The following is a 72,089-nucleotide window of genomic DNA, read 5'->3' on the forward strand; positions in this document are numbered from 1 at the left end:
TTTTCCCATCTTTGTGGTTTTATCTGTCTTTGGTCTTTGATGATGGTGACATACTGTTGAGGTTTTGGTGTGGGTGTCCTTTCTGTTTGTTAGTTTTCCTTCTAACAGTTAGGACCCTCAGCTGCAGGTCTGTTGGAGTTTGCTTGAGGTCTACTCCAGACCCTGTTTGCCTGGGTATCAGCAGCGGAGACTGCAGAAGATAGAATATTGCTGAACAGTGAGTGTTGCTGTCTGATTCTTGCTCTGGAAGCTTCATCTCAGAAGTGTACCCAGCCATGTGAGGTGTGTGGTGTTGGTCTTCACCTAGTGGGAGATGTCTCCCAGTTAGTCTACTCAGGGGTCAGCGACCCACTTGAGCAGGCAGTCTGTCCATTCTCAGATCTCAAGCTCCATGCTGGGAGAACCACTGCTCTGTTCAATGCTGTCAGACAGTGACATTTACATCTGCAGAGATTTCTGCAGCTTTTTGTTTAGCTATGTCCTGTCCCCAGAGGTGGAGTCTACAGAGGCAGGCAAGCCTCCTTGAGCTGTGGTGGGCTCCACCCAATTCGAGCTTCCCATCAGCTTTGTTTTCCTACTTAAGCCTCAGTAATGCAGGCACCCCTCCCTCAGCCTCACTGCCACCTTGCAGTTAGATCTCAGACTGCTCTTCTAGTAATGAGGGAGGCTCTGTGGGCATGGGACTCTCTGGAACAGGTGTGGGATATAATCTGGTATGCCGTTTGCTAAGACCCTTGTAAATCACAGTATTAGGGTGGGAGTTACCTGATTTTCCAGATGTTGTGTGTCTCAGTTTCCCTTGGCTAAGAAAAGGAATTCCCTTCCCCCTTGCACTTCCCAGGGGAGCCGATGCCTCGCCCTGCTTCAGCTCTTGCTGGTTGGGTTGCACCCACTGACCAGCACCAGCTGTCTGACATGTCCCAGTGAGACGAACCTGGTACCTCAGTTGAAAATGCAGAAATCACCCGTCTTCTGTGTCATTTAGGCTGGGAGCTCGAGGCAGGAGCTGTTCCTATTCAGCCATCTTGGGTGCCGCCCCCCACTTTTTTTTCTTAACTACTTGTATATCTCTCTTTCTTTCTCTCTTTGACTTTGTCTCTCTCTCTTTGACTTTCCTCTTGCCTCTGTCTCTTCCTCTCTCTCTCTGCCTCTCTCTTTCTTTCTTTCTCTCTCTCTCCTTGGCTCCCTCTTTATCTCTCTTCCTCTCTGTCTCTTCCTCTCTCTCTTTGCCTCTTTTCCTCTCTGCCTCTTTCCTTTCTCTCTCTCTGCTGGTCTTTCCTTGCTTCTGCCAGCCACTTATGCTGCTGTTCTTTCAACCACTGTGCATTGGGGGAAGTAAAACCAGCTGTAACCAAGTTTCTATGTACGGGAACTGGTCTGGGTTCCCTGGCTTACATGTTACCTTGTGCCATACCTTTGAAACAAGGGACCTGTCCAGACCTCCTTCTAATGGCCAACCTACCTCTAATGCTGGCCAGTCTATCTTACACAATTTTTTTAAAAAAATATACTTTATGTTCTAGGGTACATGTACACAACGTGCAGATTTGTTACATATGTTTACATGTACCATGTTGGTGTGCTGCACCCATTAACTCATCATTTACATTAGGTATATCTCCTAATGCTACCCCTCCCCCCACCCCACAACAGGCCCTGCTGTGTGATGTTCCCTTTCTTGTGTCCAAGTGTTCTCATAGTTCATTGTTCAATTCCCACTTACACAAAGTTTTAAGTTTTTCTGGTGTCATAGTACTCCATAGTCTCCCTTAAATTCTTTTTTGACATTTTTCAACATAGTTCCTAGTAGGGTGGGCTTATTTGTGCCTGATCTATGCTTCTTTGAGACAAAACACCACGCTCACACCACATGCACCCTAGAAAACAAAGAACAGTAAAAAGGGCACACACACACTTTTGCAGTTTGTACCAAACCAAAATCAAAACCAAAATCAGAGTTTCCAGAAATCCAAGCCAGATCAAAACCAAAAACAAAGTATCAAGCAATCCAAGTCAAGTCAAAAACAAAAACCAAAGTGCCGGTACAGGAACACTGTGGATGACCAGGTCACGCTTCCACTCAAATGGAGTAGAGTAGGCAAGTTCTCAAGACCAATCCTGTCGAGCAATTCAAGCCAAGTCAAAACCAAAACCAAAGTGCCAATAAAGACATGCTGTGGGTGATCAGGCCATACTTCCACTCAAATGGAGCGGGCAAGTTCCTAAGACTGGTCCTGTCAAGCAGTTCAAACTAAGTCAAAACCAAAACCAAAACCAAAGTGCTGATAAAGGCATGCCATGTGTGATCAGGCCACACTTCCACTCAAATGGAGTAGGCAAATTTCAAAGACTAGTCTTACCAAGTTTTAGATGTCCAGACTCCAAGTGCCTGTTCCTTCCTGGTGTTCAGCAACTGCGTTGATACTCACAGGGTCCTGTCACACACTGCTCTGGTGAGGTGTCCCACCGGGGCAAATGCCTACCCGGGAGCACTCTCAGGATCTGCGTCACTCTGGTTCATTGGAGTCCCCCACAGGGATGTTCCACAGGGCAGGCTTAAGCTCCCTAAGGAGCTGCCTCAACCATTGGCCAATCACCTTGCTTCCCTGTCAGGGAACCAAGAAATGTAGCAGGATGAGCCACAGACAAAACTCTTCAGACACTGAGTTGAAGAAGGAAGGGGTTTATTTGGCTAGGGGCATTGGCAAGACTTCTGTCTCAAGAGCCGAGTTCCCTGAGTGAGCAATCCCTGTCCCTTTAAAGGGCTCACAACTCTGTGGGGGTGCATATGAGAGGATCATGATTGAGCAAGCAGGGAGTATATGACTGGGGGCTGCATGAACCGGTAATTAGATCTGAACAAAACAGGATAGGGATTTTCACAGTGCTTTTCTATACAATGTCCGTAATCTATAGATAACATAACCAATTAGGTAAGGGGTCGATCTTTAACTACCAGGCCCAGGGTATGGCGCCGGGCTGTCTGCTTGTGGATTTCATTTCTACCTTTTAGTTTTTTCCTTTTCTTTCTTTGGAGGCAGAAATTGGGCATAAGACAATATGAGGGGTGGTCTCCTGCCTTAGGCCAAGTATAAGCATGCCAAGGCAAATATTTAGGCTAAATTGCAGAGCTAACATAAAGTACATTGATTTCTTTATTATGGCTACAGATATTTAAGAATGTTAGTATAGGTGTTTGAATAAATTTTGCTTTTAAGGGAAGTTACTATTTATTCCTAATTAGATAAAAAGGCAAGTCTTTGAAGAGGAAACTTAACTTTACTTTTTACAGTACTAAAGAGTGGCAATGTAGCTTCTAGGTACAAGTGCCAGTTACCATGATAAAATGACATTCAATTTAACCACCATAAAAGCATTGACAGTGGATGAATTAGGATTATAGAATATTGGATTTGATAGACTTTAGTCATTATCTGCCCTCTATTATATGCTGAAATCAGAAAACTAAGTCCCAGAGAGGTAAGGCAACTTTTATAGAGACTGCAAAGGTAACCTAAGAGTAGAAGGCAAGAGGGTAAACATTATTGCAGAATTAAAACAAAATGGTTTGTTAATACAGAAGCAGAGGAGACTATTTTTGGCTGGAGGGACTCAGGAAAGCTTCAGGGAGAACAGCATTTGACCTAGGCATTGTAGGAAGGATGGAATTTTAACTATTAGAGGCTGGGGAGGCAATAGTGGAGTAGCATTGAGACAGCCAGGTGGGAGGAGATCCCCAGAAAAACTCCAACCAGCATGCACACAGGGGTGGAGCCTCAAAAATTTGTACCATTTGCAGTGGGGAGGAGCCTGGCCCCTCCTCTTCCTGTGTGAAATTTGAATGGCCAGGTGGGAAGCACTCTAGCAGGGGACTCTGGCCTTGTGGAGAGTCACTGTTTCCTTTTTTTCTTCCTTTTCACCCAATAAAACCCTGTCTTACTCACCATTCAAATTGTCTGAAAGCCTGAACTTTTGTGACTATGGGACAAATAACCCTATTTTTAGCTGAACTAAGGAAAAACCCTATAACATTTTTGGCACCCAACATGGGGCTTGAGAAGTGGCAAGTGAAATGGAGACTCAAAACCTCTCACCATTGGTTTTAAGCCTTTTCATCCTCAGACTTCTGAGGGTAGGGGGAACCATTCCCCAATCCCCTGTTGTTCCCAGGCCTTTTCCTTCCTTTTTTGAGACTGACCAGCAAAGAGCAATTCCCCACTGCTCTCCCCTCCCTTCTGGGGCTGGAATGCATGGCCCAAGGGTCATGTACAGCCAACTGGCTGGTGTTTCTACCATGCACCACCAAAGTCTTCACCTCCCCCTGCTAAGGCGTTTTACTTCATTGAACAGTAATTAAACTTTTCTCCTGGTGCAGGAACCAGTTGTATAAGAATAAAAGGGTCTTTCCCAGACATTTTGAAGCTTTTTTCTTTTCTCTTCCTCACCCCATCAGCAGTTAACGTTTAATTTGTTTTTTCTTTTAGAAGACTTTTTTTACCAGGCCAGGCCCCACACCTGTCACCGTTCATATTTTCTGCAAAGATTTTGTTGTGAAATCAAGCCTCCATTTTGTTTTACATCCTGAGGGCGTGGCTGGTAACCACTTGGCAAGGTTTCACTTAGCAATCTTGCCTTAGGGGATGAGCCCTCTCTGATTTGATATCTGCATGTTTTCCTAGTCATGTCTCTTAAAAGTCCCCACCCAGTGACTGGGTTTTCTTCTGCTTGTCTGCGTGTGTACTTGTGTAATGTCTGTAAAAAGGACTCTAATTAATCTGGCCCAAAGAAGGACAAACACTTGAATCTAAGATTTTTTAAAGGAAAGATAAAATCTCTGATGCCTTTCAGTTCACTTGACCTTAATCTTTAATAAATAAAAACGGCCCTTAAGACTATTGGTAAAATGCAGGTCAGATGCAAGGTTTGCTAAATTTTTTGAGGTTACAAACTGCTTTTTGGGTTTTGAGACCTGTCTGTCTTGCCTGCTTCACAACTGGTAGTGCCTGGGGATATATCAAACTAAACATGCCCTAGATTAAGAAGGCAAACCTTGGCAGCACTTACCACACAATTAAAGCAATTTAGCAGGTTTTACATTAAAGTTAAAAATTGCCAGGAGTTACCATTATATCATGTAATATAAAAATAGATTTACATGTAAAATGCATAAGAACAGTAAAATGTGTTTTTTAGTAAAAGGTTATAAGAAGACATGGAAATGTAAACTTCTGCCTTGGGTTAAATGATTATTTTGAGTTAGATAGGAAAAGCTGAACATTCAAACAAGTGGTAGAAGCATTGTGGAAGTTAATCTTGCTGAAGACGTTCTCTATGTGAACATACTGACTAAATTCAAAGGGTTATAAAAGGTTTTACTTCTTTAAAATTTATCAGTCATCATTTTGGCAAAATAAATAATTTATGGTAACCTGGAATTCTAGTTCATAATATCAAGTGCTTTAAACAAATTTAATAGTCTTCCCAAAATCAAACTTCAGTTTCCAAATGGTCTTTCCTGACACTTAACTCTTTGGATAGTCTAGAGGGTCCCTAGAATGTCCAGAAAAGAGAGGTAAACAGGATTATTTGACATGTTTGGGTACATGGTATTGCCAAAATGATGTTCAATCTTCTTTAGGTTAAATCTTGGTAAATAATGCTAATATATGTTCCAATATTGTATGGGATTTCTAAAATTCTAATGTCTAAGTGTATGCTATCAATCGTATTAAGATTGTGATGTTATTGTAAACCATGGAGATAACCAAACTTCTTTGTCAATTTTGTTTGTAACTGTAACTACCCTGGACATTTTATTATTCACAGACAATTGTTGTCTTGATTTAATCCTTTTCAAAAGATTCTTTATAATAAGTTACAGAACTTTAACAGGTGTTCTCAAAAACAGATTTCTGATAACTTTAGAGATTGTAACATTGGAATAAAAGAAAATGTACAGGACTCATAAAAAGCTGAAATGTTCACAAATATCAAGCAAAACAAGAGTTAACTAAATGGACTGAACTGAGAAAGCTGAAGCAAACTTTTTGACTTCTGTTTGTAATATTGCTGATCCTTGTTTTGTTTTTCAGTCAAGGAAACTTATTTTGAGCTATTTGTGGTCTTTAATAATTAAGCAATGTGTACTCCTATTATCAAAAATTGGAGCATGTTTGTTTCTCTCTGCCCCGTTCCTTCAGAATTTAGAACCTATCTGTGAGTATTCTTAACTTATGGCAATATAGTTGTTTGCATCCATGTAATAAGAATCCAGTTTTCTTTTGCAACAGGACACAATTGGAGAAAGCGGTTATTGTACCAAGGCTTTGACTGGAAGGGTATGCTTCCTTTTAAGGAGTTAATCTCAACTTAGAGTCAATGAAAGCCCAGTGGGGAAACTGGTCTCATACCCTTGTCTACAAAGTCCCTGTACAGGGTTCCTGACCTGTGGTCAGTAAAGAATGTCACTTTCTAACAGGTCTAGGAGCTCCAAGTTTATCTTGGGACCTTAAGAGGAGAGGATCACCCAAATCACAGGTGTTTAAGGACACAAACCCATGGATGGGCTCAGCTTTAAAAGGTCTTATCTGAGACTCCTCATTGAACAGAATTCCATCAAAGCCAGTCTAAAAGACCCATGTAAAAAGAATTATTCTTGCTGCACTTTATGCAAATAATCAGGCCAAATATAAGACTAAAGTCTATTTAAACAACTAATTCCTATGATTTCTTAACAAAAATGAGGACTGGAGAGATAGAAATTATGTTCTAAAACTTATCATACATTTGTCACTAAATTCTAAACTCATTAGTTGTTTTTGAGTTTTTGCCTATGTTTTAGACTAACCCTGCTTGCTCCTGTGAACCAACCAGCAATCCCTGGCTGCAGCTCAGAAAGAACAAAAGGGATGGGTGACATAGAAATCTGGATCAATAGTTTAGTTCTGAGCAATTGTCCTGCAGATCCTGCCAGGTGATGAGAATAAATAGCATGCCCCAGACTTGAAGGTTTTCTTTTTGGGAAAGTAAGACCAAGGGAGCTAACCAAAGCAGAGCGCCATGAACTCAAATCTCAGCAAGCATAACTACAGCTACCAGTTTCTGGATGTGTCACAAGACATCCTTTCCTCTTCCTTGTTCGAGGAGGACTTAATTCCGCAGCCTCACTTTAGCATTGCTTATGATAAGGAGTCCATGCAACCCCCAAGATACATTCTTGTCCCAGACTCAGTTCCAAGTGTTGGATCAAAGCCCTAGGAAGAAAACTGGATCTGGGGAATCCAGGGGCAGAGAGCAACAGATGTTAAAAGGCACAGAGCACAGGTGAGTGTGGCTCATTTCTGCTGATTAAGCCAAGCCCAAGCTTCCTGTTTCATGGATAAAAGCTATATTAATATCCATAGCATAAATGCGATCTAGGGAACTCCAAGGCTACTGACAGCAGGGGAAACAGGGCATACATGGGTAAGAGTGGATGACTCCCCTGCCGAGCCCCCCTGCTTCACGATTGCAAGCCACTTTAAAACCCATGCAGCACCTGCCAAGGTCACTGGAACTTGGGGATGCAAGGATGGAAGATGAAAAGAGGACATTCTTCCCTCTCTCCCTCCTGTATCCCATGTATCTGCTAGGGAAAGAAGGGAACCAGGGATGTCTGCTCTTCTGTTTCTAGATGGGTAGTGATTCATCTTCAGTGTACCCTTTCGAATGCATCCTGAACCCCTGGGACGCCTTTAAAAATTGCCTTAAGTTTTCCTTTTTCCTCCTCAGTTTTCTCTTCACAAATAGGTAATTGCATCTACATACTGTGAGACACTCACATCAGATGCATCCTCCAAACTGGAAAGAGTTAATTTCCCAAACCTTAAACTTGTTGGCTTAGGATTGGACTCAGGGGAAGGAAACCCAGAAGCCCAACATTCCACCAAAAAGGTGGAGTTTTTTACTTTTCTCCTTTTTTTTTTTTTAAAAGCAGTCAGGCTTTTGGCCTCCCTCTCCCTGTGCAAACTGGTAAAAGGCCTTGGAATTTTTGAGCTGTCTTTACCTCTCCCTTTTTTTGCTTAGATATATGTTTTCTAATAACCTGGTTTGTCTGTCCTTGCCTTCAGGTCATCAAACTCCAAATGGTCATGCACCCAGAGCATCTGACAATGGCCCCTTTTGCCAGGAACCCTTAAATAGGCCTCTGAGGAAGCTCTGTCTGCCGTTTTCCCAAAACAGCACCTCCTGTCAGCAGGAAGCAGTTAAGATTGGTCTTTGTCCTTACTCTTATTCTAACCGCAGTTAGATGTACTTCTTTATAGGGGGAATGAGACAGCCAAGTGTGAGAAGGTCCCTGAAAAAACTCCAACCAGACGGTGCACTGGGGTGGAGCCTCAAAAATTTGCACCATTTGTAGCGGGGAGGAGCCTGGCCCCTCCTCTTCCTGTGTGGAACCTAGAGTTTGAACTCCAGGGCAGGAAGCACCCTAGCAAGGGACTCTGGCCTTGCGGAGAGTCCCTGTTTCCTTTTAATTCTTCCTTTTTACTCAATAAAGCCCTGTCTTACTCACCATTCAAATTGTCTGTGAGCCTGAACTTTCATGGCTGGGGGACAAAGAAGCCCATCTTTAGTTGAACTAAGGAAAAGTCCTGCAACATCACAAAGCAAGACCAAGTGTAGCCATCTCTGTAGAATAGTGAGTCATGTGGTTTGGCCGGAAAGCAAGTATGGTTGGCATAGCAGTGGGAGGTAAGGCTGGGAAGATAGGTTACGATCAATTAGAGAGTTTTGATTGACAAAGGAGGCGATAAACCTGTGGCAGTCATGAGAATGTGCCTCACGGATCTCTAATATAGTTAGTATAGGCAGTATAATTGACCAAGCTCTTTAACTACTGTACTTGAGATACACTTCTGTGCTTGTGCTAAGTCTTGCTTTCCTATGAGCTGTTTTCAGCCAGTGGCTAAGTATGTTAGAGAGACTTGGGACACCTTTGGTGGCTTGAAGACTTCTCAGTGGTGAATCTTCCTGTTGAATCTTCCTTAGCCTGCACAGCAATCTAAGATATTTCTACCCAACATTTCTTCCCTCTCTTTTTCACTCAGTATCAGACTTGTATTGCAGTCTGATGACTCTTCCAGCTTTTCACTCCTTTATTTTAGTCTTCTTTCAGTTACTATAGCAGAATATATAAAGCAAAAGAAATTTATTTCTTTTACAAAGAAAATAAATTTATTTCTTATAGTTCTGAAGGCTGGGAAGTTTAAGATTGAGGAGCTGTCATTTAGTTGGCCTCTGGTGAATGCCTTGATCTGCAGTATAACATGGCAGATAAGTGAAAGTGGAAGTGGACATGTGGAAAAGGAAAGATGTGGCTGCATGAATTCCTTCGTGATGCTGGAACCTCCCTGACCCAAACACCTCTCACTAGGCTCTACCTCCCAACACAGCTGCATTGAGGAATTAAGGTTCCAACTCATGGACTTTTGGGGGACACACTTAAATCTTGGCATACTCTCTTATTTTCCTTCATACGGGTATTTTGCTTAATAAAATCCTTGCATATTTAGTCTTATTTTGATATCTGACCTGGATTAAGTAGAATCTAGTCTTAGAAGCCTTTTACTTAGCTTCATTAATCCATTTAGTCACCGGGCATAATGGACAAGAAAGTGAATCCTGTTCAGTGTTAACACATTCTGCCCCCTTGGAAACAGCCAAAGTTGCAGGTCAGTAGCAGCAGCTTCCAGGATGAAAGACTGATGATACAAAAGAGGCTTCCCTTTTTATCCTCATTATAATGTGGATGCTGGATTCTTTCTGGGTTAAGCATTTTCAGTCTTTATTATTTCAAGTTACTGTTTCAAATTGTATTACATACCATGTCCCTAGTATTTTATTTAAAATATCTTTATTTTTCCGTAAAGAACAAGTATGCCATATTTAGCTTTTGATAGAAAAAATTAAGAAACTATCATAAAGAGAATAGTTAAAAGAAAGGCTAGTAAAGGGAGCCAACACGAGGAGAGATTTTGGAAAAGGGTGGTGTCTTAGTTCATTTCGTGCTTCTATAACAGAATATCTGAGACTGGGTTATTTAAAATAAATAAATTTATTTGGCTTAGTTGTAGAGGCTAGGAAATTCAAGACCAAGGGGCCAGCATCTGATGAGGGGCTTCTTGCTGTGTCCACTCATGGCAAAGGAGAAGGCGGAAGGGAAAAAGAGTGTGTGGGGAAAAGAGGGAGCCAAACTTGCTTTTATAACCAACACATTCCTGAGATAATGGGATTAATCTTTTCATGAAGACAGAGACTTCACCTAATCACCTCATTAGGCCCCACCTCCCAATACTATTGCCAGTTTCAAACACATAACTTTGGGGGACATATTGAAACTATTGAAGGTGATAACCAGTTAACATTCTTATACAGGAGAACAAAAATTGTAAACTGCAGCTAGAGCATTAAGACTGAACGGAAGGAGGAATTTGTCCTTGAAGAATGGGAAATTTTGTGGGCTACTCTCTGAAAGCAGTTTTTATTTTTATTTTTTGAGAGATTTCAGACTAATGGTTTCTAGATTTAATGTACACAGGAATCTTCTGGGGAAGCTTATGAAAACTGTGGATTTCAGCAGAGATATCTATTCAGCAGATCTGAATTATTACTATATTTATATTCAGGAATCTTCACTTCTATAAGCTCCCTGAGTTATTGTGATGTAGGTGGTCTGTGGCTAACCATTTGGAACAAACTACTGTAGATGGTTTTCCTGGGATAGTTTGATGTTCAGGATATATGCAGGCAGAAGGATAGACGGATGAGTCTTCTTTAACCTTTGAGTCAACCTCAGAGGCAGGGTTCTCTATAAATAAACTATTTACATTTTTCAAAGATACCAGAACATTTGGAAAGATTTCAAGAGATTTCTAAAAATTTTAGGGATATAAATTTAATAATATTTTCCCTGTGGAGCTATATTTCCTCACTGATTTAGCATTAACCTGACAAACGCTTTTCAATCTCTTCCACTGTAGAAGTAGGAAAACCACCATAGCTATTGAATGGGTAGTGATAATGACGAAATAAGGCAAGTTATGCAAAACAGGCCAATGCCTTACATATTATAAAGCAGGAATTGCCAAAGTTTTCCTGTAATGGTGAGAATGTAAGTATTTTAGCTTTGTGAGTCACATAGGTTCTGTTGCGACTACTCAACTCTACAAGTGTTGCTTGAAAGCAACCACATAAAATAAATGAATGAATGTGGCTGTGTACTATTATAAAAATTTATTTACAAAAACAGATAGTGAGCTAGATTTGGCCCACAGGCAGTAGTAATTCACTGACCCTTGCTATAACGGCTTGATAAATTTTATTAGTATTATTAATACAATGGCTTACAAAAAATTTTTAATACTTAACAAAGCAATATATTTTTTAACCAAGAACTAAGTATATACCTCATTTACAATTTTTTAAAACAAATTTGCTTATGGGAGCAATGAAGAAAAAAAATCTTGCCTGTAAATCCTGGTATAACTTAATTGAATTTTAAAGAAAAAGTTTTAACTACGGAGACTGACATTCCATTGTTCTAGGTCCCTGAGGGAGAAATCCAGACCAAAATGAAGAACAATGTTCACAAAGGCTTGGTAGAAATAAGAGGAGAAATTTGTTGAAATCTTCAACATCTCTGACCTTTGTTCTCTCTTGAAAGGGTTTGGTTTGGACTCACGACAGAGCTCATTTTACAAAGCACAGTTCATGGAAGGAGCAGCTGTAACAAATGTTCCATTAGGAGATATTTGTCTATTACGTTGCTCAATGTCTATTGACATTGAATTGCTTTTGTTTGTTTTAGACTTCAATTCTAAAAAAAAGTTTGTCTCTCCTAACAGACCAGTATACTTCCTTTTACCAAATGTTAGAGGTCACATATTGTTTATTTAGCTTTTTGCCTTGGTTATCTGTAAGACTGGAGTTCTATAGATACAAGTGTCAATCAATATAATGCTTTGCATCTACTTGGGAGATACACTTTTATTCCCTCAATTCTTATTTTTCCAAAATGTCAAAGATTATCCTAAATGTTATTGCATAGGTATCTTTCATTGTAAATTCCTTCAGATGCTTTTTAGATCTAGCTGAAATATAAATCAAAAATTATAAATAAAAGTAATTTGGTCATATTTGGCAAAAAGAATGCTGTTTTCTATGTAAAGGGCCTCCCAAAGTAACAGATATATGAGTATAAATAAGATAAACTGTTAATAAATCTTTATAAATAATGAAGTGTTTTGTAAATAAATATATTACAAGACAACATTATGATCTTTGGTTCTAGAGTTCAATAAACCTGGGTTCCAATTCCAGCTGCCTCACAATATCAGCTGCTCTGAATCTTAGTTTCATCTTCTGTGACATGACTATAACAGCTGTAACCATTTCACAGAATTGCTGTGAGAATTAAATGAAATAATACATATGATGTGCACATAGCATAATGTCTGGCCTATGATAAGCATTAAACATTTATATTTGTTAGGTAGCTATCATGACATTTTAATTTTTCCAGCAGTATTTCTGTCAAAATATAGGAAATGTGGCTATTTGCTTAGCTCTAAATATGAGGTCCTAAAAGTTCATCTGAGCAATTACTGATGTTTTCTAAATCTATCCTCTCACTTTTTTCTCTAGTAGTTTGAGTGATCCCCGACTGAGCAGATGAAACATGACCTAACATCTGAGAACTCTGTTACCAAGTAGGGTGGATAGAAGACCATCAAAAACATTGTTTGGGAGTCTTAAATATTTACCCACAATTTAAGTTGTCTAATAATTTAAACCATGGGCTGCTTTTCATGCTGTGTAATTTTACTATTTTTCCATACAACTCCCGTATATCAGGGCTGGCAGCACTATTTACCTGAGCCGGTCTTTTTTTGTTTTGTTTTGTTTTGTTTTTTTTTGAGGCGGAGTCTCGCTCTGTCGCCCAGGCTGGAGTGCAGTGACGCAATCTCGGCTCACTGCAAGCTCCGCCTCCTGGGTTTACGCCATTCTCGTGCCTCAGCCTCCTGAGTAGCTGGGACTACAGACGCCAGCCACCGCGCCCCGCTAATTTTTTGTATTTTTAGTAGAGACGGGGTTTCACCGTGGTCTTGATCTCCTGACCTTGTGATCCGCCCGCCTCGGCCTCCCAAAGTGCTGGGATTACAGGCGTGAGCCACCGCGCCCGGCCACCAGTCTTATTTTATTTTACTTTTTGGTAACTTTCGTGAACTGCGGGAAGCATGGAATGCCAAAATTGCATGACACAATTTGGTTTTGTACATAGACCCAATTCTGCTAATTCTCTACAATTTCCCCCTCACCTGTACTACCTAACTCTAAAATATATTATTAGAACATGAATTTAATATTTTTTCTTCTAGTTTTTTTTTTTTTTCTTTAGGAGGTAGTGACTGACAAGATAATAAAGCCCAAAGTGTTATGCTGACTAGGACCATTGAAGTTGGCAGAAAAAGGCCACAACAACAGCAAGAAGGCCCAGGATTTTCAACAGAAAGGAAACTGGGAAATTAGATGAATCCTTCAGGACCCGAGTCTTTAGTGGCTTCAGTATCCTTTGTTTCTGGGTGAAGATGGCACTCCTGGCTCCTTCCCATTGCCCAGGCCCAGCTAGGCGATACTGATAGGAGTTGCAGGGTCCAAAAAACAGTCTCACAGCCAGTTTAGGATCTTTGAACAAGAGAGAGCAGAAATCTGGCTTTGCACCTATCTCTAAGGCGAGCTCATCCAAGTAGTCAACATAATTGGTCTGCAACGTCTGGCTCTGGCTTTCTCCAAACCTTAGTGAAGAAAGTAAAAAGGGAATATTCACAAAATGTTCTCAGTTTTCTAGAATATTAGGCATTCAAAACTGCTAAAGGAATGAAGGAATGAGTGAATACATGAATGAGTTTTGAATGAATCTCTGGTGGAAAGTATGAGTTTATTGTTCCAGGAGGCTCATATCTCAGATTGAGAATAGGCCCTCAAAGAGCCATGAATTCATGGATGCTCTAGAAATGTGACAAGATGATCACCATTGTTTGGCATTTTTTAAGGAGTGGCAAATCTCCAGGCAAGTACATACTAGTCAGGATGGCGGCAGGGATTCATGAGATAATGCGTATGAAAGCATAGCTTGGTGTCTTGCTCACAGGAGATGCTTAATATTTGCTTGTTAAATTACTAAAGTACCTGGCAATCTGGATGACATATAGTAGATAATCAATGTTAGGTAAAATTGAATTTGAACAAGAGAAAACTCCCTACACCTGATGTGAACCCCAAATCAACTTTCCAAGGGTACTCGATCACTGTTGAACCTCATTTTACCTCATCATAAAGTACAAATCCTTGAACCTTCACACCAACCCCTTCCTAATTTATTTTGATGGGGATTCTCCAGCTAACTTTTCACAGCTATTCAAGCTACTATAACCACCACTGTCTCATCCCATTCCCTCTCTAACCACAGAGTGTAGGTGGCTTGAGAAGTTATGGAATCTGACATGTGCATCATATAGAACTGAGATGAAATTAAGCCAAGGAGAAGTGCTCTGATTTGGTACAATTCTTATCTTTAAGTATTTGGTTCTTTACCTAGTATGTATAAGAATCACTTAGGAAAAAGATAAAAATGCAATTTTTAGCCTCACACACAGAGTTTCTGATTCAATCATCTGGGCTGTAGCCCAGAAATTTGCATTTTATCAGGCATCTAGGTGGTTCTTGTAAGTAGCTAGATCACTGTACTTCGAGAAACACTGCTTCATGTAAAGAATTAAAAAATATTCTTACAGGTCAATTCTTTTTTCATTCCTTTTGATAATGTCCATCATCATAGTTCTCTCTGAGGGCAGGCGACACAAGCCTAAGGAATAAAAGGTTGGTTTGAATAGTAAGTTTGAGTCAATATCATTACTTTATCTAGTTGTTGATTCTTAAAATTAAACTCTGGCCATTGAACCATGTCATACCAGTCAGGGCTTCTGTGCTGTTGAACTTCATGGGGTGCCACTCCTATAGCACTCCATGTGACGCTGTCCAGGGAGCACAGTCTACGGCATGGACTACAAGATGGAGAGGGTCAAGAGAAGAGGCTGGAAAAGGGAAGCATGTCTGGGAGCCTGGCAGCCATGACTAGCAGTTTGGCTTCTATCCTAAAGGTGATAGGAGGCTGTGGAAGTTTTCTGCATGAAGTGAGAAGATCAGATTTATTTTTTGGAAAGATCTGTCTGGCTGCTGAATTTAGGAAAATGGACTCCAGGGACGCAAGCCCAAAGTTGGGGAGACCGGAAAAGAGGCTGTTGAAATAAACCTGGTGAGAGATGAGAGTCGGGCAGTAGAGATAGGGAAAGATTGATGCAGGAGTTATTATCATGTGCTTATGATTACATTGCCTGCCCACAAATGTCCCCTGAGCTTTGAATGTGTTGAAATATGGTCAAGTCCCCTTGCCTAGAGTCATCGGACATCTCATACTCAAGCAGTCCAGGCCTAAGTTCCTCACCGAAGCCCTCCTGTCCAGACTTGCATCATTTTCTGCACAGCCCCTTTTATTTACAGCACTACTGTCTACCTGGTTTCCAGTGCCGGAGATCTGTAAGTCCTCCTTGATTCCTGTCTGTTTCTCTGACTTTCCTACACTGAACCAATCATAATGTCCTGCTTTTTCCCTTAATGCTTTCTCACACTTATGGCTTCCTTTCCACTTTGTATCTCTGCCCTGGCCCAGGATGCATCATATTTTAGCATAGGTTACTTCAGTAACTTTCTCTTTCATCTGTGAGGCTGTAGTCTTTTCCCACTTTCAAATCTATATTCCACACTACTGCTGAAACAATCTATCCAAAGTGTAAATCTGCCAATGCCTGTTCCTTGCTTATAACCCTCCATTGGTGAGCCTGGCTGAAGATCTTTCTAAAATGCAAATTCCAGGTCCCTTGGCCAGTCTTACTTAATCAAGGTCCCTAAGGATCCATCAGATGATCTTCATGTGTAGCCATATTTGGGAAGAACTGATCTATAATTTATAATCTAAGCGCCATAGCATGTCTTACAAAATTCCTGTGTTCTGTCTCCTCCAAGAGTAATCTCTTTTCTCTCTCTGCCTCATATGTCATGCTCTAGGAATGTCAAATATAATGTGCCTTTCCATATGCATCATTGCGTCTATGCTTTTGTTCAGGCAATCCCCTTTTCTGCCCCTGAAAAATGCAGTTATCCAGGACGTTTTCCTTTATCATATGCCCTCTCCTTTTTCTATCGTGATAAGTGCCCTTTCTCGCCTTCCCTGAGCACTCCATATATTACTCAATCAAAGCATTTGTCATATTATGTTGAAATGGTCTGTTTAAATTTCTCTCAGTCCCACCAGTTCACAGCACAGGGCTAGGTATTCAGTAATACCTAGCTAAACAGAATTGAACGCTGGAGGCAGGGAGATAACACTGTTTTGAGGAGTATAAAGTGCTACACAGGCACTCAGAAATAAACCTTTTAATAATTTTATAACTTGTAGGGATTTGTGAAGTTGAGCTAGTCAGGTATTAAGAGTTAAATTGATTTGCACATATGCTGAGGATGTTTTAAACACCACATAGGTAAAACCAGGAGACACAGGTGTTTTTCTTAAACTTATCTCCACGATTCAAAGAAAAGTTAACATGCACTTAGCTTTATGCCAGTTGAAATTCTCTTGACAGTCTAACAGTTTAAAGGGATGATTGCAGGTATTTATTATTACCAGATTCCTGTATTTGTTATTCTTTGAATTCTCCAGTAACATTTTAGAAAGCTAATCTTGTGAGAGCAGCCAAGGTTGTCAAACTTTTTCTTGGCAACCTTTTTATCTATGATAAGGCAACATTCTTATCATTATTGATAAACTTCACCAGATCTGAAACACTTAGCCACTCCCCTGCCCACACACTTACCTTTGAAAACTCTTGTCACCCAACGAGCTTGAAGTTCAGCAGTTGGGAAAATGGAACCTAGGGGCTGGATGAGACCAATGCATGCGAAGGTTGACTTCTCCAGGTGAGCTGGGAATATGTACTTATACAGTGAGACCATATTATTCTCTACTTTAACAAGTGAATCTTCGAGGAAGGGAAAAGAGAAACTATATCCTGTTGCAAAAATGATGACATCAATGTTCTCCTCCACTGTTCCATCCTCAAAAATGGCAGAAGTTTCTGTGAGCTCTTTCACTGTAGATTTCACCTTGATGGCTCCACAGAGTAGACGACTTGGGACATCATCATTTAGTACAGGTTCCTTCATAATGTATCTGAGACATACAGAAGAAAAACATTCTGAAGGATCATTTCCTGAGGAATCTTGAACCCTCTTGACATTTTTGGGGTATGGCTCTGAAAATAAAACGGCTTTTCAAATATCTGTAAAACTCTAACTTAACTGATTGTCTCTGCCAGTCCTTATTTTCTGACTTAATTCTCATGTCACGAATACCTCCCATCAATAAATAAGGGAAAACATGTAGGCAATGTGAGTGAAAGAGATTTTGAAGAAGGAAGCATCCCCTAGGGCTTAGACAAAATGCCTGAGTATTATGGTGGTTATTATACCATTTCTGTTTTTAACCTTTGTCATGCTATGTAGCTTTTATTATTTTGTTGTTTTATTTAACTCCTATTTGATCATAAGTAAGAAAGAAAAAATTTGCTAAATTTCCACTAGGTTTGAAACCTGTGAAGGGATCAATGTGAAAATTAATGTATAAAATTAGGTTTGGTGATATTTGTTAATCCCAAATATCCATGGAGTCTCTGTTAGGAATAGCATGGATGTTGATGCAAAGTCCGCTTAGATTTTTTTTGTAGATTTGAGAACATTTTCTTTTTCTTTTTTTAATAGACAATACATGGCATTTATGTCAGATCTTAGAATACAGTAGTTACATGGCACGCATTTGTTAAAAGATTCTAAAGCTCTTCTGTTTTTTAAGGGAAGAAACCTGTAGCAACTAAAGCAAAAGAACCATTCATAACATTTGTTGTGCTTAAATCACTGACATATAACTTTAACATCAACAGAGATTTGTCTTTTAGCAAAGAAAAAGGAATGTGTTTCCAAGGTTGCCCATGGGAAGAACCTTCATGGTATAGGGTTAGCAAAGCATAAATTGTTAGATGGAGAATTATGTGTTTCCCGCCACACCCCCTTGAAAAGCAGGTGATAGTCTCTTGAAACAGTTTTCTCCAATGTTAGATAACTCTGGGCATTAGAAAGTTCTCCCCTAGTTTTGCTTTCTGAAGCAGCTTGTAACACTTCTGCTTCATCTTCTTAAGTGTTTTTTAAAGGTATACAGAACAAATTTAGAATACAAACTCCAGGACCTATAAGGTACTCATATTGTTAGATTGTAGTTTGAAATACCGCGTTAGCGATTTGAATCTTTGTTAAGGGAGACACCTTCAGACAACTTTGCTCACCAACGAGTATACCATTAAAGCAAAATAACTCTACTTGTTTTGAGGCTCAAGGCCATAATTTTCATGGTTGAACCATCGATTCATCTGTTGTTCTATCATCCATTTTACAACTGTTCGTGGCAGTACATTGCGGAGCATAGAACGAAACCGGGTGTGGAACACCGAGTCCCAAGGATAACCATCTTCAGAGACACGACTCATGACCCAGGTGCCATGCCTGGTGCTGATAAAAACCTGGCAAGCAAAAAGAAATGCAGTTTAAATTAGGGCATTGTCCCATTTAGGAGGAATCTACTACGAAGGTAATGTATCACATGTGTAGCCCCAGAATTTACAGAGATTCTGTTTTAAAGATGATTGACCTCAATGTAAAGTACCTCCTAAACAGGGGTACCCCATGACATTTACACTGATATAGGAAGACTGCAACAAAGTCTTGAGAACTTCATGCAGACATGAGAAAGTCTTTGGGCTAATTCTGATGATGAAATCCACAAGTCTTTCCCATGTTTACAGTTGTGGTTTGCTGCTCCTTAAGAGAAAGTTCCTCCCTCCTCTCATGTTTTCCATCCACCTAAGTTTCTTCTATAGTGCAGGTAGAATGATTATAATCCTTGGAAACGTGTGATTATAGCCTAGTGACTACACAAGTATAAGTGTATGCATCTGCATATCTCTGGATGGAGAATAACAAGGGAAATAATCTTCCTTCCATACTTAAAAGACTTTATTATTGTGTGTGTGTGTGACAGGGTCTTGCTGTCACTCAGGCTGGATTGCAGTTGTAAAGTTATGGCTCATTGAGTCTTGACCTCCTAGGCTCAAGTGATCCTCCCACCTCACCATCAGACATGACCACCACATCAAGCTAATTCAAACAATATTTTTGTAGAGACGGTCTCACTATGTTGCCCAGGTCAGTCTCAAATTTCTGGGCTTAAGCAATCCTCCTGCCTCAGCCTCCCAAAGTGCTGGGATTACAGGCATGAGCCATAGTGCCTGATATGTATTTTAAAAGGAAAAACTCTGAACTTATACTGTGATTTTCTGTCTTTTAAAGTGCACACCTGAATCCTCTTTCAGATGTATTCTTTACCTTGTTTACTAAGATTTCTCGTTTCCAAAATGTACATTTAATCTCGTTTCAAATGTATATTTTGCTGTGTTTACTGTTACTCTCTCATTGTCCAAATGCATATCTGAACCACTTCTTACATTTTCACATACCATCCAATGAGTTTTGTTTAAGGCTATACTTGATAAACACATAAGATTCACTTGCAAGGTAACCAATTTACTTAAGAGGATTGGATACAGGCTGCTTGGGTTTGAATCCAAATCACACCACTGTGGGTGAACTATTTCAATCTGTGTTGCCATAGGTGAATGATTTCAATCTCTGTGCCTCAGTTTCTCTCTCTGTAAAATGGGGGTATTAACAGTACCTCATGGCATTCTTGTGTAGATTAAATGAGGTGGTATATATAAAGTACTTGAAATATTACCTGGCAAGTGATAAGTACTGCTAGCTGTTATTTTGTAAAGTTAGGCTGGAAGAGAGGAGTTTCTTACAGTGCCTTATGTCTGGAGTGAACCAGAATTTGGAGACAAATTTTGTGGGGATGGGCCTTAAATTCCTAGCTTGTGAAGTAGCACCTACACCAAGCATTCCTGTATTGCTGGTCTGTGTGTGGTATACACCTATGTTCTGAATTTCTCTTGCTGTTGCCCTTAGGCTGACTTGGCAATACTTTGATTAGATATTAGATACAAAAATATTTCCATTAGTGTCTCTTTCCGTTATTTACTGTCCCCTCTTCTTCCTCAGGATCAAACCCTGTTTCAAATGGAATGCTCTGCCTGTTTGATTCACTCTTTTTCTGTTGTGACCCTCCCTACAGCAGGGGAGTCTAACCTGCCTTAGTGACACTAGCTGCAACAGCGAGAGAAACATGAGGATTTAGGCTCAGTCTGCTTTATCTGAGACGCATGCTTTAGGTCAAAGGCCAGAGATGTGGTTTTTGGTCAGAAGTATGTAAATGACCGATATGGTTTGGCTGTGTGCCCCCACCCAAATCTCACCTTGAATTGTAATAATCTCCACATGTAAAGGGCGGGACCAGGTGGAGATAATTCAATCATGGGAGAGGTTTCCGCCATGCTGTTTTCCTAAGAGGGAGTAAGTTCTCACGAGATCTGATGGTTTTATAAGGGGTTCCCCCTTCGCTCCCATTCTGGCTCGTGCCACCTTCGTAAAGATGTGTATTCCACCGTGATTGTTCGTTTCCTGAGGCTTCCCCAGCCATGCCAAACTGTGAGTCAATTAAGTCTCTTTTCTTTATAAATTACCCAGTCTTGGGTATGTCTTCATAGCAGCGTGAGAATGAATTAATACAATGATGCAGTACCATCCCATATGATCTTGAGTGGTGCGTTTGGATTGTGGTAGAGAGTGCTGTGTCCTTTTAAAGGTGAATTTCTTTTAACAGAGCAGTGCACACTCAGAATTTTGGTGAGCTCAGGTGATAATTTCAAGTTATGCAGATGCGTCTAGTTCTGTTCCTAGTATATATGGCTCCTGTAAAGTCTTTGGTTAGTCTTTTCACAGAAGGCTTGAGAGTATATTGCTCTGTGTAAAAGGTTTTATGATAGTTATAGATTTATGTTGTTACTCTAATAAATATTGAAGAGATTAGTGCAGGTGAATGATTATAATCCTGGAAATGTATGATTATAACATATTTAGGAGGAATCTACTATGTAGGTGATGTATCACATGCATAGCAACATAATTTATTGAGTCTCTGTTTTAAAGATGATTGACCTCAAAAGTGAAGTACCTCCTAAAAAGGGGGCACCTAGTAGCATTTACACTGATAGAGGAAGATGGCAAAAAAGTCTTTTGCACTCTGTGCAAAAGATTATTTAAGGAGCTGTAAGGCATGCAGATAGAGCCAAGGTAGTTTCTTAATACTGAATCTGGCACCATAAGGCTTTCTGTAGGGCAAGACCCATACAAGGAACTGGTTCTTGCCATCTAAGATTTGATATCTTTGGAATGAAGAGATCTGAGTCCAAATCAATGGTCTGACAACATGTAGTAGTCTAGGATGGATCTTCACTTGGCTGACTGCTACATCAGCTCCTCACATACTGCCCCATTATACACTGTTAGGCTTTGTGGGTGTTCCCAGCATGAAAGAGCCTAGAGCTGGTACTCTCACTTTCCAGCTCTGCTCCTCTCCAGGCTGTCACAGTTCCTGCCCCCTCACTTGTTCTTCACACTGAGATAAGTGACAAGAGGTTTATTCTCACAAAGTGAAGACTTACTGGGTCTAGTAAATATCCTTTGGTGTTTGTGACTTGCTCTGTTCCCAGGTTGGCACTGACTGACACTGACTGATAGATGACTCTGACAGGGCCCAGTGTAACCCCTTCATTAACCTGCTGGGCAGGCGTCATGCTTGCTTATAACTTTTGCCACTGGGTATCTAGAGTCCTGAAAGTGTAAGACTCAGAATGAAAATGATTTGTTGGTTGTGCAGAGGGCCATGGTAAGCCCTGGGTGGCCAGAGATACCAGGCTGAGGGAGCTAGTGTAAGAGTGATTGGGCATCTTGTTCAGGCCTTCTTGAGAGGGGATGCTTTGGGAGAGGACCTTTAGCGATTTTTCTTTCTTTGCCTAGGTCTGTCCTTGCAGAAGGAGTTTATTTTTTTGCTACTCCTTACCACCACTGTCAGCAGCAGCATCGTGTAATGTTTGACTTTTTGGCAGCTCAGCTGGTGTCATTCCTGAGCAGGTGCTAAGAGGACAGTGGTTAGAAGGCCTCAGGAATCACCTAAATATCTATGATTTTAATTGAGAGACCTACTATCTATTTAACCTTTCTTTTCATAATATTTGGGTAACTGAAGATTATATTTCAAATATAATTCAAATATGCACTAAATTTCTAAAAGCCACTCTCCAGAATATGAACAGATTAACCTCTCATTAAACATCCAGGTAGAAACAAGGCATCTTGGCTGGGTATGGTGGTGCATGCCTATAATCCCAGCACTTTGGGAGGCTGAGGTGGACAGATTGCTTGAGTTCAGGAGTTTGAGTCCAGCCTGGGCAACATTGTGAGACCCTCATCTCTACAAATATATGAAAATTAGTTGGGTGTGGTGTGGCATGTGCCTGCAGTCCCAGCTACTCAGGAGACTGAGATGAAAGGAAGGCTGGAGCCTAGGAGGTCAAGGCTGTAGTGAGCCAAGTTGACAAAAGGCCTCTTTTTGGAAAATCATCTGGTCAAAAGTTCCCGTTTTAAAAATGGGGGAGCCATTGCCCAGAGAAGTGAAATGAATCACTCTAGGATACATGGCTGGTTAGTAACAGAGCTAGGAGGTAAACTGGTTTCTTGACTTCCAGATTTTCTATGATGCCACAATGGGCTACCAACGAACTAGTTAATGAGGATTGGAGCCGTGATTATATGGCTGGGGTTCTCCAGTATAGCATCCCCACTTCCTCCCCTCCAGGTACATGGTAAGCAGAGAGCATCGCACCTGAGCAGCGTTCTTACTCAGCTCAACAGCAATATCGGAGCCCGAGTTTCCCATTCCAATCACCAGGATGCGTTTTCCCTCAAATCCATCTGGATGCTTGTATTGGCGGCTATGGAAATATTGGCCTTTGAACCTCTCAATACCTTTGGGGGGAAGAAGAGAGAAGTCTGAACTCCAGAGCAACTATGTCAAGTTGATTTCAATAAAACTGCATTGCCAGCTTTTCCTTTCTGCAGTCAATTTGTTTTGCCTCTTCTCTATAGGAGTAAAGCACATAAAGTTTAGGTACCAGACCAGGTAGGGCCTGTAATCCCAGTGCTTTGGGAGGCCTAGGCAGGTTGATTGAGCTCAGGAGTTTGAGACTAACCTTAGCAGCATAGTGAAACCCTGTCTCTACAAAAAAATACAAAAATTTACTAGGCATGGTGGCACATGCCTCTGGTCCCAGCTACTCAGGTGACTGAGGTGGGAAGATTGCTTGAGCTTGGGAGGTAAAGAATGCAGTGACCCCTGATTGCATCACTGTACTCCAGTTTGGGTGACAAGAGTGAGACTGTCTCAACACCAAAAAAAAAAAAAAAAACAAAAAAAACCACAACAGGACCAAAGGGGTTGATTTTGATTTCGGAGGCTCTGATAGAGACAAACAAATGGTCATGAATACAGCAGGGCCAGATACTGTCTTCTGGCTTCCCATTATACTATTTTGGACTATATAATGACGCTTGACACTTTAATATCGCATATTAGGCAGGGTGTGGTGGCTCAAGCCTGTAATCCCAGCACTTTGGGAGGCCAAGGTAGGCAGATCAACTGAGGTCAGGAGTTTGAAACCAGCCTGGCCAACATGATGAAATTCTGTCTCTATTAAAACTACAAAAATTAGCCAGGGGTGGTTATGCACTTGTAATCCCAGCTACTTGGGAGACTGAGGCAGGAGAACTGCTTGAACCTGGGAGATAGAGGTTGTGGAGGTTGCAGTGAGCCGAGATTGTGCCACTGCACTCCAGTCTGGGTGATAGAGTGAGACTCCATCTCAAAAAAAAAAAAAAAAAAAAAAAAAATCACTCATCATGTACTCTTAAATATTTCTTAAGCACATTATGAAGTGCTACTATAATTGTGTAATAGTTAGAATACAATTTAGCAATCTGATTTTCCAAAAGTAAATAAAAACTAAAACTAAAAACCAGAAACATAGGAATTGGTTTCCATATTATGTAAGTCAGTGACTTGCTGGTGGTTAATCACAGACAAGCTTCTCTGTGTCCTTTCCTAGTTACTATTACACTTCCCACAAACATACGACTTTATAAAGGATTTGCCATTGACGGTGGGGTTGCTTGAAAGAATCTTTAGATTATTGGTTCTCAAAGCGTGGTCACATGGCCAGCAATATCAGCATTGCTTGGTGTTAGAAATGCAAATTCTCAGCCTCATGCAAGACCTACTGTCTTAGTTTGTCTTCTATTTTTAACAAAATATCTGAAACCGAATATTTTATAGTGGAAGGAAGTTATTTTGGTGCAAAATTGTGGAGGCTGAGAAGTCAAGGTTGAAGGGCTGCATCTGCTGAGAGCCTTCTTGCTGGTTTGGACTCTGAAGAGTCCCAAGGCAGCACAGGGCATTACATGGTGAGGGAGCCAAGCATGCTAACACGCTAGCTCAGGTCTCTATTCCTCTTCTTATAAAGCCAGCAATTCCACTCCTGTGATAACCCAAGAATCCGTTAACCCATTTATCCACAAATGGCTTAACCCATTCATGAGGGCAGAACTCTTATGACTCAATCACCTCTTAAAGGCCCCATCTCTTCATACTGCCCCATTGGGGATTAACCTCAATATGAGTTTTGGACAGGACATTCAAGCCATAGCACCTATTAAATCAGAAATATGGAGGGTGGGGCATAGCAATTTGTGCTTTGAAAAGCCCTCCAGGTGACTCTATTTGGGAACAATTGCTTTAGATGAGAAGGTCTTAATCCTGACTATATATTAAAATCACCTGAGCAAACTTTCATTCCTCTAATACTACTCCATAGTGTTTGAATCTTTGGGGGGTAGGTCCCCAGGCCATCAGGGATTTAGAAGCTCCCCAGGTGATTCTAATATGAAGCCTGGCCTATGAACCACTATATTACCTATTTTCCTGAGGGCCTTGGGAAAGAAGTGTGTTCTCTGAGGAAAGACTTGGGGGGAACAGAACAGGTGGATGCAGGGTTCTATTCTTGCACTTCTCTCCCCATCACTAACTTGCAGAAGCATTTCTTTCTAGGAGTGCTCCCCTTGTGTGTGAGAATGGACCTGTGGAAAAGGCTCGGTGTTTGACAGGGTAGAAAAAGACCAATGCAAGCACACGACTAAAAGGGCCTCTCCAACAGAGAACCAGTTTGATGTGCATTCTCTAAAATTCTGCTGAGGATTTAGTGACTTCCAAGGAAGTTGGCTCTGAGATCTATGTGTAATGAAGACTCAGAGGCCGATAGAAACAAAGATGCTGTTCGGTGTCTTTCATCTTTTTAGCTCTATCTCAATCTTATTGAGCCAAGTTGTGCCCAGTTGCAGCAATGAATCCTGCCTGTCAATCTAAACTACATATAAAGTACCTGAAAACCTACTGCAAAAAGCTGGGAATCCCTGTGGGTCTCACCTGGAAATGACTTCAGTGGGATATGTGGTAGAAAGTGGTGGCCAGTGCAAACCATAACTGCATCAAAGACAGCACTCTGCTCCTTGCCGTTGCTCTGAGTGACAACCTTCCATTGGCCAGAGGATGAGAAATCTGGACATTTTCTCACACTAAGGACAGTTGTCTTGAAGAAACAGAGAAGGCATCATTGAGAATTACTCCAGGATAACATGGGCCAAGTGTGTCCTTCTCATCGCTGCTTCGTGCAAGAGGCCTGACTCAGCAGTGGGACCAGTCTGTTAAGGGTGTTGAATACTGAGTAAGGACTTGAGAGAGAAAAGAAAAAAAGTTCTTATGAAAACTGTCAGAATCCAGATGGAGTCACTAATGTTAAGAAACCCGACAAATAGAAGTGGGAAAGGCCAGAAAGAGCGGGTTCTCATGGTGTGTGCCTGGTAACAAAAAAGACTACAAAAGCCACTACCTTGCAGAAAGACCATCATAATCTTACACAAAAACGACTTCTACAAGAACATCTGCTCAGTGACTGTCCAATCTTGGACTGGCATCACCCGTGTTATTGCTCTTTATATTATTTATATAATTATTTCAAAACAATTATGTAATAGTATTTTTCCCCCATTTAAAAACCTTTGTCTTCCTTTAACTCCCTGAATATACACATAGTTTACCATGGCATGTACATTATCATTACAATGCTCTATTACAAAATAAGTTTTTTTAAAGAACTTCTGTTTGTTATTTGATAGTCTGAACAAGGAAACAAACCAATAATTCAAGTGATCATGCAATTGGCATATGTCAGGAACGTTAAGGGTAATAGCACTACTTTTTGGGTTTTACATCAGGTTGTTATATTTCAACAAACACTTAGAATGGGATAGTTTATTCATAATTGCTTTCATTATCAGAGTAACTTTTCTATTTAAATAGCTGGACTAATGTAGAGAAACTCATTTCCCCAAAAATACAATACCTGGAACTGAATATATTTTAACAGATCAAATTTTTTGGCAAAAATCCTGAAATATTCCAGAAGTTTAGAATTATGTAGGAAGTTTGGAAAATCTTCAGGCATTGGAAAGTCACTGAAACAGGACATTTCTTTGCTGGTGTTGGTAACGACAGATTGATAGATACTTGCTCGGCCATCTTCCACCTTCTCCTGAAGGATCAAATAAAATAGTAATAATTACACACTCAAATTTTTTGTTTGTTTTTTACTCTTCCTACATCTAACCCCTGGGTGATGCAATTGTCTTTGGTTGCTGTGGTGTGATGACAATGTTTAGGTGATGAGTGCAGTCTATGTGTTCCATCAATCATTCTGTGATGACACCAGTTTGTTGCCTGCCTGTAACGCTCACTGTGAGGGGTAGGGGGGATGTGGCAATGGTGAGGTTGGGCACAGGGACAATTATTTTGGCACATTGCAAGATATTAGGATCCTGGGTCTCTACCTATTTAATGCCAGTCTTTGTGACAACCAGCTTACTTCCTGAATTCCCCTTGGGGAGGCTGTATACACCCACCAGCTCTTTAGAAACCAGTAAACCCTGGGACACTGGGCAGAGAACATAATAGAGAATTTCAGTATTCTAAAATGAGTACTTTTGGAGGAAGGGAGTTTGCACATTTTGACACATTTTGATTTGAATCCCTTTACACAAATCAATCATTGTCAAGTGATAAAGGTGAGTAGCACTGATATTTTATTTATTTATTTTTTTTGGAGACAGAGTCTCGATCTGTCACCCAGGCTGGAGTGCAGTGGCGCGATCTCGGCTCACTGCAAGCTCTGCCTCCCAGGTTCACGCCATTCTCCTGTCTCAGCTTCCTGAGTAGCTGGGACTATAGGTGCCTGCCACCAAGCCCGTCTAATTTTTTTTTTTTTTTCGTATTTTTTAGTAGAGATGGAGTTTCACCATGTTAGCCAGAATGGTCTCGATCTCCTGACCGCGTGATCCACCAGCCTCAGCCTCCCAAAGTGCTGCGATTACAGGTACCACCGTGCCTGGTTCATTTTTGTATTTTTGGTAAAGACAGGGTTTCTTTACCTTTTGGTTTCTTTACCACACCCATTTTGGCCAGGCCAGTCTTGAACTCCTGACCTCAAGTGATCTACCTACCTCAGCCTCCCAAAGTGCTGGGATTACAGGCGTGAGCCACTATGCCCAGCTCCTATTTTTTTCATTCATTCATTCATTCATTCATTCATTCATCATTTATTTTGTTTACTCATGCCTACTCTAGGACATTTTTCATGAGTAGTGTGTTTATGCTGGTCTAGAATCAAGATTTTATTTATTTATTTTGAGACAGGGTCTCATTCTAGTTGCCCAAGCTGGAGTGCAAGGTCACAATCTCAGCTCACTGCAGCCTCAACCTCCTGGGCTCAGGTATGCACCACCACACCCTGCTAATTTTTTGTATTTTTAGTAAAGATGGGGTTTTGCCATGTTGCCCAGGCTGGTCTTGAACTTCTGGACTCAAACAAGTGGCCCACCTTGGCCTCCCAAAGTGCTGGGATTACAGGCATGAGCCACTGCACCTGGCCAGAATCAAGATTTAAATGGTAACTTTGTTATAATTTCAAGTTACTTGGTAAAAGCTAATCAGGTTAAGTTATGCTAACTTTCTAGGTAGTTAGAATTTAGTATGGCGTTATTATTAACTATACATATTAATATCTAAAGAGTTTGCACTAGAATGCAAGGGGGTTTCTGTCTCATATACAAGGATATAATGATCTGAACTCTGTATAAACAAATCACGGTAGAGTATTTTTATTTTCAAACACTGGCTTCAAATTGCATAATACTGAAGTCAAACTGATGTGTAAACTATTTCTGAATGTTACAGTATGATTGAATATAATGTCATTGGCAAGACAATGAGTTTCTAAAGTTCTCAAAATGGGAAATATTTTATGAAGCAAAAAAGACTTTTTCTCAAGACCAGATAATTTTTTTTTTTTTTTTTTTTTTTAAGACAGGGTCTCACTCTGTGGCCCAAGCTGGAATGCAGTGGCATGATTATGGCTTACAGCAGCATCAACCTCCTGGGCTTAAGTGATCTTCCCACCTCAACCTCCCAGGTAGCTGGGACCACAGGAATGTGCCACTACACAGGCTAATTTTTTTTTTTTTTTGTAGAGATGAGGTCTTAACCATGTTGCCCAGGCAGGTCTAAACTCCTGAGCTCAAGCAATCCACCCACCTCGACCCCCAAAAGTGCTGGGATTACAGGCATGAGCCACTGCGCCCAGCCCCAAGACCAAATAATTTTACAAGTAGCATAGAGTAGAGATAAATAGGAGGGTTCTGGAGTCAGACTGACTGGGTTGATGTCCTAATTCTGCCACCTTTAATGGCTTCGTGACCATGAGCAAGTTACATAGGTCAGTTTCCTCATTTTCCTCTATAAAATGGGGCTCACTAATAACTTAAACATGCAACAATTGCTCCAAGGCTTTAACGAGAGTGAATAAAGTACTTAGCAGAATGCCAGGCTCAAAATACATACTTAAGAATATTGATCTCTTTTCTATTATTGGCCACTAGAGTTAAATTTACTAAGCCAGCCACAGTTTTGAATCAGTTAAACTAAGACAGTTATACTACAGCCAAAAGGCTAGTTTTTAAAAGACCCAGCAATTTGGCTTGAAAATGTGGTTGGTTCCTCTATCAGGTCAATTTTAAGGGAATTTTGAGTGATGAGAAGAACTGATTTGATGTCTGAGGCCCTACGGCAATCTTAGGGCCGGGGCAAAACTTTGGGAGGTTTTATTTTACTTGTGTAGTCTGTCAGCAAACAATAATGACCTCACAATTCTTTCTCTGAAGATCAAGTGATAATCCTTTCTTTTTTTTTTTTTGAGACAGGATTTCGTTCTTGTTGCCTAGGCTGGAGTGCAATGGCATGATCTCGGTTCACCGCAACCTCCCACTCCTGGGTTCAAGTGATTCTCTTGCCTCAGTCTCCTGAGTAGCTTGGATTACAGGCATGCGCCACCATGCCCAGCTAATTTTGTATTTTTAGTAGAGGCAGGGTTTCTCCAAGTTGGTCAGGTGGGTCTGGAACTCCGGACTTCAAGTGATCCCCGCCTGCATCAGCCTCCCAAAGTGCTGGGATTACAGGCATGAGCCACTGCGCCCTGGCCAAGTGATAAACTTTCATTGTTGGGTTAATTGGTAAATAGCAGCTAAAAAACCCCCCTTGTCTTTATATGTGCTTCTTTCCACATTTAGTTTGCTAAAGTAGGTGTCTGTGTATTTAGAGAAATCTGGGTAAAATTGGCCTAGTTTTCCTAGTTATGAAGAGATGATTAACATTGATTTAACAGGCAAGTATGTATCAAATGCTTATCCTGACCAGGGCCTGGGCTTGGAGTTAGGGATAAGATGCTAACCGTACAAACATAGTTTATATCTTTATGGAGCTTGTTGTTACATTGAATTAAAATGCACTTGAACTTTGGAGATGTGAAAGTGGAGACAGAGGATTTATTGTCAATCAAGAGGAGGACAGAGACACAGTTTTCAAAACCGATAAATTTAACTCACATATTTACTTAAGTACTCGTACTGCCTAGATAACATTTAAGCATAAATATAGATAGTCTGAATTTCCTTATATATAGAATTTGCCATAATTTTTTTTAACATAAATGATCATATAATAAAGAATTCTTCTAATATAGAATTTTCAGAATGTCAGAAAACTCTAGCAAACCAAGTTAATTCAGATAGCACTTATTTAGAATTTATGATCTTTTGATCACGATCTGAATTGAAGTTTATGTTTGACTACATGACAATAAAAAGGTTGTAAACTAAGTTTAAAGAAGATTATAAGGGTAATATTTAATCTACTCAAGGGAGCAAATTTATAAAGCAGAAATAGATTCACTTATCATAAATGTGAATTACAAAAACTTACAAATTAAACTTCTTGTTTGTGAAACATCATTTTATTGACCCTTACTAATAAATAATTTTGCTTTCATGGGTAGTTATCATAAGCAGTTAGAAGTAATAAAATGCTTTTCTTTAAAAATATTCTGTGATTCTGTCATTTCACTCTTTCAGATGGACCTTACATCTATGTGCTCTATTACTTGAATTGAATGTGTCTGAAACTCTTCTTACTTCCTTGTCCTACAGTTAGAGGCAAAATTGCAATTCTCAAATGCCAGTCAGTGAACCAGTTGCATTAGAAGATGGGTCCAGATGTGTGGTGGCACAAGGCTGTAATCCCAGCTACTCAGGAGGCTGAGGTAGGAGAATCGCTTGAAGCCGGGGAGTGGAGGTTGCAGTGGGCAGAGATTGCACCAGTGTCCTCCAGACTGGGCGACAGAGTGAGACTCCATCTCAAAAAAAAAAAAAAAAAAAAAAAGGCCCAGATTCCTGTATTTTAGAAGTGCTCCCTAGCTGCTTCTGCACAATGAACTTTGTGAACCACATCTCTGTTAGAGTATTGCTATCTTCTGTCATCTTTCATCAGGCTGGTGTTCCCCTTGATCACTGGCCTTGATCACTGATAGAGACCCCTAATTAAGCTCCCTGACTCAGATATTTCCCACCTTTTTTTCTGCTGCTTTCAGGGTAAAGGGTATACACTCATTGGCAATATGTTTGGAATATTGGATCTTGGGGGAGCTGTATTTTAAGAGAGAAAATGTTATTTCAGATTGAACTTAGAGGAAGAGAATCAAGATTGAGATGTATCTAGAGAGTATTACGTGAAAATTAAAATAACTAAACATATACATCTGGAAAAGGAGGAGATCTAAATCCAAATATTAAAAGAAAACCCAAAGAAAAAAAAAATCTACATGGTAACTCCCACGTGACTACAAGGTATTAGGAACAATAAAGGAAACAACGAAGGTTAGTGGCTGAAAGATGATCATGTTTTCCTCTATCAATACTTCAGCAAGGTTATTAAGTGTGAGAGCTTCAAAATTGTAAACCCTCATTTTTTTTTCCCGCCACCTATGTTCCCCTGAGCAAATTCTTTATCTGAAAACTGTTTCTTCTTAATATATAAACAACGATAATAATAATACGTACTTCCTAGCAGTATTGCGAAGAAAAGAAGGTGATGCTTGCCAAGAGATTCCCATTGCTAGAAAGAGCTAAAAATACCTAGCTGGCCCGTGGTCCATATGTGCCACTAGGGGGTGCTAGAGAGTTTGGAAGAATTCTGTATTGTCTGGGTTAGGCATAGGACAAGGATTCTTAAATTTACTTATTTATTGTTAATTTGTCACCACCAAATAAGCAATCTCAGAAGGATTTGTATAAATATAAAAATTAATAACCCATTTTAAACATTGCTTCTGGATGGTAGAGTAGTGAAGAGGTAGTTTCCCAGGGAAGAGCATGGGGCTCCCAGCAACCTTCCTGAAACTCAGTCACCTGGTAACCAAAACCCTCACATAGCCTTACTGCAGGCAGCCCGTGAAATTTTGCTTATTTTATGTTTCACTCTGAAGGAAGACTCTTTGGACTCTTTGACTTCGTTGAGTGGAGACAATAGTTTACATTCCTCTATTGGATATAGTTTTAAGAGGAATTTGAAATGTGATACTGTTACAAGTTCCACAGTTATATACTTAACTTTAATATTCCATAAAGTCTAATTAATCAGGTTTTAATCCATTTTTTCTAGTGAATAGAAAGGTATCTCTAATCTGAAATTTTAGATACTGGCAATAGGATAGTTGGAGAAATATTTTACTGAAGAAAATACCTTCCTAGAATTCATCAAATCATTTTGTTGGCAGACTATTCAAGCTAACTCTCATCTCTTTTGCTGACAATAAGTCCGTGGGATGTGAGCTTGCAAGGATTTTGGTATACCGGGGGAGGGAGGTTGTGGAGCCAATCTCCTGCATACACCAAGGAACAATTGTAATTTCTACATTTCTTGTTTAGGTTAAGAATCTACCGGCTGGGCGCGGTGGCTCATGCCTGTAATCCCAGCACTTTGGGAGGCTGAGGCGGGAGGATCACAAGGTCAGGAGATCGAGACCATCCTGGCTAACACGGTGAAACCCTGTCTCTACTAAAAATACAAAAAATTAGCTGGCGTGGTAGCAGGCGCCTGTAGTCCCAGCTATTTGGAGGCTGAAGCAGGAGAATGATGTGAACCCGGGAGGCGGAGTCTTCAGTGAGCCGAGATCGAGTCACTGCACTCCAGCCTGGGCCACAGAGGGAGACTTTGTCTCAAAAAAAAAAAAAAAAAAAAAAAAAAAACCCCAACTGAAATCTACATGTGAACCTAGAGTAGACAAAGATATCTTTGGTTAAGACAGGAATGACCAGCACATTATATGACCATCCCAGGAAAAGCTAAAATGATGTTAATCACCAGGTTTTAATAAGAAATGAATGTGATTTAAGCTGTTTTCCTTTTTGCAAAGCTACCTGTCTTACAGAAGAAGACATTTCTCCCTTCTCCATCATTAACTCTGAGTGTGTTTAGATAGTAGAATGATCAGATTTTTAAATTAGGTGTTTGTGTAACAATTACCAAACTTGTCTTATAGGATTCATATGAGATGTTTATTAAAACCCCCCAGAAGATTTTGATTCAGTAGGTCTGGGATGGTGCCCATGAATCAATTTTTTTTTTTTTTTTTTGGTGGCAGGTTTGTTTAACCAAAGGAATCAATATCTTTAAGAAACTCTGCATGGCTGGGAATGGTAGCCTGGGCGACAGAGTAGGACCCTGTCTCAAAAAAATATTAAAAAGAAAAGAAACCCTCTGGGTGTGGTTTATGGTCATATGTACTTGAGAAGCCTAATGTTGAATGTTAAAAAAGATCCCTGTTGGCATGAGATTAAATTCGAACTGACAAAGCACGCGTAGGTCCTGGATCACCTTGCCATCCTCCTAAATAATCAGCCTGCAGTGAGAACCCTTTATACGGTCTCTGCTGATATGAGTTTGATTTTCATGTAGTCAAACCTTTTGCTCCCATCTGGAATATTCTTATGTGTTTTAATATCTCAGAGATACCTGATTACATAATTAAACTTTTGAATGTAAACTTTTGTTTAATCTTTTACATATGTGTTTTAATATCTTACACATGTGTTTTAATATCTTATGTGTTTTAATATCTCAGAGATACCTGATTACATAATTCTAAAGCCATTGCTTTTGGGTTCTGAATGTAAACTTTTTGTTTAATGGTTGTAAGTCAGGGCTTATCTGTTTAGAAGTCATAGAGTTCCTGGTTTGAAGGCCAGTTCCTCCAGTTGTGTGGCCCTGGCCATCTCACTTAACCTCCCTCATTTTCAGTTTGCTCATCTATAAAAATATAGTTATTGTTAGTAGCTAACATTTATTGAACTCTATTATGAGTCCCAAACTTATCTAAGTTCTTTATATGAATTCTCTCCCTTAATCTTCAAAATAGCACTACCAGATAATCACACTTTCCTGTTGTTATATCCATTTATACTTGAGTAAACTGAAACACAGGATGTAAATAACTTGCTCAAGATCTCACAGTTAGAAGGTGGCAAGCTACTACCTATTGAGAGGTTGTGGGAAGGAATAATTATAAATCCTTATAGCTGTCTGTCTATGCAGCTTTCTAATTTTTATACAAATTGTGAAGGACAGCGATATGGTTTGGCTCTGTGTCCCCAACCAAATTTCATCGTGAATTGTAGTTCCCACAATCCCCACGTGTCATGGGAAGGACCCGGTGGGAGGTAATTGAATCAAGGGGACAGCTACTCTCATGCTGTTCTCACGACAGTGAGTGTGTTCTAATGAGATCTGATGGTTTCATAAAGGGCTTTTCCCCCTTTGCTCAGCACCTCTCTCTCCCATTGCTATGACTGTAAGTTTCCTGAGTTCCTCCCCAGCCATGTGAAACAGTGAGTCAATTAAACCTGTTTCCTTTATAAATCACCCAGTCTCAGTATTTCTTCATAGCAGCATGAGAATGGACTAATACAACTAGCATTATCAATATTTGGTTTGATTAATAGAATACATTTAATTAATAAAACATATTTAACAAAGAGTTTCACAGCAGTTATACTAGAATGTCATGATAAAGCTCAGTAAACAAACATGGTTCATTTGTCAGAAAAATAGTAATGATAAGAGCATGTTCTCTAAAGAAGCATTTGGTTCAATAATTGAAGCAGAAGTGATATCTTGAAGAATCCCTGTTACTTCTATTTTTGTAAAATGTTCTCTAATATTAGTGTATTAGAGAATGACAAAAGTATGGGCTGTAAGACAATTGCTGAATCCAAAAGAAGACATAGTTTACATGCCTGGGTTAGCTACCTGGGTTGGGTTAGTATTGACCAGGGGAGAGATGCCAGCCTATGACTTCAGTTCCATTATGGCCACGTCAATAAATAGAAATAAAATCTGATCAAAGTTGTTTAATAATTTCTCAATATGGCCCATCAGTAACTGTGATTCACCCTGAAATAGCACAACCTGTTCAAGACCCAAGAAAATCTCACTTACTTTGAATCTCCACACTCCTCCAATATCTTCAGTTCTCTCAAAGCAAGTGGGCTCAAGTCCCTCATCCACACAGCACTTCAGAGAAATCAGGCCACTGACCCCAGCTCCGATCACAGCTACCTTCTTTGCCATCAGTTCCTGTCAAGGAGTTGATCAATCGGCATTACTTAACTGGGACAACGGGTAAGAGAATCCTTATGATGTGGTCAGGTAATTGGCTTTAAACATTGTAGCAGTGGTAATTTAATAAGCAGCACTATTGAAGAAAGAGCCAGTCAAAAATCCTGCTCTCTTCTTGCCTTTGAGAAAAGCTGAGTTGTCTTATGGACTTTGTTGCACACCTTGCTTACATCTAGCTTTAACATTTAAAAGCGACGCATTCAACAAAGCCAGACTATGCAGTAACATACTAGGTATGTGAGCCAAATTTCCAGCTAGAGTTCTGAGCTTTTCCTTTTCAGCTGCTTTCCCCAGCGATCAACCTTACCTTTGTTTTTGCCTTTTGGCACCGTCTCTTGACAGAATAGTTTTCTCCCTTGGTTGTATGCTGGGAGGCAGTTGGAAGCGTTTTTAAGAGTAGGAGGTGGCTGTGAGAAATGGGAGGAGCTCTGTCTCCTCCAGCATTCTTCCAGTTGAAGCTCCAAAGACTTAGCTAGGAGTCCTAGAATTAGGCAATAGGTGCATGCTCTGAGGTCAACAGTAGTGATGCAATATCTTTACAGTAACAGCATATACTCTTACACAGTAGCAACATATACTCTTATAGATAGTTTAAAATCCTTACAGATAGATACTCATACAGATAGTTTAAAAATCCTTTTTATAATGATGTAATAAATATTCACAAATGAACATACAGGGATAAATAACAAGAAGGTTAAGATTACTCCTAACCTCACCACCCAGAGGTAACTGCTGTTGACGTTTTGGTATATCCTTCCACCTATTTATAGATATACACACACACAAACAAAAGTGCAACAGCAGTCTAATTTCCAACTTGATTTTTAAACTTTCTAGTATGTCAATATTGTGCACCTATAGCAGGATTTTTCATGGTTGCATGAATCTCATTTAGTTGGTGGTTTAATTATCTAACAAATATTCAGTTCTTAGAGTTAAGCACTATTTCTGGCAGATTACCATGCCTGGATGAACAAGACAGATTATGTCCCTGTTCTTATGGAATTCACATTTCTGTTCTGGCTTAGTTTTCATAGACTTGGTGATTTCTGGGTCCTAGCATACTGTGTTCATCTTTTCCTAGATTGCTCACCCTGTTCAGACTCATACCTTATTTTGATTTTTCTGCCTGTGTGTATGGTGGCTTGGATGAACCTAGTGGGACTTCTAAGATCTTTCTATCCACTGCTCTCTTTTTGCCTTGATATAGAACTGAATAATTACCTTTGCTAACAATTTCAGTTAATAGCATGCTAAGGAGACTAGCAAGCCCTTGTATACCTTACGAGTCTAACTGATGAGGTAAAGAACTTTATTCTCCAACCCGAAAGGTCAGTTTCTCTAAGGACTCTGAGACATTTTACATAAATTTATTTAACAAATATTTACTGAACACTTCCTACATGCCAGAAACTTTCTAAGTACTGCAGGTTCAGCAATGAATAAAAGAGACAAAACACTGCCCTTGTGAAGTTTACTTCGCAGTTGAGGGAGCCAGACAGTCCATCAATAAAATAAAACAAGTGGTGATGACCACTATGGAGAAAAAGAAAACTGGAAAAGGAGGTCTGGAGTGCAAGAGCGAAGAGTTGTTTTATAATGTCAAATAAGATGTTCTAGAAAAACCTTTTCCCTGAAATTTCCCAAAATAAATTTGGTCGTGATAAAAGGTCTTCTCTCTGTAATAAGTGCAGCAACTCTAAGACAACACTAACAGATACAGCAAAAGTGATGATCAATGACTAAGGAACAAAAGAGCGGAACACATTTCTCAGTTAAAATGAAAAAAGGCCAGGCACAGTGGTTCATGCCTGTAATCCCAGCAGTTTGGGAGGCCAGGGTGGGGTATTGTTTGAGCCTAGAAGTTCAAGGTCAGCCTGGGCAACATAGTGAGACCTCATCTCTACAAAAAACAAAATTAGCCAGGCATGGCAGCATGCACTTGTAGTCTCAGCTACTTGAGAGGTTGAGGTGGGAGGATTGCTCGAGGCCTTGGAGGTCGAGACTGCAGCAAGCTATGATTGTGCCGTTGTATTCCAGCCTGGGTAACAGAGTGAGACCCTGTCTCTAAAAAATAAGTACAAAGGATACAAAAGAAAAATTTTAAAAAAAGAAAAAAATCAAGCAACTTCATTGACAGTCGGGTACACATTTTGTTAATAACCTGTTAACAATTCTCCAACTTTATCTTTGCAGTGTCTTCTCTAGTTAGTTATGTTGATGGAAGCCCTGTTAAAAATAATTGTGCCTGACCATCATATAGAGAAAAGAAAATACTGAGGTATAGAAGCAAATTTTAAACTGACTGAACCCTTAAAAGATGATTGAGGCAGATGGCTTAGTTCTCCTCCAGGGATAACTGATGTGGAGATATTAATGCCCTTTTGTGTCAACTAAACATACATCTGTGTTCATGGTAGCATGCATCGGCTGAGGAGCAGGCATCTTCTAGGCAGTAGCACCAACTGAGAAGAACCAGTTTGCTTTACAGAGTTAGCCTTGACTGGCAAATGGTGTATCCATAGATGAACCATAAAGCACCTTGGCCAATTTTCTATTAGTAGACCTTTAAGTTCTTTGTAAGCTTTTGCTGTTATAAAAATGCTGTGTATGTAACCTAATCATTTTCTTAGGATAAATACCTAAAAACGAAGACTGCTTAGTGAAAGTGTTTGCACATTTTTAAGCTTACAGGGCTCCTCAGATTTTAATGTGCAAACGAAACACTTGGAGATCTTGTCAAAATGCAGGTGGGATTTAATGGATACGAGGTGGGCCTGAAATTGTTTCTTGCAAGCTTCCAAGTGATGCCAGGTGTATCCTTAGACCATATTTTGAGTTGCAAGTTTCTAATATGCTTTGCTAAGTTGCCTTCTATGAAGTAGATATGTTTTAATAGTATCTTATGTTTACAAAGTGTTTTAAGTTGTAAAAATACTTTCACATATGTTAATTCATTTACTAGTTCAGGACCATAGGCCTTACCACCCATCCATCTTTTTTGCATGTGGAAATAAACTTGGCTTAGCTACCAGAGAATTTAAGAATAATCAAGATGGCAATGAACTTCTTAAAGCCATGTCACATAAGGGGCCACTGAAGAAACTTCTGATGCTTAGCCTAGAGGAGATGTTGAAAAATCCATGATAATTGCCTTCAAGAAGGTTGCTATATGGAAAAGCCTATTTTGGGTAGAAACGAAAGTCTCTCTAGGACTACATATGTCAATGTTACAGAAAAACTGAATTTGTCTCAATGTGAGGAAGAACTTTCTAGCCAACTGTGCTGTACAAATATAGAGTGAGATGTTTTGTAGTTAACTCCCTATCACTGTAAATATTGAAACAGAGGTTAGATGACCACTTGTTAGTGGATAAGAGAGGAATTCAGGCAGCATGTAAAAGAGGAGTAATGTCACTAACTGCAAGAATCTAGAGTCTGATATGTGAAATCTTACCAATTAAAGTTTTAAGATAGGCGTAAAAATGCTGAGAAGTCTTTGGATTTGAAAGTACTCTGGTTACTATAGCAGAATAAGAGAGTGTTGGCCCCCTTCACCCCTCTACATGGTTAGGGATCCCATAGTCACCCCCCTGAAACATTCTTGGATGAGTCCAAGCTCCCTTAATTGTGTATACTATTATGAGAACAATATACATATCAGCTCTGGTATCTCCTCCTCCTTTTTTTTTTTTTTTTTTTTTTTTGTGCTGACCATTTATTGGGACTTGACTGACCAGGGCTTGTAAGGATGGACACAAAACTTCAAGTCTTTTGTAATGAAAGGATTGATTCAAAGTAAATATTCTAAAAATTATGTCAAACACTAATGAATAAGTGACATTTACCAATAGTTTATAAGAGAAGCATTTTGGATGAACAATTTTCATTTCAAAACAAGAAATCGCTCATATCCTAAAAAGACACCTCTCCTTAAGCAGGAAAACAAAAGCCCAACAAAAGTCAAGCCATGCCTATGGCACAGCCCTAATGTTAGTTTTAGGGAGGAAAACGCCAACACTGAGACATACAAAAGTATTTGAGGAGAATTACATGTTATTAAATTTGTCCTAGAACCTGGGGGAGAGTTCAGGGAAAGAAAACAGCTGGTATATTTAAGAAAAATTTAAATAGAAAATATTACACATGAGAGCAAAATAGTCCATTTCTCTTAAGAAAACCAATAAACACAAACTTTCATTTTTAGGTTTTCAACAATTTTTTTTTTTCATATTCGTCCAACTGCCACCCCAAAATCCAACCAGTCAGCATGACAATTAAGGTGACAACAGGTCCAGTTGGCCAAACTCCCTGTTCACCCTTGGATGCTTTTCAAGTCAATGAGGGTATCATTTGTGGTAGCAGGAGCCAGAGTCAAAGGAGAATCAATTCTCTTCACTCACGAGGAAACCTCCCTCTTGAGAATCTTCGGAATTTTTCAAGGGAAGGCATCTCAGTGTTTTTGTGCAAGCTTCAGCCTCACAACTGTGAAAGTGGCAGCTGTCAGTTTCTCATAAACGAGGAACATGAGAACAGCAGTGAGGACTGTCTGCAGCAGTTTGGCTTCCAGGCCTTTGTAGAGTCCTAGTATTCCAAAACGCCTTACTCATTGGTGAAGAAGATAGAGAATATTCCGAAGACTTCCCAGTGTTCTGTTTTCTGGGTTTAGTCTATGACGCCCAAACCTCAGAATTGACTGTACTGTCTGCATGGGATAGGTGAGCGTGGTGGCAGTCGCTTTGGCTACTGCACCAATGATGAACACATCCAAGGAAGAAAGCTTCATCCGTTTCTTTAAAAGCTGCTGTTTTAAACTTTCATAAAACATGAACTGGATGGCGAGGTGGAAGACCAACAGCAATGAGGGAACTGTGTCATTCCATAAAGCCGAGATTCCTTCATCTCGAATGATCTGATGAAAAGCATCAATGATACCTTTGTAGTTCGTTGGTACAATGTCTTCATTCCTAAATTTTGCCCCTTGCAGCTTCAGTCTGGTGTTTACCACCCAGAGTGGAGTTGTTAGTAACACCTTAACTACTCCTGCAACAAACCCAACTACCAGATGTTTTCCAGTGGTAGAACGTTGACCTTTGACCCAGACTGCTTTGAGGCTATTAAAAGTGTAGAAATAGACAAAATTGGAGCAGCAGAGACTGGAAATCACTGGAAACCACCCTCGATATGGTGCCAGGAGTCCTTCTTCTTTAATGATCTCCAGGAGCACCATGTGTGTAGTTTTGGATTTTCTTTTCTCACCAACCTGAAGTTGAAGTCTAGCTGTATCTAGGGGAAAAAACTGTCATTGCTGTCACGCTTCCGGCTCTGACCACGGCGTGGACCAGGCTTCTGTAGGACAGCGGGGGAGGCCATTGGTGTGGCTCCTCGAAGACCCAGCCACACTTTTCCCACAGATGCCGCAGCCAGTGGAGTTAGGAAAGGCTCCTCCTTCATTTTTAACTTTCTGTTACATATTTCAACAGAAAACTCCTTAAAACCATGTTGTACTTTTTGAGAAGCACAGAGTTGTGAGGACAAGTTCTCTCATTAAGTTGCCTTACGCCTTAGAGAAATAACAAACCAACAAGTTCTCATTAAGTTGCCTTACACCTTAGAGAAATAACAAACCAAACTGGTTTTCTTTTCCCTCACGCGTGACTCAAGCTTTTTTTTTTTTTTTATGAACTCATCTGCATTTCCTGTGTGACGTATATAGTTCAATAACTTCTGTGTGTCCTCTATATTTTTGGGGCCGTTCTTTTTAAAAATAATCCCTCCAAAGCTTCTGAATCAAGAGTGGACTGAGCAAGCACATTTGCTACCCCTTTCAAAAATCTCATTAAAGTGGTAAGAAAGTTATACAAAAGGACTAAATCCATGACAGGCCTGAGAAAGGAGAAGTGTTCTGTGCATCAGATTTTTAAAAAGCAGTTTGACTGTGATATAATTCATATACTATAAAATACATCAATTTGAAATGTAAAATCCAGTAGTTTGGAGTATATTCACAGAGTTGTACAATTATCATCACAATCAACATTAGAACATTTTTATCATCACCACTACCCCCCCCAAAAAAAAACTCCTGTATCTGTCAGCAGTCTCTCACCATTTTGCTTCAAGCTCCCCTCACTCCCAGCCCTTGTCAACCACCAATTTACTTTCCACCTCTATAGATTTGCCTATTCTGAAATTGTATATAAATGAAATTATACAATTTTTTTAAACTGCATTCTCTCAGTGTAACGTTTCCAAGGTTCACACATAGTACAGCATGTATCAGTGGTTCATTCTGTTTTTATTGTTCAATAGTATTTTATTGTATGAACACCATATTTTATTTATCCAGTCATCAGTTGATAGACATTTGGGTTGTTTCTACTTTCTGGCTGTCATGAATAATGTTTTTATCTAAGTTTGTATGCAAGTTTTTGTGTGGACATATGTTTTCATTTATCTTGGGTATATATTTAGTGGGATTGCTGGGTCATATGGTAATTCTATCTTTGGCATTGTGAGTAACTGCCAAACTGTTTATAAAGCACATTTAACAATTTTTATTCTCACCAGTAATGTAGGAGGGATCCAGTTTCTTGACATCCTCCCCAACTCTCTTTTTGGTTATACCCCTTCTAGTAGATATGAAGTGGTATCTCATTGTGGTTTTATTTACATTTTCCTATTATTGACTATCTGGCTAATGATACTGACCATCTTTTAATATACCCATTGGCCATTGTATATTTTCTTTGGATAAATCTATTTAGATCCATTGCCCATTTCGTGTTCCTACTGAGCTGTGAGAATTCTTTATATATTCTATATACAATTCTCTTATCAGATAAATGAGTTGTAAATATTTTTTTTCAAGGCATTGCCTTTTAACTTTCTTGATGGTTTCCCTGAAGTACAAAAGTTTTAATTTTGATAAAGTACATTTTATTGTTTTTATTTTGTTTGTGATTTTGGTATCATATCTAAGAAGTCTTCACCTACCCGTGGACTAGATTTCAATGAAATTTCTGAAATACGTAATTTGCATGGGAGCATCTTGAAAAACCAGAGTAGAAACCATGCCCCAGAACAGATGAGAGAAGCCTGAAGCAGAGATGGGAGGTATTCTTACCAGTAGAAACTGTGAGAGGCTCCATAATCACTACCATTTATGTAGTACTTATTTACTAGGCACTAAGTTTCACCTAGATTAAGTTGCTTATTACCACAATGTTAATGAAAAGTAAATCTTGTTAACTGCATTTTTTTCAGTGAGAAAGTTGATACCCAGAATAATTAAGTAAAATGCTGAAAACACAAGAAGAAGGGCTTTAAATCTAGGCCATCTATGCACGACATGCTCTTAATCACTGTATCAAACAAACTCAGAGGAAGCATGTGTGGGAAGAGGAGTAGGTTGTGGGATGTTAATCCAATTAATTAACTAAATGAGAGCTTATGTAACAGCTGGGATTATTTTTCTTCCTTCATGCTTCCACCCATCACCTCCCAGCACGGGGATTGGGAGCAGGAGTATTTGCCTCCAGAATACGTTCTAATTAACAGAGGAAAATTCCAAGTCATATATATGATTCAAGACATTATATTATCACAACAATTTATTGAAGCATATGCATTGCTGTTCAGCTTGCTTTGTTCATAGTTGTTTTTGTGAGATCTGTTTTCTAATTTAAGCAACTTTATTTTATTCTTATTATCTTTTATTTGAAAATGTCCCTCATATAAATATGTTATAATTCATTTAGCTCTTTCCCACTGATAGTTATATTCTCTCCATTTTTTTCTAATACAAGCAACACAAAAACATTCTTGTACTTGTTTACTTGTGTACCAATTCAAGAGTTTCTCCAGAGTACATGCCCAGCTGTGGAATGGCTAGGTTGTAGAATATGCATATTCTCAACATTACTAGATGGTGAGAAATTGTTTTCTAAAATGTTAGTACCAATTTATGCTCCCTGCAACAGCGGAGGATTCTTTTTGCTTCTCATTCTATCTGATACATAATATTGTCAGACTTTTATAATTTGTTTGCTGATTTTAAGATGTGAAAGTATATTTTATTGTGGTTTTAAGTTGCATTTCCTTGATTACTAGTCAATGCTATGAATTAAGAGAAACTTGGAGATAGCAGTACAATCAGAGAGTAACTTACAATTGATACAAGAATTGATAGAATGGCTTCTCTCTCTCTCTCTCTCTTTCTCTCTCTTTTTTTTTTTTTTTTTTGGAGACAAGACTCACTCTGTCACCTGGGCTGGAGTGCAGTGGTGCAATCACAGCTTATTGCAGCCTTGACCTCCTAGGCTCAAGTGATCCTCCAACCTCAGCTTCCTGAGTAGCTAGGACCACAGGCACATGCCACCCTGCCTGGCTAATTAAAATAAAAATTATTTGTAGATACAAGGTCTCCCCATGTTGCCCAGGCTGGTCTTGAACTCCTGGGGTCAAGTGATCCTTCTGCTTCAGTGTTCGGATTACTGTGCCTGGCCAGAATTGGTTGCTGCTGCTGCTTTTTTTTTTTTTTTTTTTTTGAGATGAAATCTTGCTCTGTTGCCCAGGCTGGAGTGCAAGGGCATGAACGTGGCTCACTGCAACCTCGGCCTCCAAGGTTCAAGTGATTCTCCTGCCTCAGCCTCCTGAGTAGCTGGAGATCCAGGTGCATGCCACCACTCCCAGCTAATTTTTGTATTTTTAGTAGAGGCAGGTTTCACCATGTAGGCCAGGCTGGTCTTGAACTCCTGACCTCAGGTGATCCATCTTCCTCAGCCTCCCAAAGTGCTGGGATTACAGGCATGAGCCACAGGGCCCAGCCCAGAATTGGCTTCTCTTATAGCCCGTATACTTAACTTAGACCTTAGAGTCTCTCACCAACTTTTCCCTTAGCTTCTAGGAGACACTAACCTTGAAGTAAAGACAAAATTGCCTGCAAAATGCAGAGACCAAGTTCACCAATGTCCACCTCATGTGCTGCCTGAAGATTATCCCATTCTCCATTCTGCTGATAATGAGAATTTAATATTCTCCAGGGAAAATCCATTCTCATAAAGAAGAATATCTTTGGTCTCTATGGTCAGGACAGAACAGAATAATAGGTTAATAGAATGAGAACATAATAGAATAACAGTACACCAGGCATGGTGGCTCATGCCTGTAATTCTAGCACTTTCAGAAGCTTAGGCAGGAGGATTGCTTGAGTTCAGGAGTTTGAGACCACCCTGGGCAACATAGTGAGAGCCTATCTCTACAAAACAAACAAAGTGAAGCAAAACAAAAAACAGGTAGACTGTTAGAATGACAGTAGAGATATCCCAAAGTTGGAGTTAGAAAGCCTCAGCACCATGTGGGTGACTCCAACAGTTGGTACATACTGTGCTGCCAAGGCTGATATCGTTCTACCCCATTCTTTTCTCTCGGAGGACTTCCTGCATATTTCTTTAGCTGTGTTCTCAATTCTACTTTGGTCTCCTGGAGGTTAAATTATGAGTAAACACAAACTCACAGAAGTTACTAAAAAAACGGTTTTAAGCATACATTGGTCTAGCTCCAGATTTATGAAAAAATAAAACAGAAAAACAAGGCTAAACATTTTACCGGGTCTGCATGATTATAGCTTTGCTAAAACACTCAATTTTTATTCCTAAATGAAATATTTGCTTTTTACAAATACAGTTGAATGTGTGTGAACTGGTTCATGTCTGAGGTTATTCATTGAAGCAAAATAATAAGATTGAAAATGTTGGGACTTAGAAACCAATAGCCCAAAATATGGCACTTTAATATGCTGAACTGAAGACGACGACTTAGGATCTCTCTGAGCTTCCCTCTCTTCCTGTATGTCAATCCTCTGTATCCCCCAAAGCTCTCCCAAAAAATAGGGTGAAGTTGTTCTCTGCAGTTGCCTTATCTGCCTAAAGTCTAGACTTGCCAAAGAAGAAATCAATTACCTTTGGTCCCTTCCCTGAGTTTTCATTAACTGAACTCATACTGCAGGAAGAAAGACAGAAGTCCGCCAACACACCAAGACAGATTTGTCATAAGCCATTGTTTGCACTGTGGGCCCAACATACTTTATTCCAGGCCATTGTATGTTCTTCAAGCCCACTGGGTCCCCCTAGAGATCATTTCATAGTCACCCTAAAATCCACACTTTCTCATCTCCCTGTCACCTAAGAAAAGGGTATACAAGCATCTGTACCTCATTGCATGCTGGAATAAACATTGTGATTTTTACCCCCACTCCTGTGGAAGTTAATAAATTTGTGTACCTTTTCTTCTGTTAATATGCCTTTCGTCAGTAGGTTTTTAGCAAATCTTCAGAGAGCAGAGGGGAATTTTCCGTCAACCGTCCAAAAACTAACAAAATGTCCATCGATAGAATATTGGTCGCATATCTTATGGTATATCTCTATGACTGAATAACATGTAGCTTTGAAAAGAATGACACAGCTCTCCATATATTAGTTGTCAAGGTATATTATTAAATAAGCAAGATACAGAACAGCATATACTCAATGCTATGCTTTGTGTAAAAAAAAGGGAAAATACATTTTTATTTTCTCATATCTACATAAATTTGGAAAAATATTGCAGAAATCAGTAAGAGTGGACACTTGAGAGGATCAGGGGGTGGGAACTGAAGAGAAGAGTGCAGTGTTTAGGCAGGTAGCGGCTGGGAGTCAAAGTAAGATTTTTTTTTAATCTTTTTTATTTTATTTTATTATACTTTAAGTTCTAGGGTACATGTGCACAACGTGCAGGTTTGTTACATATGTATACATGTGCCATGTTGGTGTGCTGCACCCATCAACTCGTCAGCACCTATCAACTCGTCATTTACATCAGGTATAACTCCTAATGCCATCCTTCCCCCCTCCCACCTTCCCACAATAGGCCCCAGTGAGTAATGTTCCCCTTCCCGTGTCCAAGTGATCTCATTGTTCAGTTCCCACGTATGAGTGAGAACATGCAGTGTTTGGTTTTCTGTTCTTGTGATATTTTGCTGAGAATGATGGTTTCCAGCTGCATCCATGTCCCTACAAAGGACACGAACTCATCCTTTTTTATGGCTGCATTGTATTCTATGATGTATATGTGTCACATTTTCTTAATCCAGTCTGTCACTGATGGACATTCCAAGTGGGTTGATTCCAAGTCTTTGCTATTGTGAATAGTGCTGCAATAAACATACATGTGCATGTGTCTTCATAGCAGCATGATTTATAATCCTTTGGGTATATACCCAGTAATGGGATGGCTGGGTCATATGGTATTTCTAGTTCTAGATGCTTGAGGAATCGCCATACTATTTTCCAAAATGGTTGAACTAGTTTACAATCCCACCAACAGTGTAAAAGTGTTCCTATTTCTCCACATCCTCTCCAGCACCTGTTGTTTCCTGGTTTTTTAATGATTGCCATTCTAACTGGTGTGAGATGGTTTCTCATTGTGGTTTTGGTTTGCATTTCTCTGATGGCCAGTGATGATGAGCATTTTTTCATGTGTCTGTTGGCTGTATGAATGTCTTCTTTTGAGAAATGTCTGTTCATATCCTTTGCCCACTTTTTGATGGGGTTGTTTGTTTTTTTCTTGTAAATTTGTTTGAGTTCTTTGTAGATTCTGGATATTAGCCCTTTGTGAGATGAGTAGATTGCAAAAATTTTCTCCCATTCTATAGGTTGCCTGTTCACTCTGATGATAGTTTCTTTTGCTGTGCAGAAGCTCTTTAGTTTAATTAGGTCCCATTTGTCAATTTTGGATTTTGTTGCCATTGCTTTTGGTGTTTTAGACATGAAGTCCTTGCCCATGCCTATGTCCTGAATGGTGTTATCTAGGTTTTCTTCTAGGGTTTTTATGGTATTAGGTCTAACATTTAAGTCTCTAATCCATCTTGAATTAATTTTTGTATAAGGAGTAAGGAAACGATCCAGTTTCAACTTTCTACTTATGGCTAGCCAATTTTCCCAGCACCATTTATTAAATAGGGAATCCTTTCCCCATTTCTTGTTTTTGTCAGGTGTCAAAGATCAGATGGCTGTACATGTGTGGTATTATTTCTGAGGGCTCTGTTCTGTTCCATTGGTCTCTATCTCTGTTTTGGTACCAGTACCATGCTGTTTTGGTTACTGCAGTCTTGTAATATAGATTGAAGTCAGGTAGCGTGATGCCTCCAGCTTTGTTCTTTTGACTTAGGATTGTCTTGGCAATGCGGGGTCTTTTTTGGTCCCATATAAACTTTAAAGCAGTTTTTTCCAATTCTATGAAGAAAGTCATTGGTAACTTGATGGGGATGGCATTGAATCTACAAATTACCTTGGGCAGTATGGTCATTTTCATGATATTGATTCTTCCTATCCATGAGCATGGTATATTCTTCCATTTGTTTGTGTCCTCTTTTATTTCACTGAGCAGTGGTTTGTAGTTCTTCTTGAAGAGGTCGTTTATATCCCATGTAAGTTGGATTCCTAGGTATTTTATTCTCTTTGAAGCTATTGTGAATACGAGTTCATTCATGATTTGGCTCTCTGTTTGTCTGTTATTGGTGTATAAGAATGCTTGTGATTTTTGCACATTGATTTTGTATCCTGAGACTTTGCTGAAGTTGCTTATCAGCTTAAGGAGGTTTTGGACTGAACGATGGGGTTTTCTAAATATACAATCATGTCATCTGCAAACAGGGACAATTTGACTTCTTCTTTTCCTAATTGAATACCCTTTATTTCTTTCTCTTGTCTGATTACCCTAGCCAGAACTTCCAACACTATGTTGAATAGGAGTGTGAGAGAGGGCATCCCTGTCTTGTGCCAGTTTTCAAAGGGAATGCTTCCAGTTTTTGCCCATTCAGTGTGATATTGACTGTGGGTTTGTCATAAATAGCTCTTATTATTTTGAGATACGTTCCATCAATACCTCATTTATTGAGAGTTTTTAGCATGAAGGGCTGTTGAATTTTGTCAAAGGCCTTTTCTGCATCTATTGAGATAATCATGTGGTTTTTGTCTTTGATTCTGTTTATATGCTGGATTATATTTATTGATTTGTGTATATTGAACCAGCCTTGCATCTCAGGGATGAAGCCCACTTGATCATGGTGGATAAGCTTTTTGTTGTGTTATTGGATTCGGTTTGCCAGTATTTTATTGAGGATTTTTGCATTGATGTTCATCAGGGATATTGGTCTAAAATTCTCTTTTTTTGTTGTGTCTCTGCCAGGCTTTGGTATCAGGATGATGTTGGCCTCATAAAATGAGTTAGGGAGGATTCCCTCTTTTTCTATTGATTGGAATAGTTTCAGAAGGAATGGTACCAGCTTCTCCTTGTACCTCTGGTAGAATTCGGCTGTGAAACCGTCTGGTCCTGGACTTTTTTTTTGGTTGGTAGGCTATTAATTATTGCCTCAATTTCAGAGCCTGCTATTGGTCTATTCAGGGATTCAATTTCTTCCTGGTTTAGTCTTGGGAGAGTGTAAGTGTCCAGGAAATTATCCATTTCTTCTAGGGTTTCTAGTTTATTTGTGTAGAGGTGTTTATAGTATTCTCTGATGGTAGTTTGTATTTCTGTGGGGTCAGTGGTGATATCCCCTTTATCATTTTTTATTGCATCTATTTGATTCCTCTCTCTTTTCTTCTTTATTAGTCTTGCTAGTGGTCTATCAATTTTGTTGATCTTTTCCAAAAACCAGCTCCTGGATTCTTTGATTTTTTGGAGGGTTTTTTAAGTCTCTATCTCCTTCATTTCTGCTCTGATCTTAGTTATTTCTTGCCTTTTGCTAGCGTTTGAACGTGTTTGCTCTTCCTTCTCTAGTTATTTTAATTGTGATGTAAGGGTGTCAATTTTAGATCTTTCCAGCTTTCTCTTGTGGGCATTTAGTGCTATAAATTTCCCTCTACACACTGCTTTAAATGTGTCCCAGAGATTCTGGTTTGTTGTATCTTTGTTGTCATTGGTTTCAAAGGACATCTTTATTTCTGCCTTCATTTTGTTATGTACCCAGTAGTCATTCAGGAGCAGGTTGTTCAGTTTCCATGTAGTTGAGCAGTTTTGATTGAGTTTCTTAGTCCTGAGTTCTAGTTTGATTGCAGTGTGGTCTGAGAGACAGTTTGTTATAATTTCTGTTCTTTTACATTTGCTGAGGAGTGCTTTATTTCCAACTATGTGGTCAATTTTGGAATAAGTGCGATGTGGTGCTGAGAAGAATGTGTATTCTGTTGATTTGGGGTGGAGAGTTCTGTAGATGTCTATTAGGTCTGCTTGGTGCAGAGTTGAGTTCAATTCCTGGATATCCTTGTTAACTTTCTGTCTCGTTGATCTATCTAATGTTGACAGTGGGGTGTTAAAGTCTCCCATTTTTATTCAATGGGAGTCTAAGCCTCTTTGTAAGTCTCTAAGGACTTGCTTTATGAATCTGGGTGCTCCTGTATTGGGTGCATATATATTTAGGATAGTTAGCTCTTCCTGTTGAATTGATCCCTTTACCATTAGGTAATGGCCTTCTTTGTCTCTTTTGATCTTTGATGGTTTAAAGTCTGTTTTATCAGAGACTAGGATTGCAACCCCTGCTTTTTTTTATTTTCCATTTTCTTGGTAGATCCTCCTCCATCCCTTTATTTTGAGCCTATGTGTGTCTCTGCATGTGAGATGGGTCTCTTGAATATAGCAAACTGATGAGTCTTGACTCTATCCAATTTGCCAGTCTGTGTCTTTTAATTGGACCATTTAGTCCATTTACATTTAAGGTTAATATTTTTGTGTGTGAACTTGATCTTGTCATTGTGATATTAGCTGGTTATTTTGCTCACTAGTTGATGCAGCTTCTTACTAGCATCAATGGACTTTACATTTTGACATGTTTTTGCAATGGCTGGTACCAGCTGTTCCTTTCTATGTTTAGTGCTTCCTCTTGTAGGGCAGTCCTGGTGGTGACAAAATCTCTCAGCATTTGCTTGTTTGTAAAGGATTTAATTTCTCCTTCACTTATGAAACTTAGTTTGGCTGGATATGAAATTCTGGGTTGAAAATTCTTTTTTTTTTAAGAATGTTGAATATTGGCCACCATTCTCTTCTAGCTTGTAGAGTTTCTGCTGAGAGATCTGCTGTTAGTCTGATGGGCTTCCCTTTGTGGGTAACCCGACCTTTCTCTCTGGCTGCCCTTAACATTTTTTCCTTCATTTCAACTTTGGTGAATCTGACAATTATGTGTCTTGTAGTTGCTCTTCCCAAGGGGTATCTTTGTGGCATTCTCTGTATTTCTTGAATTTGAATGTTGGCCTGCCTTACTAGGTTGGGGAAGTTCTCCTGGATGATATACTGAAGAGTGTTTTCCAACTTGGTTCCATTTTCCCCATCACTTTCAGGCACACCAATGAGACATAGATTTGGTCTTTTCACATAATCCCATATTTCTTGGTGGCTTTGTTCATTTCCTTTTCCTCTTTTTTCTCTAGACTTCTCTTCTTGCTTCATTTCATTAATTTGGTCTTCAATCATTGATACTCTTTCTTCCAGTTGATCGAGTCAGTTACTGAGGATTGTGCATTCGTCACGTAATTCTCGTGTCATGATTTTCGTCTCTGTCAGTTCGTTTATGGCCTTCTCTGCATTGATTAGTCTAGTTATCCATTCTTCCATTCGTTTTTCAAGATTTTTAGTTTCTTTGCTCTGGGTACGTAGTTCCTCCTTTAGCTCTGAGAAGTTTGATCAACTGAAGCCTTCTTCTCTCAACTTGTCAAAGTCATTCTCCATCCAGCTTTGATCTGTTGCTGGCGATGAGCTGCATTCCTTTGGAGGGGGAGATGCGCTCTGATTTTTTGAATTTCCAGCTTTTCTGCACTGCTTTTTCCCCATCTTTGTGGTTTTATCTGCCTTTGGTCTTTGATGATGGTGATGAACTGATGGGGTTTGGTGTGGGTGTTCTTTCTGTTTGTTAGTTTTCCTTCTAACAGTCAGGACCCTTAGCTGCAGGTCTGTTGGAGTTTGCTTGAGGTCTACTCCAGACCCTGTTTGCCTGGGTATCAGCAGTGGAGGCTGCAGAAGATAGAATATTGCTGAACAGCGAGTGTTGCTGTCTGATTCTTGCTCTGGAAACTTCGTTTCAGAGGTGTGCCCAGCCATGTGAGGTGTGAGGTGTTGGTGTGCATCTAGTGAGGGATGTCTCCCAGGTAGGCTACTCAAGGGTCAGGGACCCACTTGAGCATGCAATCTGTCTGTTCTCTGATCTCAACCTCTGTGCTGGGAGACCTACTTCTCTCTTCAAAGCTGTGAGACGGGGTCATTTATATCTGCAGAGGTTTCTGCTGCTTTTTGTTTAGCTATGCCCTGTCCCCAGAGGTGGAGTCTACAGGGGCAGGCAGGCCTCCTTGAACTGTGGTGGGCTCCACCAGTTCACGCTTCCTGGTGGCTTTGTTTACCTACTTAAGCCTCAGCAATGGTGGGTGCCCCTCCCCCAGCCTCGCTGCCACCTTGCAGTTAGATCTCAGACTGCTGTGGTAGCAATGAGGGAGCCTCCATGGGTGTGGGGACCTCCAGGCCAGGTGTGGGATATAATCTCCTGGTGTGCCGTTTGCTAAGACCCTTGGTAAAGTGCAGTATTAGGGTGGGAGTTACCCGATTTTTCAAGTGTTGTGTGTCTCATTTTCCCTTAGCTAGGAAAAGGCATTCCCGTCTTTTGGAACCTTGTGCTTCCCAGGTGAGGCAATGCTTCGCCCTGCTTCAGCTCTCGCTGGTCGGGCTGCACCGGCTGACCAGCACCAATTGTCTGGCAGTCCCCAGTGAGATGAACCCGGTAGCTCAGTTGAACATGCAGAAATCACCCATCTTCTGTGTCACTTGCACTGGGAGCTGGAGGCCAGAGATGTTCCTATTCAGCCGTCTTGTTCAGGAGCAAGATTTTTTCACTTAAATTTTTTTTTGAATCATGAGAACATATAACTGTTAAAACAACAGCACAAATACAACACTTATTGTTAGCCCATGATAAATAAAGCATTGACATTTGGGTTGATTCTGATTTCAGGTTTGGCTAAGTAAAATATCTGAGCACTTGTCTTACATGGTCATTACTGAAATGATAGAGGAATGAGCAAAGGGAACAAAGGGAAGATATGCCCCAAAGGCAAATCACAGTTCCCCCCTCAGGAAGACACATACTAATTGTGCTTGTCAAAGCAACAGTTTTTCAATTTCAGAATATTCTAAGTTCTAGCCTTCATAAAACACTTGTTACGAATAAATGCTCATGATTAATTATCTAACTTACAATGCCCTGCCTCCATCTCCACCTATCAAATTTCACCCATTTTTTTTCCAATTACCCCAGCCAGGAGTTAAAGCTCACTGTTGCTACTATTGAAATATAACCTACACAAATTCCTCTTATGTGCTGTACCTCTTGGACTTCTTTCTGACACTTACCAACTCCAGTTGCGTCTATCAATGTAGTTTGTCTCAAATTTGTCCTCTTATTTCTCTTTTTCCTGCCACTATTGTGGTTCAGATACTCATCACTTCTTACTAAAAGTCTTGTCTCCTCACTCTCAGTCTTGACTTACCACCACCTCCCCACTCCAACCACTTCTACTCCTCCCCCTGCCAATTCATTCTTTACGCTATAGCTGAAATTGAGAGAACTTCAGATTAATTATGGTGGACTGAACACATATTTGCCTCTGCTTCCTCTTGAAATCTCACTAAAATAAGAGTATTTTTAAAAGACATAAACTTAGAGGATAAATGAAGTAAGAGATTGAGATTACAGTAGAAAAGAATTGTCAACACACTATTTGAAGGTGAGAAGTGAGTTGATGAATTATCAGAAAAGAGAAAGCTAACACCAAGGGCTTGCAAATGGGATGCCAACATGAAAAAAGTGAATGCATGCCAGATGATTTTAAGATAGCTTAGTGAGTGATTGTAGGCATCAGGAACTGCAAAGATGTTGGTAATGGGACATGACAGAGGAATTAGTTGAAGGTCTGTTTATGAAACAGATATTTCTCATCCCCATTCTGCAAACAACTATGAGACTGACCTTCCTTCATCCTGGATGGAGACTGGAGGTTTGATCTTTGTGACAATTGAACTGATAAAGTTCCAGACCTGATAATATAAAAAGGACTCAAAACCAGGGCACTTCACCATGAAATTTCAGAACCCCAGAGATAAAGAGATTCCACAACCTTTCAGAAAAGGAAATACAAGTCACATATAAAGGACAGGAAGTAGAATGAACAATGGGCTTTTAACAATACTGAAGCTCGAAGGCAATGGGGCAATGACTTTAAAAGTCTAAGTTAGTATCATTTTCAGCTTATACTTTTACATTTAGCTGAATTACTAATAAAGCATGAGCATGGAAGTAATGTATTTCAGTTATAGAAGAGATATGACACATAGTGTTTATTGGTTACCCAAAAGTTTTCAAGTTCACTTTTCTCTTTTTACCTTCCACTAGAGGCTGGAAAAATTATTTATCATTATTTCAGGTGCCCTTGTACTTAGAAATCACCATGCAATCTCCATTCTGACCAATGAGGTATAAATAGAATTCTCCCAGTGGATCTCTAGAAAACCTTTTGATTCCTCCCTCCCTTAACTCCCTCCCTCCTCCCTCCCTCCTTTCCTCCCTCCTTCCTTCCTTCCTTCCTTCCTTCCTTCCTTCCTTCCTTCCTTCCTTCCTTCCTTCCTTCCTTCCTTCCTTCCTTCCTTCCTTCCTTTTCATCTCTCTCTCTCTCTCCCCTATCTCTCTGGACATAGCTTATCTTTATCTTATTTGTTTTCATGAAATTAGGATATTTTACTAGATTCCTAATTTAGTGGTGCCCTCTTCTGAAAAAGTAGAAAAGTTCAGATATTTAACAGTTTTCCTTTTGCTTGTTTTAATGATGATGATTGGGGAAGGGTTTTGAATCCTCCAATTTTTTGGTTCTTTTTTGTCTTATAGGACCCTAATTTTTTTCTTCCCTTTTTTCTTCTTCCTCCCTTCACTGCCAGATTGCCACAGGGTTTGTCTTCCTTCCTTTTGCCTTTTCTTTTCTCACTCAGAGCTATGCGTTTCAAAGACCAACTTTTAAAATGTAGTCTATCCTTTTAAATCTCACCTGTCTCTTTAAATTGCATCAATCCTTTTCAATGGCACCTGGTCCTTTAAATAGCTAGTATTTGAAATTATTTTCTAGTAGCCTTGATTAAATGTTTTTTTATAGTTTCTAATGTAAACTAGTTTTAATTTATGACTTTTTGAATTGAATGTAAAGAGACTCTAGTCTGGCCAACATGGCAAAACCCTGTTTCTACTAATACAAAAATTATCCAGGTGTGGTGGCTCATGCCTATAATCCCAGCACTTTGAGAGGCCAAGGCAGGAGGATCACTTAAGGCCAGGAGTTCAAGACCAGCCTGACCCACATGGTGAAACACTGTCTCTACTAAAAATATAAAATTTTGCCCAATGTGGTGGTGCACGCCTGTAGTCCTAGCTACTTAGGAAACTGAGGCAGGAGAATCGCTTGAACCTGGGAGGTGGAGGTTGCAGTGAGCTGAGATTACACCACTGCACTCCAGCCTGGGTAACAGAGCAAGACTCCATCTCAAACAAACAAAATGTAAAGAGACTGACTAGTATTTACCTTTTAGGATGTCAGTGAAAATTAGTGAAAGCTTTGAATAATGATTTATTTAAAAATAAATGCAGTATGATTACTTCCTGGTGTGGTGAGGACCTTGGGGAGCACTCTCTTTGCAAATAAATAATTGTTTATAATTGTTATATTTCCAAAGTTTATGAATTTTATGTTACAATAGTACCTGATTGCATTTTGTTTTCTTCAATAGTCTGTTTTCCCATTGAAATATTTTTCACTTAATTTATTTACTTTGCAAACCTAAAAACAGAAGTCATAGTTAGCAGAAGTAAATTTTAGCTCAAACTATACCCATGACATTATGAATTTTACATAGAAATTTACTGAGACTTATAAGGAGTTAGTATGTTTATAAAGCTTCCTAGAGAGGGAGATGCTGAATTTCTTTTTATCACTCATTCTTCTTTTAGGTGTCCTCACCACCAGGAAGTTCTTTACTGCGTTTAATCAAATCCTTTAAATCACAAGAACAACTGTTAAAACAAACTAAAATTGGCCCAAGGAGGCCTATGTGTGAGTTCCTAAATGCAGCCCAACTCAGCACTTAAACAAACTGAAAACCTAACTTAGGAACAGAATCTCAGCCAATCACAGGCAGCCAATTGTTCAAACCATGTTCAAATAAGACAGATGTGAGCTATAACCAATTGGGCTATCTCTGTACCTCACTGCAGTTTTCTGTATGTCACTTCCTTTACTCTAGTTATGAATATAACCTACACATTTGGTGGGGTGGAACATTCTGGGCCATTTTTAGACTGAACTGCTGCTCAGTTCTAAAGTCACAAATAAAGGCCAATTAACGTCTGTAAAACTAGATTTGTTGTAATTTTGTCTTTTAACACAACACATTTCCAATATGACTAATGTTTAGGAAAACAAACAACTTGAATTTTTGCCGGCTTTCTTCTCTGCAGACATATTCCTAACTTTTAATCCTACTATATTTTGTGTGATTTAAAATTATGTTGTTTAATTTTATAAGTCAAAGATAATTTCTGGTCTATTTTCAAATATTTACATGCTAGGATTATAGCTCATATTCTATGAGAATATGCTATGGATAAAAGACATTTTTTCCATAGTAACTGGAGGCGGGATGGTAGGTAGAGGTGGTAAAGCCAGTAAATAGGTGTGATATCTGAATGGGGTGGTATTTTTAAAGAAATGATGAATGTATGCACGTATTTAGTAAATATTTATTGAGTACATATTGTGTGCCAGGTACTGTACACACTTGAACTACTGAATAAGTTCTTGCCCAGTGAAAGTTTTTTAAGAACATACTTTCAAAAGCACGTAATGGTTTATAACTAGTACATTAATTGTGGGAATGTGATTGCTTCCACAGTATTTAAAATATTTTGTGTTGTATAATAGTTTAAGCTTTCTCTTACAAAAGTGTTTATGAAATATTCCTTTTATAGATAACGGGACACTTCAGCCATATTCTTGTCAAAATTGTCATAACTTCTGAATTACTGAAATCAGGCCTAGATTGTTGCAGTGGTTTTTCAATGGGTGTTCTTGTTTGTAGTCTTTCCCATTTACAACACATTCTCTGCCTTGAAGTAAAATTATTTTCCTATACTGTTAAATCAATTTTTGCTACTTCCCGGCTTAAACACCTCATTGGTTTCCTATTTAAACATTGTTTTGAGTCATTTAATGAGCTACAAGTGAAGAAACATGATTTTTCTCTCTACCCTGCATGAGTTCTCAGTTGGGACAGACCTTTGCAATAAAAGACAGATTAATAAGAGAAAAAAACACACAGAAGTTTAATCACATGTATATCTTATCTATACATTTTCAGGGAAAAATGAGGAGTTCTCTGGAGTAGATCTGAAACAGGTGGCTTTGACTTTGAGCTTAAATACCATGGTTCCCTGATACAAAGAAGTATGTGAGAGAGACTCAGTTATGACAAGAAAAAAATTATACTGAGAAAAGCCTGTTACACAAGAACAAGGTTTATTATGCAGATTTTTGCTGATGACTTTTCCCCTGATAAGAATTTCTAATGATTAAGTAATCCTTCTCTTCCTGGTACAGAGAGGGAGATACCCTTACAAATTAAGATTTCCTTTAAAGATAAAAATTTTCCTTACAAAAGAATATCTTCTGTTTTTAAAGCTTCTCTTGTGTCTGCTGTTTCTCAAAATAATCAACTTTAAATAATTTTTGTGCCAAAGAGGCATTCTTAAGGTGGCATATTCTGGTCTCCTACAGTTATATTGGGGTGGTGTGTCCCGAATTTCCTCAATATGTTATAAATATTTTGAAGCAATCACATTTTTGTTGTGTGTAACACATTTACAAAACAAAACCATTATAATATATATGAGTGAAACAGGGAGTCTGATCAACAACAAGCTTTGTCACAACCAAATATTTAAAAGCAATGCAAATACCTGTTGTTCTGCCTATGTTAAAAGTTTTGAGATGGGGGTATAGAAATATAATCTATCCAGAGAAGAGATGTGGGGAAAATCTCCAAATTTTAGAATAAAATCCAGTTTAGTTTTCTTGGCTCTAACTGTAGAGAAAGCAAAATAGCTGTCTTTTTCTTCTTTTCTACAACCTCTTTCTGATTGCAGATGCTTCTTTATGGCTTCTTTTACCTTTCAAGCCCATACTAGATGTACTTGTCACAGGACAAACAATTATGACACATGAGGAAAAGTAGTTGTGTGGACCATTCCCAGATGTTTTCAAAGGATAATCCTTTGTTAACTGGGGTAAGAGATGTTAGGGTATTGAGTCGGAAAAGCCAGAGAGAATGGAATTGTTCTAATGAGAAAAGAGTGGAAGCTTGGTGGTGATAGGATTGAGGATACATTGCTTCAAAATATGACAGCTTGGCATTTGAGAAAATAGCAAGAGCAGAAAGTATTCCTTGACTTTCTTGCTGTCTTTTTTCCCTGAAACAGGCCATAAAATAATTCTTTTTTTTTTTTGAGATGGAGTCTTGCTCTGTGCCCCAGGCTGAAGTGCAGTGGCGCCATCTCGGCTCACTGCAAGCTCCGCCTCCCGGGTTCACGCCATTCTCCTGCCCGAGTAGCTGGACTACAGGCCCCCGCCACCATGCCCGGCTAATTTTCTTGTATTTTTAGTAGAGATGGGGTTTCACCATGTTAACCACGATGGTCTTGATCTTCTGACCTCACAATCCGCCCGCCTTGGCCTCCCAAAGTGCTGGGATTACAGGCTTGAGCCACCAGGCCGGCAAAATAATTCTTTGACCTTCCTCTGAATAAGTACCTCATTTTGAGGTACCCTTCCTATATTCAGAGGAAAGGAGCATCCTTATCTCTGAAGACACAGGGACACAGAGAATAATCTGAACAAACCAGCCTTGCTAAGTTGCCCACAGTCTATTTCCATTATGTTACCAGCAGTGAATCTGGGCAGGGTTCACAGTCCTGGGTTCTTGCCTTCGTGGAAGAAAGAATTCAGCCAAGAGACAGAAGTAGATTTAAAGCAGAAGTGAAGGTTTATTGAAGTAAAGTATACTTGGAACGGATCAAGTGGGTAACCTGAAAGACTGAGTGCCCCGCCTGATTGTTGGCTCAGGAATCTTATAGTTATGATTTCGTGTTTCTTCTTAGTCTCCTCCCCTCATCCTTCCCCTTGGGCAGGCTGTTGGCTAATCGCAGCATGAGTAGTGACTTGCCAGCATCTGGGAAGGGCCACATGCGCTATTTGCCAGTTGAAGTTATGTGTATGCTCTTTTAAGGTAATTTTCCCTTATCAGTCTAGTGCACACAGAGAAAGGTTATGTACCAGTCAAACTCTGCCGTTTTGCCCCTCACTGTGCATGCCTGGATATGTCCCCAGAAGAAGGTGAAATGTTACCATTTTGTCCCTTACTGTGCATGCCTGGACACGTTTGCTATTTTTAAGTTCTTATTGGAAAGTTGTTGCCCACAAGCTCAAGATGTTTCCTGTTTGATAGGAAATTTTCCCCTCCCTGGTACCAGGTGTGACCAGTTATCATTCATGAGGAGAAGGCCTGACAATTGCCTGACAGTTACCTGACATTCTTTGGGGCCCCATCCTGCCCTATTCATATCTGCCTGTCTACCTACTTTGACGATTGCAGCATGCGCCTTTTGTCTAATCATACTTTTCCTCAACTATCTACTTCATCAAACTTAGCATAAAAGTACATGTTTCCCTGTTTCTTTGGATCTTTATTTCTGAAGGCCCTTGTGTCATGTAAAACTTGCATTAAATAGATGTGTATGCTTTTCTCTTTTTTCTGTTTTGTTGCTTGTTTTGAGTTTTTTTGGAGACAGTGTCTTACTCTTGCCCAGGCTGGAGTGCAGTGGTGTAATCATGGCTCACTGCAGCTGACCTCTTAGGCTCAAGCAATCCTCCCACCTTAGCCTCCCAAGTAGCTAGGATTACAGGCACACACTGCCACACCTGGCTTATTTTTGTAGGTGTGGTCTCGCTACATCGACTAGGCTTGTCTTGTACTCCTGGCCTTAAGCAACCCTCTTGCCTTGGCCTCCCCAAATGCTGAGATTATAGGCATGAGCCAGCATGCCTGGCCTTTTTTCTTGTTAATCTGTCTTTTGTTACAGGGACCTCAGCTATGAACCTTGCAAGGTGTGAACAATCTTTTCTTTCCTACAGTGTGTAGATGGTGGGGGAGGCAGTTAGTTTGGAACCAAGGATGGAGAAGCTCTCGGGAGGAAGGGTTGATAAAAGGGTGGGGGTGACAAGTCATCTGAGAAGAATTTGAGAGGAAACAGATCTAATGAGGAATTTTTATTAATATTTGCCTTTTGGTATCAGGTGTATTCCTTTGTCTTCCTATAGAAAAATTGGAGTTATTTGCTAACATTTCATTGAATTGGATGTGCTTTTAGGGAATAGCTGGGTAAAGTGGGAACAAGAACAGGTTGCTAACAGGATTAACTTATTTACTTTAAGCCCAATGTATTTCATGTACAAATCTAATTGTGTGTGTGTGCGTGCATATGCATGTGCATGTGCACAAGCACATGTGCGCAAATGCTCACCTAGGGAGGAGTTCAGGAAGAATATAGATATCTTTTGGTTTGACTTTGCCTCTTCTATTCTCATAGATGTGTCTATTTTCAGATCTTGGTGACCTAATAACTACAAATAGCTAAGAGGACAGAGACAATAAAGGTTATTTGTAAGATTTTAAGCTTGGTGGATCATGATATACTAGTGTCAGTTGAAGAATGACAAGGTTCATAAGTTTGTAAGGGGAAGCTTTATTTCTCATAAATGGTTATAGCCTGAAAGGTGGCTCTTCTGACCAGCTGGGAAGCATGGCCTCTGGCCAGAAGCTAGAAGCAGACACTTTTGTGACTTGGGGGGGGGGAGGTGGGGCAAAGGGAACATGAATTTATGTTGAGAAGGGTGGCTAAATATGCAAATTCAATATGTTATAGGAGGAATCATGAGTGTTTATGAAATGAGAAATAGTTACGTGCACAACTGAACTTCATCTTCCTTCATGGGACCCATGTTCAAAAAATGGCAGCATTAGCATAACCCAAGGGTGGCATTTTTGGCCCTCTGACGTCAAAAGGTGAAGCAGAGGACACAAAACCCTCACTGTGCAGACTGGCCAGAACCACTCCGTGGTTGTCGGTGATCTCTTATCACTCAGGCAGCTGGTTGAAATCAGGCATGGAATCTTTTGAAAGGGCTGGTTTCTACACACACACACACACACACACACACACACAGGAATATTATTCAACCTTAGAAAGGAAGGAGATCCTGCCATTTGCAACATGATGATCCTAGAGAACATTAAGTGAAATAAGCCATAGAAAAAAATACCCCACATCTTTCTTACATGCAGCATCTTAAAAAATGCAGAATACACACAAACAGAGTAGAAAGGTGGTTACCAGAGGTAGGGGGAGATCAGAAAATGTAGATAAAAAGAAACAAAGTTGCAGTTTTGTCAGATGAATAAATCTAGAGGTCTGATGTACAGCATGTGGACTATAGTTGATAGTTTTGCTGACAGGATTTTTCTCAGTCACTTTTGCCGGCTGGAAGTGTCTGGCTGGTGATGCCCCAACCTGTGTCTCACTCGGTCCCAGGTCTGCTGCAGTAGGTACTCTGCCCATTTGACAGTGGCTTGCACACTGGCTCACCCCATGACTGGCCCAGGAGTGCCCCAGCCCACCTGTATTACAGTTCATACTCGTGTTCAACAATTCTTGTGTTCTTGTCGTGCATCCAAGAGGAATGAGGTTACATTGACAATTGAAGGGTGAGAAGGGCAGAGAAGAGCTTTATTAAATGACAGAACAGCTCTCAGCAAAGAGGGGCCATGAGGGTGGTCCACCACATGAAGTCAGGTGGTCTCCCCTTCAGTGTGGCTGGGTCTGGGGCTTTTATGGGCTCAGATTGGGGGAGTGGTGATTGGTTTGTGAGTATGCAAAAAAGGTCAAAACAAAGGCACAACTCAGTGGGCATGGCAGTGTAAAAAACCAATTAGGAAAGGGTAGGTATATGTAAAATAGGTAAAGGGTAGGGATCATTCAGAGGAAAGTGCACCAAATGGGAAGAGAGGTTCTCAATCCAGTCTGTGGATTTGGCTTGTAGCTTGGCTTTCAGGCTTTAAACTGTCTTTGGCTTGAAGGTGGGGTTTCACCAGGGACCTGCCCCTGTCTGCCTAGGCATTTGCCTGCCACCTGCAGATATCATTGCATTGTACACTAGAAATTTGATAAGAGAGTAGATTTTTGGTATTCTTACCACATACACACACACACACACACACACCAATTAGGGAACGGTAAGATGATGGAAATGTTAATTACCTTGACTGTAGTAATCATTTCAACATGTATATTTAAGGATAATTATGGGCAAAGAGGAATGAAGACAATGGTCCCCAGGAAAACCACTGTGCAGAAAGAATACAGATAAATAACAAAGAGCAGGAGTTGTCCAACGCTGTGGTGGTAGAGATGTGCGTGGGATGATAGAAGGTATCTGTGACCAGGGAAACAGCATGAATTGGAGAAAAGAGGTGAGGATCATTATGGTATGAGTTTAGGAAATATCACCAGTCCAATGCTACCAGAGTATTAAGAGGGAGCAAGGAAGAGGTAAAAATGAGAAACAGTAGAGCCAGATCACAGAGGACCTCAGTTGCTATTGAGTTTGGGCATTAACCAAAAGGTGACAAGAAGCCTTTGAAGGGTTTTGAGCAGAGCATGCTGTGGCCAGACTTGCAGCAGAGCGGAGGATAGATGGGGAGGTGGCAGGGCATTATCACAACCTATGGTCATCTCTTTCCAGATCTCAGCATTGATCTGGGTGATGCATTATGAAAAAAATTACATATATTACCTGGGGACTTTTGTGATTTCACTATTCTTCCCTTGCTCATGTGCAGGGCAAAGAGGCTGAGATCCATAGGCTGAGATCTTTGAACTCCCTTTGAACTTTGAGAATGGTGACTGGAAGATGACAATTCATGTTGTTTTCAGGAAAGGTAAGGAGAAGTTCACAACTTGGACTCAATCTTTTGTTGGCTTATCTACAACTGTATATTCTGCTAAAGTACATTCTAATGAGTATATACCTCATTAGTCACAGTCCTCTCTGGCAGTAGCACAATCAATATTGTTATATAATGCACAAACACAATCATCTGAATGCAGGGAGTGGTAACATGACACACCAGACAAAGTAGTGTCATTGAGAAAGCAGAAACGTAGTTTGCATTTGAGACTAAAATTCATACACAAAATCTTTCATTTTTCTCTTGTCTTCACAAGGTTCACCAATTCCTTTCTGGACTAAATTATACCTATTTTAAAAATTATTTTCTTAAATATAAAACAAGTCATGTATGAAAATGTCTTCATTGAAAAAATTCAAACAATACAAAAGTATGTAGAAACAAAAGTACAGAGTTCCTACTCCTTCCTCCCATTTCCAGCCCCAGTCTAATCTTCAGAGAAAACTACTGATGACAGTTGGCTTTCAGAAATTTCCTTCTGTGTATACATAACATTTATATTCACATAGATACATGGACTTTACATAAATGAAGAAATACTGTTTATTTTATTACTTGCTTTTTTCATTAAACAATATATGTTGAAAAGAGTTCCATGTCAGTATATATAGGTTGATCTCATATATTTTACTGTATATTATTTTATACTATTATAGATATTTGAATTGTTTCCAGGTTTTCATGATTACAAATGAGACTGCAATGATTTTCCTTGTTCATCCATCTTTGCACATTTATGCAAAAATATCTATATAACAAATCCCTAGAAATATTCCTTTTTAAATATTCTATTAAGTTATGAAGACTCTAGTTTGGAATCAGTTTAGTGTTTTGCTTTGAGTTGTTGAGCAGGTAGCTGTGACTCCTGCATTTGAACCTCTTTCTGTCTCACAGGGCTGGTGTCCACCACTATGAATGATTGGTGGCTGTACTGGGTAAATGCCAGAGGCAGTCAGTTGTCTGAAGGCTGCTCCAGAGGGTGATGAATGAATTTTGCGTCCAAAGAGGTGTTAAAGAGGAGGCTGGATATTGTAGAGAGAACACAAATATCAACCAAGGGTTAAATTAGGAGAGCTTTAAACTCCCTCTGAACCTTGAAAATGGTGGCTGGAAGATGGCAATACATATTGTTTCCAGAGAAGGTAAGGAGAAAGTCTTGAATTGGAGGTTCTTCAGCTGAAATCTGCCCTTATTGAATTTTCTCCAGCCCCATCTAAGACTTACAAATCTTTTTAAAAAAGTTGTTGCTAAACATTAAAAATCCGGAAAATTACAGATGAAAATATCAATACAAGGCTTCTCTAAAAAGTTTAGAAAATCTGGTTGTTGTCCTGGGCCTGCAAATATCTTTGTGGAAGTAAAGGATGATTTCTCTATGTTTAATGTGCCAACAGAATGATTAATATTGCAATCTGTTTGCTTTACTCACTTATTTTTTCAGTCTAGTCCCCAAAGGTATCTGGGTTTGGATGTCTCATATGTGGCCAAAGCTTAATGGAGTTTAAGGATTTTTTAAATACATTAAGAAGGCAGGTATGTAACATGAGTCGGTTCTTAGCTACGAAACTCATTTGATGATTAGTTGGGTGGGGTGGTGATGAATCTGTGACATATTAGTAACAATAATTGTGACGAATACCTGAAGATTATATTGTCTTATTTCAGAGAGGAGAAATTAATGAATGTAGTCATAAAGGCTCTGGTTATACTTCTTTTATAATAAGAAAAGGTAATCTGTGAAGCTATCTACACCTTATGAAATGCAAGGACAGGGCAGTTGAAGGCACCTAGGTCACTGCAGTTCAATGTAAGATGTAAATTTTAAATATATGCATAGAAATTTCAGCTATCATTTCCTTGTGGCTTAAATATCAGCTATCATTTCCTTGTAGCTTAATTTTTTTTAATCTAATATTCATTTTGCCTTCAAGTACTTTTTACTAAAAAGCCATATTATGACATTGCATCCAGATATACATTTGTTAATTATCAAAGTATTATAATCATCAAAGTAATGTACAAACCAGATTGTGGTTTATGTCCTTAAAGAGATTGGTAGATACAGAGCAAGGTGCCATGTCTAACTGGCCTGCCTGTTGATCTGTGTGTGTGCCCAGTAAGGCCCAGACCCCTGCTGAGTATTTAGTATAAGAATCTCCCTTATCACTAGAGGCATTGCCTTCCTCTCCAGCCTCATTTCTAGCCTTTTCCTTCCCAACTCTATTCGAAACCATAAAGGATTTTCCCCATTTCTTCAAATGCGCCGTGTTTTTTCTTGTCTCCAGAACTTTGCGGATAGGGGCCTCTCAGTAGGGAGCACTCTTCCCGCCACTTCCCCTTCGTTTTGGCTTTCTTTTACTCATCACCATTCGAGAAAGGCTACTTTTTATCATACCCTGCCAGCTTTGCTAATTTTCTATTAAATCTGTTTTCCTAATCTTATGGGTTAAAATGGCATTTTATTGTTTGAATTTGCATTTTTTATGTTAATTGAGGTTGAAATTTCAAAAATATGTTTATGTTTCATGTTTTCGTCCCGTGACAATTTTTTTTGTTTAAATCCTTTGCCATTTTTCTCCTATCTCTTCTTCCTCATAATTCTTTCAGATGGATTTTGGAATTGTCCTGTTGATGGGCAATTTGTTGGGTTTACTAACTCCTTGAAACTCCTTTTTCTATACCCCTGCACATCACTCTTTCCTGATTTCCTTTTCTACCTTTCTAATTATTCCTTCTTAATTCTGTTTTTTCCCTTTACCAACTAGGGTTCTTTTCTTATTTTCTTCTACAGTTCTTTCTTTCGTTTACTTCTTTCCTTTCCTATTTGGTTCTACACCCTCTCCCTGGCTGGTTTCATCCCTGTCTATGGCTCCAATGGCTATTTTTAACCATACTAATCTGAAATCTCTCTTTTCTGCCTTCCAGATTCAGATTTCCAGTTTCCTTGGGGGCATCTTCACAGGCATCTCAAATTTAGCTCATCCTAATTTTTGTCACCATTTTGTACTCAAGACCTAGTCCTTTGGGATTACTTAGTTCAGATGGAAGAGTTGTGATCTACTCAGTTTCTCAATGGGAACAGTAATGTTTTCCTTGATTCTACCATTCCATTTACCCTGTACATTCAGGTAGACACTTGTCCATCCTCCACACTACTGCCAGAGTTCTCTTCCTACAAAATTCAGGTCATATCATCGCCATTTCCTTAAGATCTCTGTGGTAGACATCATCAGTTACAAACTCAGCATGACATGTAAAGCTCTCTATTGTCTGACCTAGGCTTCCTATTCATCCTTATTTTCTACCACTTGCCTGTTTACATTCTTTACTCTTAGCACTGAACTTGTTTTACCATGTCTTTGAAGAATGTGCTCTTTCTGCTTAGAATACTCTTTTTCATCTTCTCCTGCATATTCATAGTCCAGATCAAATGGCACTTCCTCTGGGAAGCCTTTCTTGAGATACCAGGACAAATTTCTCTCGCTCTCTACGTTAGCCCCTTCACATCTCCTTTATAATTTTGGACACACACACACAAACACACACACACACACACACACACACACACGTAATATTACTCATTATGAAGTGGGTAATATTCTTTGTAGGTATGATTAAATGCATTGTGCCCATTTTATATACATATGCATATATAGTATATACATATATAATGCCCATTTTATATACATACATGCATATTTGTGTGTATTAGATATACATATAGATCAATAAAATAGGCACAATGCATTTAATTATATTTATGAAGAGTACCGCCTATTTCATATATGAAAAATATTGCATAAGTTGTGATATAACTACGTCCTTTTGGCTCTCAATTCTCTCATGTGCTGTTTAGAGAAAATAATAGCCAAATAGTTCTTAGAAAGAACCTTGGATTGGAAAGCAGGAGGCTTAGCTTTGCCTCTATACTACCTCAAAGTTTTAATTTCCTCATTATAAAATACGGCAGAGTGACATTAACAGAGGAAATGCCATATAAATTAATAGATAAATGTTTGTAAAAGATTCAGATGTGACACTATACAAATATAAGAGAGAGAAGAGAATCAACATTAGTGAATTCCTATGACTACAATGCTGTATCTATTATTTTTATTTGTTTTTTTTAAATTATTTTTTAGAGACAGAGTCTTGCTGTTACCCAGGCTCTAGTGTACACTGGTGTGACCATAGCTCACTATAACCTTGAACTCCTGGGCTCAAGTAATCCTCCCACCTTAACCTCCCAAGTTGCTAGGACTACAGGTGCATGCCACCACACCTAATGTATCAGTCCATTTGTAACCAAGCAGCTTGGGTTCAAACTGTGTTTTAAAACTTTGTTTTCTTTCCTCCTTTCTCCCCAGTTTCAAGATATAACTTGGAGAAATCCAGCCTCAGAATGTACTGTGAACCTCCACTCCCTTTCTTTTCCCATTCTATGCTCCCATGCCTTATGCACATTTATTAACTCAGATGCTTGTTAAGTGCTCACCAGTCTCACTTACCTGGTTATATATTTCCTTAGAAGCTTTGGGAGCCAGATCCTGACAGGGACAAGATACTTCTGGAATTCTCTTCCCAGTCAAGGCCAAAACTCACCCCTGGCTAGGAATTAATTGCAAGATGGACTGCAATTAATTTGTAACCTGGTTGGGCCCAGGATGGCACTGGCCCCTTCACCAAATGGAACAATAATTCAAGATAAGCCACTGGAGCACATCATGCCACTTGACACCTCTAAGCCCTCTTCCTCTCCTGCATTCCAAACCCCTGTCACTTAAAAACAAACAAACAAAACAAAAACAAAAACAAAACAAAACCAAAAAAACCCTGCGTTCCTTCCACAAATTGAAGAGTGGAAATTTTGGGGAAAGAATTCTGCCCACTCTTCTTGCTAACACGGATAATAAAACTCACTCTTTCTCTGTCACACTTTGCTCTTATTATGTTGGCATCTTTCTACAAGTGGCAAGCAGCAAGACACTTTTGCCAGTTACACATTTTGTGTTGCTATAAAGAAATACCTGAGACTGGGTAATTTATAAAGGAAAGGGGTTTATTTTGTTTTATCATTCTGCAGACAGTACAAGAAGCATGGTACCCACATCTGCTTCTGGTGAGGCCTCAAGATGCTTACAATCATGGCAGAAGGTGGAGGGGGAGCAGGCATGTCACATGGTGTGAAAGGGAGCACTAGAATTGGAGCAGGAGAGAGGAGAGGCAGTGCCAGTCTCTTTTAAACAACTATAATAGCTCTCATGTGAACTAATAGAATGAGAACTCACTCATTACCCTGGAGAGGGCACCAAGCCATTTATGAGAGAATCACTTCCCACAAGGCCCCACTTCCAACACTGGGGATCACATTTCAACGTGAAATTTGGAGAGGACACACATCTGAATCATATAACCTGGCTAATTTTTTAATGTTAATTTTTTTTTTGTAGGACAGGGTTTTGCTTTGTTGCTTAGTCTGGTCTCAAATTCCTGTGCTTAAGCAATCTTTGTGCCTGGGCCTCCTAAAATGCTGGGATTCCAGGCCTAAACCACTTCTCTTAACCCTATTTTAAAAGTATGTTAATTTATGCTAGGATTTTAGAGGCAAAGTAAAACATTAAAAATATGATTTCTTCTGTATCTCATGATGTAAAACAGAGTAGTTTTTTAACTGTGAGATTTGCTATCAATCTGATTGAAAAGCTGTGATTGTCTTTGGGAATCACCTGGTAAAAGAGCTTTATTTAGTGAGTTTATTAATGGGTTTGTCTGGCATAGTCCTTACACTAGATTCAATCACAGATTGTATATACACACAAACATAGATTTCACGGATGAGCAGGCTGCCCAATCAGAAGAATGAGGTGCATGAGTTAGCTTTGAGTTAGCATGCTCCCTCGCCTTTTGTCACTCCTTAATGGCTCTGTTCTCACTTTGTTTTGCATAGTTGGTAAAGACGATGGGAAGAACCATACTTCTGTCTACTTACTACACAGGACCAAATACACAGAGGTTATAAGCAGCATTCCATCAAATTCAATTTAGTGCAAAGTAATATTATCCGTATGATTGAATAAAATATCAAGAAGTCTGAATTACAAAAAAGTTTCTAGTTGGCCCAAATAAACTAAGTCTGAAGGGCTCAGCAGTACACTTAGCCACACTTTCACCACAGTCTTGATTGAGGAGAGCATCCCTCTAGTACCAGGTCTGAGGAGGGAACGAGACTCTCACACCCTGAAACATGTTCCAGAAACAGAGACCCCCACTCAAAATATTATTTTTCTTGTTCTTCCCAAGTGTCTCTCTCCAAGATTCCAGATTAGTCTTCATTGGTAGTCCCCAGATTGAACAGAGGACTCAGAGATATGTGCATAGGATATTTGGAAAATCAGCTTAAAATTCTTACAGACTCTTTCTGTTATGCAATCTAGCATCATACTAAACACAACACAACGCTAGCATATGTGTACACATACACACATGTACATGAGAATACTTTGGAGACACATCTGGTTTGAACCAATTTTGATTAGGATAAATTATATATATTCTAAAAACAAACTGAGATAGTTTGGTATACATTTTTCTTTTCAAGTCTGAACTTTCTCTACTATGTCCTATCCATCTCTCCAATTAGACAAATTAATTTAGAATATTCATCCTGCTTTTATTAGATACAAATAATATGGATGTCATAAGCATCAATGTACTTACTATATTCTTTCCTAAGGGAATATTAGAATTGTTCTTAATTTTGATGAAATCCAATTTACACAGTTTTTAAAATGAATATTGTGCATTTAGTAGTGTATGTAAGACATTTTTGCCTAACTCAAAGATTTTCATTTTCTGCTGGATGTTTTAGGGTTTTAGTTCTGTAATACTCTTTCAGTTACTTTTTATATATAGTGCAAAGTATTGACTGAAGATTTTTTTTTTCATATTGCATGATATCCAAAGATTCCAGCACCATTTGTTGAAAAGACTCTCCTGTCTTTACTGAGTTTTCACCTTTGTCTATATCATGTGATTCTATTTCCAGATATTCCATTCTTTTTTATTGACCTATTGTTTATCTTCACAACATAACATACTGACTTGATTATTGTAGATTCATAAAATAAGGAATTTTGAAATCGGAAGTCAGGTAGTATTAGTGCTCCACATTTTTTTGTTTTCTTTTTGAGACAGAGTTTCGCTGTTGTTTCCCAGGCTCAAGTGCAATGGCACTATCTCTGCTCACCACAACCTCCACTTCAAGCAATTCTTCTGTCTCAGCCTTCCAAGTAGCTGGGATTACAGGAATGCACCACCACATCTGGCTGATTTTGTATTTTTAGTAGAGATAGGGTTTCTCCATGTTGGCCAGGCTGGTCTCGAACTCCTGACCTCACGTGATCTGCCTGCCTCAGCCTCCTGAAGTACCGGGATTACCAGTGTGAGCCATTGTGCCCAGGCTTTTCAAAGTTATTTTTAACAATTCTAGGTCCTTTAAATACCTCATTAATTTTAGAATAAATTTCTATAAAAAAGTATGTTAGGAGTATTGCATTGAAATTATGGATCAACTTGGGGATAACTGACATCACCACAATATTGGTGGTCCAATCCAAGATATAGTGTGTCTCTCCATTTATTTTGACTTTTAATTTCTCTCTGCTATGTTTTCTAGCTTTCAGTGTATAGTTTTTACCTTTCTTATGCTGGCTTATCCTAAATATTTCATATTTTTGGATGTTATAAAAGTTTACAATTTTCTATTTTTCCATTTACTGTTAGTATACAGAAATATAATTATTCTAGTAATTTTTATGTACAGTTCAAAATTTCTGCATAGACAATCATGTTGTCTAAGAATAAAGAAAGTTCTACTCCCATTCCACTTTTGATATCTTTTATTCCTCTTTTTTTTCTTTATTGCACTGGCTAGAAACCCCAGTAGGATGCTGACTAGAAGTGGTGAGAACCAAGACCTTTATATTGTTCCTGATCTTAGAAATACTGCAGTTAGTTTTTCACCATTGAGTATGATGTTAGCTGTAGGTTCTTCATAGATGCTCTTTTTCATGTTGAGGAAGTTTCCTTCTATCACTTTGTTGAGAGTTTTCTTCAGGAATGGATGTTGGCTTTTGTCAGATGCTTTTTATGCATCTATTGAGATGATCATATGGTTTTTCATTTTTAGTTTACAAATGTGGTGAATTACATTGACTATTAAACCAACATTGCTTTCCCAGAATAAATCTTACTTGGTTATGTGATTTATTTTATATACTGTTGGATTATATTAATGTTTGTTAAGAATTTTTGCATCTATCTTCATGAAGGATATTGATCTATATTTGACATTTTTAGATTGTGTTTGTCTTGTTTAGGTGTCAGGGCTTTGGTGACCTTGTACAATGAACTGAGGTTTATTCTGTCCTCTTTAATCTTCTGGAAAATTTTGCATATAATTGGTATACTGCTTTCTTAAATGTTTGACAGAATTAACCAGTGAAGCCATCTTGGCCTGTTTTTCTTTGTGGAAGAGTTTTTAAACTACAAATTCAAGTACTTTAATAGATTTACGTCTATTCAGGTTATATGTTTCTTCTTGTGAGAGCTTTGGCAGTATGTATCTTTTAAGCAATGTGTTCATTTTATCTTTGTTGTTGTCTTGGTATGAACTTAACTCTCTATGTTGATTTAATGTCAAGAACTTCAGTTAATGTGAAAAATACATTTGGTTGATATACTATAATGGACAAAATAAAATGCCTTTACATTTTATTAAACTTTGTTCAGCCTGAAAATCCATGCTCATGCATATTCAACTTCCTGTCTTGTCTTAAGCATCCCCAAATTTGCCAATTCAGCATGTGAAAAGCCTTTTAGAGAACAGATTCCCGACAGAGAGAGAGAGGCTGAGTATTTTCCATTTTACTTATACTTTAATTCAAATGGGCCAAGACTGATTTTCATATCTTCAGGAAAGGAGAGAGGAACTATGTTGTGATTGTGTGTGTGTGTGTGTGTGTGTTGTATTGTGTGATTACACTTCTACTCTGAACTTTGAGACCTCCAAGACTTTCTCATTAATAAAATGTAAGTGTAGCAGCCACAAGGAGTAATGGGAATGAAAGCATTTTAAGCAAATTGTAAAAGGGGTGGGGTCGCTGAGCTTCACTGACAACTCTTGTCCTGGTTGGCTTCACTGTCCGGTTCCATTGGGTCAGGATGGCATTTCTGGCCCCATCCCACTTCCCTGGTCCCATCAGTCGAAACTGATATGGGCTGCAAGGGCCAAAGTACACCTCCAGGGCCAGGCGGGGATCTGTCAGGAAGAGCCATGGTATGTTAGGCTTGGCCCCTATGAAAGAGCCCAGCTCATCCATATATGTGATGTAATCTGTCTGCAAAGTCTGGCTCTGGCCAAACCTGAGGAAAGAAGAGAAAATACTGCAATAAGTGTTACAGTTGCAAATAAGACCATTAATTTCTTATGTTTTCTTTCAGAAAAATAATATTTTAA

The 72,089-nt window shown here is 39.4% G+C and overlaps 2 protein-coding genes and 1 pseudogene across 4 annotated transcripts in view; all 3 read right to left on the reverse strand.

Annotated features, from left to right (window-relative positions):
- Positions 1-11,339: 11,339 nt before the first annotated feature.
- On the reverse strand, positions 11,340-35,774 carry FMO2 (flavin containing dimethylaniline monoxygenase 2). 3 transcript variants are annotated; one of them, XM_007989529.3, is made up of 9 exons: positions 35,688-35,774; positions 35,201-35,338; positions 26,667-26,855; positions 25,691-25,853; positions 23,039-23,181; positions 18,523-18,722; positions 16,968-17,323; positions 14,830-14,902; positions 11,340-13,832 (listed from the first exon to the last, which is right to left on the reverse strand). In XM_007989529.3, exons 2-9 carry the CDS (start codon positions 35,330-35,332, stop codon positions 13,481-13,483), a joined length of 1,608 nt encoding a protein of 535 aa, XP_007987720.3. In that variant the 5' UTR covers positions 35,333-35,338; positions 35,688-35,774; the 3' UTR covers positions 11,340-13,480. The 3 variants fall into 3 exon arrangements, with proteins under 3 accessions (XP_007987720.3, XP_007987721.3, XP_037841899.2); XM_007989530.3 differs by lacking the exon at positions 26,667-26,855; XM_037985971.2 differs by lacking the exons at positions 25,691-25,853; positions 26,667-26,855; positions 35,688-35,774 and having other exon boundaries at positions 35,201-35,303.
- Positions 35,775-39,821: 4,047 nt separating this feature from the next.
- Positions 39,822-40,677, reverse strand: LOC103231042 (peroxisomal membrane protein PMP34 pseudogene; annotated as a pseudogene).
- A 30,632-nt stretch (positions 40,678-71,309) lies between these two features.
- LOC103230598 (putative dimethylaniline monooxygenase [N-oxide-forming] 6) overlaps positions 71,310-72,089 on the reverse strand; it is a 22,981-nt gene continuing 22,201 nt past the window's right edge. The window contains 1 exon segment of the mRNA XM_073011434.1: positions 71,310-71,995. Coding sequence (XP_072867535.1) covers positions 71,653-71,995 — 343 coding nt within the window. The 3' untranslated portion in view covers positions 71,310-71,652.

The sequence above is a fragment of the Chlorocebus sabaeus genome, chromosome 25 (assembly GCF_047675955.1).
Source record: "Chlorocebus sabaeus isolate Y175 chromosome 25, mChlSab1.0.hap1, whole genome shotgun sequence".
Classification (NCBI taxonomy): Eukaryota; Metazoa; Chordata; class Mammalia; order Primates; family Cercopithecidae; genus Chlorocebus; species Chlorocebus sabaeus.

Coding starts and splice junctions, on each gene's coding strand:
- FMO2 (XM_007989529.3), bottom strand. CDS start 35,332: ATGGCAAAGAAGGTAGCTGTGATCGGAGCTGGGGTCAGTGGCCTGATT. Junction 25,854..26,666: donor TAAAATATATTCAGTTCCAG/GTATTGTATTTT, acceptor TGTTTCTTCAAG/ACAACTGTCCTTAGTGTGAG. Junction 13,833..14,829: donor AATGAAAAAAGAATTGACCT/GTAAGAATATTT, acceptor TTCTTCACTAAG/GTTTGGAGAAAGCCAGAGCC.